The sequence below is a fragment of the Dryobates pubescens genome, chromosome Z (assembly GCF_014839835.1).
Source record: "Dryobates pubescens isolate bDryPub1 chromosome Z, bDryPub1.pri, whole genome shotgun sequence".
Taxonomy (NCBI): domain Eukaryota; kingdom Metazoa; phylum Chordata; class Aves; order Piciformes; family Picidae; genus Dryobates; species Dryobates pubescens.
In genome coordinates, this window is record NC_071657.1 from 102,696,265 (window position 1) to 102,757,212 (window position 60,948).

The following is a 60,948-nucleotide window of genomic DNA, read 5'->3' on the forward strand; positions in this document are numbered from 1 at the left end:
CACTACTTTCTGTTTGAGATCTGTGGAAAATTTTCCAGGCATAGCCTGAAACTACCATACTGAAATGCAAGGATATCTGTAAAACCAAAACCACATAGGGATGAAATCCAGACAGACAAATTATCAAAAAGGAAATCTACATGATTTGGCATCAAAGCAGCACTGTGTCTATGCTATTTAATCACCAATATTTTTGTAAGTTGTTGATTCTTTTGTTTTTAAATGCATGCATGTAGTTTTATTGTTACAGGATATATATAAAATAATAGGTAATAAATCATTAAACTTACAGATATTGTTTCGCTCAGCATTTACATTCTATTTGTAATAGTTTTTTGTGTTCTACCTCTAATCACAGGAAGGTGGCTTTTTCTGTAGTTTGACTTCATTCACCACTTATCAACATATGACATATTTGGGACATGATATAACTGTTCTTACAAAATGGTCAGAGTCCCAGATTATATACATTAATTCACAAGTTGATTGAAAAACTCTCTATTTTTACACTTGGACCAAGACTGACAAATGTTGTCTTTTCCTCTTATATTGACTAAAATGGCTATAGTCATTAGCCCAGATTATTGCAGGAAAAAAAACAACCCCAAAACATAACAAAACAAAGAGCTTTTACATTCACAGTGCCAAAGATCAGAAGTATGGTAAGGCCTTTACTAAAAGGATTTCTTACAAATTACTGTACAACTTTCTCACAAATCCAGAAACTGCTTCTCTCATCAAGAGAAAATATTAACTCAAACACTTCAAAAGCAAAAACTGAGAAAGGAGAAAAATGTCTTGAACACTAAATCTGGTTGACTCCTGCTGACTTCCTGGAGTGTCAACTATTATTACTCTTGCACTTTGTAATGTGTGTCTCATAGGTGCCACTGTGATACACTCTGAATGGAAGACGTGGTCTGTAACCCAGCAAGTTTCCATGTGATTTTAGCTTTTTGGAGTAGATGGAATACATTAGAATGGGATGAAGCAAAGAGGCTAGAGTAATATGTCACACAGATATACTCCAATCTCAGTTTAATTATAACAAAGAACATCAAAGATTATGTTTGAAGTTTTCCTGACTAAAAATGTACAATGCTGGAGTCTTGAACTCATCTATAAGAGCATATGAGTTAAGAAGCTCAAATACAGCTCTTGCTCTCAGAAGGGCTGAGCATTGCAGGAGCTTTCAGCATAAAAGACAACTACCTAGTTTCATGCAGATGCTGTAGCATATATTAATATCAACTTAATCAATATTATAAAGGTAATAAAGCTGAAGAAATGCAAACCCTGAAGGCTCATCTTTTGCAAATGCTGATCTGCTTGTGTTCTTCCCCTTATACTAGTGCTGCACAGCCTCCTAAGGCAGTTGTGTTGAATTGCTTATTACTGTCAGCTGGGTAAAAAAAAAAAAGACATACAAGATTCATATGACTATGACAGTGGGTTTGTTTAAGCCAAAACATAGTACTCAACTAGGACAGTTTGGGACATGGTTCAAGTCTATGCTTGATATTTAAATTCCCATCATCCATATTTTTCTTTAAGCATAAAGCCATGGGGCTCTGTTAATAACTTCTGTGGTATAATGTATTTTAAAACTTCTCCAAGAACAGAAGAAATTTCTTGCCTACCCAGATGAGTGTTTCACTCATCAGGCCATAGGATTAATCCTCCGACTTTTCCTAACCTATACCTCCCTCTTTAACAAATTCTGCAACACTTTTCTCACAAAAAATGAGATGAAGACTGAAAAAGAAATTCATTCATCCAGTGCTGAATTGTTGCAGCCACTTCAATCAAATTTGGTAACTGCTTAATGTTAAGGGAACAGAAATTCAGTTTAAAATAAGAGAAGTACAGAGATGCCATGGACTGTGAAAGGAAAAGAGGGGAATAGGTGATAAGCCTCTTAAAGCATCTTCCACTGAAATGCTCAGCTGCCACTCTCTAGATATTGTTATGCTGGACCTGCAAGCTTCAGGCTTCAGGTATTTTCTCTAGCTTTGCACAAACTTGCAAGTCCTTTCCCTCACATTCTTTTTTGAGAGATGAACCCTACCAGACTATATAAAAGCCACTGAGTATTTACTCCCTTCCATAAACGCTTTTTCTCTGACACTCCTTGGTATCCTGATCACCTTTTCAGGCTGGAAGAATATTCTGAAATTTATCACTGGGTATACTGTTCTATGCTTTTCCTTAGATATTTCTATGATAGTGTACTGGGATGAAATGATGCTGCTGATGTGAGATGAAGACAATCATGCAACCTTATAGGATCTCTAGTGTGACTAGAGGTCAGCTGAATGGCTCATGAGATCTTCCAACAGTCCTTGGCAAAGAGGCCTAGTACAATCTTTGGATCACCAGTGACAGAGTAATTCAGGCATCTGGGTTGTAGCATGAAGCAAAGAAAGATGAGGAGGGGCTCCACAGATCTCTTCACAGTAATAATCCTGACCTTGACCTTACTGGGCACAGAGGACAGTACCAAAGGGGAATCCTGGGGCAGGAGACAAGGGAGAAGGCACACAGCAATAGCTAAGTCTTCTACTTTCACCCTTCCCTGCTACCTCAGCTCTTCAGGTGGTTTCCCATGCTGTTTATTTTCAGTACTAAAGTATTGTTCTCACAAACAGAATCATGGAGGCTTGGGAATATGAACATCTGCATGTGTGCATGCAGTCACTCATTTGCAAGTGTTTAGAGATGTCACATCTGTACACCATCAGAAATCAGTGCATGGCTTTGATACCACTTTAGAAACCCACAGAGTCTTGTCCCACCACAAGCTGAGACTCCATTAGAAAGTGATAGGTGGGCCTTTGTTCATCATTCTCCCACGATAGCTGCATGCTCACAGTGTCTGTATTTATTTATTTATCTTGTTGGAATTGCTCATGGATGTCTTAAATCATCTTAAATGAAACATTTGAATAAACATGCCTGAGAACTGTCATCATGCAATCCTACCCTGCATTCATTTCTAAGCCTTGCATCCAGCCTTCACAGTACAGATGCTTGCAGTCTGGTGTGAAATAACTTGCTTTTATTTTCAACATAGTGCATTTGTCAACATTTCAGAGCCATCCAACCTCCATTAGGACACAATGACAGCTGATCAGAGGTTTTAAATAGCTGTCTGATATTTGGAAATACAGATTCTAAGTGTCCATGATTAACTACATGATTCATTCAGGGCTGAAAAAATGAAGACAGTTACTCTCCTCTGGTGCACTGCAGTTGTGAGGATGATCTATTTTTAAAAATCTCTGACTAGCCAAATTATAAAGCAAGGGAGAACAGCTAATGTGCTAACGAGTGACCACTGCATAACTATAAGAAAGGTCAAATATCAACGTAGGGCCAGTGAGTCATAAGATACTCTTCGTCACTGTTCCACATAAGATGGGGAAAAAATATCAATAAAACCTTCAAAAAGCATTTGAAAAAACAGAACAAACCCACCATCAACCAACCAAAACCCCCCACTAAATCTCTCTTCCTTGTCCTTTCTTTAGCACATACCCAGGAGGTAGGGGGCTGCAACAGCAAGATCTGAGGCCACCAGAGCACACAGAATATGGTGGCAGTGCTATCAGGGGGCTTTGAGCAGAGCTGCCATATAGCTGATCCTCAGAGCCAAGAGAGCACAAGTAGCGTAATAATGGTCATGTAAGCCTGAGCAGAAGCTAGAAGCAGAGTTAGCTTGGGTTCAGACCAGTGTTCACAAGAGTATCATAGAATCATATAATCATAGAATGCACTGGGTTGGTAAAGTGTTGCTGGCTGTCTTGAATCACCCTCCTGTCCTCCATGTGTCTTATCAGATCTTCTAGGAGGATCTGTTCCACCATCTTCCCAGGCACAGCAGTGAGACTGACATGTCCAAGCCCACATCTGTGTCGACTGTGGCAGCATGCTTTGTAGACCTATCTTTCACTCAAAGCTAGCTTAGGGCTCTCTTGAGTATGTATCATTGCAAAATCTAGTCTTGCCTCAGTGGTGGCAGAGTAAGGCCCAAGAATCACAATGAAATGCTGACTTTTTTGATGTCCAACTTACTGCTTCAGCTACTCACTGCTCACCAATGGATCTATTGTACAACTATTTGCTTTAGTTCCTAGTAATTTTTCTGCACTTAGACACAGTTTTTATAGAGAGGGAAATAAAAGTAGATGATAAAATTCCATTTCCTAGAGAGCTTTGTAAACTAAGGCAACATTCCTGAAGTAAATTTAGTGCTTCTTTGTATTAAATTATTTCAAATTGTGAAGTCTAATCACTTCTGAAAATTGAGTATTTAAGAACCAGTCATAGGATGCCACCTAAGACAATGAGTACCAATCAAGTCTGTTTTATGGCTCAGGTATTGTGACTAGTTTGAAGTGTGGTGGTAAGGAAAAACCTTGTGTTTATAACTTTCCTACATCAACAAACCCAGTCACTCTTTCAATATATGTTGGGCAACGACAAGTCATAGAATCATAGAACCAATAAGGTTGAAAAAGACCTCAGAGATCATCAAGTCCAACCTATCACCCAACACCTCACGACTAATTAAACCATGGCTTCAAGTGCAACATCCAATCCTTTCTTGAACACCTCCAGGGATGGTATCTCCACCATCTCCCTGGGCAGCCCATTCCAATGGCCAACAACTCTTTCTGTGAAGAACTTTCTCCTCGCCTTGAGCCTAAACTTCCCCAGCACAGTTTGGGACTGTCCCCTCTTGTTCTGGTGCTGATTGCCTGGGAGAAGAGACCAACACCCAGCTGTCTACAACCTCCTTTCAGGTAGTTGTAGAGAGCAATAAGGTCTCCCCTGAGCCTCCTCTTCTCCAGGCTAAACAACTCCAGCTCCCTCAGCCTCTCCTCATAGGGCTTGTGCTTGAGACCTCTCCCCAGACTCGTTGCCCTTCTCTGGACATGTTCAAAAGTCAGGTGAGGCAGGACCTGCCCTTCCTAAATCCATGCTGGCTAGTCCTAATCTTCACAATATTTCAGCTTGTTTAGAGGGTTTTGAATAACTGGCAGGGTGATCCATTATCATTTTGCTGGATCAGGTTTCACTGATTACCAAAAGGAAGGCTTCAGTGTCCACCAGCCAGGAGGAAAGAAGCTTAACTGTTGTTTAATCAACCACTGGCAGTTTTGAAATAGGAGCTATCTAATCATCATGCACATCCCTTCCCATAATCCCTAGATTTAAAAATCCAGCCCTCATTTCATACTGCATCTCTCACTCAAAGATCTTTCTAATGCCCTCTGAAAGTGTCCAGAATGCCAAGATAAACTTGTCATGCCAGTATGATTGTAGATAATAAATGACAACTGACAAGACATTGTCAAAATTCTTCATTAAAGTCTCCCATTCTAGCAAGCACTATTACCCTGTGCAAAGACAAAGGCCACAATATCCCATGCTAGTCTCTGAACAAAGAGATGACTATTTAAAATATTTGACATGATATTTTATGGATTATTTGCCCACCAGAGTAGGTAGAAGGACTGATAGAGCTGTTTTCTTTCTGTGCCTCTAACATTCAGCTCTGTGCAAGCCTGGAGCTATAAAGATTGGCCCAGATTTTCTTCAGTTTTGAAATCTGACTTAAAAGTACTAAAAATAAAAATTTAAAACTAAAGAATACTTCTCCTGTCCCAGTGAAAAAGAGAAACAAGAATGAAGAGGAACAAATAGGATTCTCAATGGGTTCATAATGCACTGCTCATTCCTTCCAGTTTCTTAACAGAGACTATGATATGCAGGATGATCAGCATCATGAGCTACGAAAAAACTGATCTTAAGCCTTGACTACCTTAATGGCTTTAAATCTTTTCAAGGTGGGCATCTGTTTTGAAGGATTTTTATATATGCTAAAAGGTGTACAGTTTCAAGGAATATTCTTCTATCTGTAAATGAAAACCGAGTTCATATATCTGCCCTGAATATCCAGATTTACATGCTGAAAGTCACTCAGGTGAGATTTGCTCACAGCAGCAGTGTTGGTCACTTCCATACCCCTGGCACAGGAATGAAGCTTCTTGCATGCTTTGGAAATCAGACTGGCTGTGTCTGCGAAGGAGGGCACAGAGACAAACAGAAGCTGTGGTAGTGAGTTCCCAAATGTGAAAAAACCACCAAACCTGGGCTAACAGCCTTTTGGCCAGATCCTTACTTTTGAAAATAACCCATCACTGTGGGGAAAGAGCAGAAGTACTACTGTTAAATGACTCAGTCTGGGAAGCATGCATGTCTCAATTTAAATTATACATGCACTGAGTAAAAGAAAAATTAGGTGTCTGCAGAGATTGCTATTCTCATTTTTCACTTAAAGTAACAAGGAAAGATGACACTTAATTCCCCATTATGCTGTTCCTTACACTGGCACATCCCACTCTCCGTGTAAAAGCCCTGCATGACACAGCTCCTTCTTGGCTCTCATTTCCTGTTTGTCCTGTGCCATGACCATCAGCAGCAATAGCTCTGTCTTCCAGCTCTCCCAGAACCTGCTTTTATGCCAAGCAATTTGCTAATTTATTGCACTCACCCCATTCGTATGCCTTAAAACTCTCTTCCACCTTCTGCCACTTTACCTGTACGAAGGGACTATCAGCAATATTTTAGCAGCAGTCTCCAGCACTGACCAAAAGAAACAACTTGCCAGTCATGTCAACTATTGATTAATGTTGCTCCACACTACACTTTGCCATGACTACCTCATACAACTTAAAACCTTTGCTGTGCTGTGTTGAATTTAGCTCATTAAAGGTCATCAGATCAAGCACATGAACCAAGGTTTTCTCCTTGCCAAGGAGGTACCATAAATAGTAGCCCACAGAATCAGGCTTTTTTGTTTTCTGTGCTCCCATCCATCTCATGTTTTCCATTCACCACAGACTTGACTGCCAAAGCGTGCAGTCTCCTGCAAAGGACAATCTGAATATTATCAGGATGAGAGCAGTATTAAACCAGATCTCCCCCTTTTTGCTTAATAGCTCTTAACAGGACACAAAATGAAATGTAGTACTACTGCTGCCTTCTTTAGCTGTGGTTTGGAAAACACTGTTTTGCTCTGCACTGAATTCAACACCCACAGTGTGTGCTAGATAGGTCTTCCTTGTTCCCAAATTGGCTTAGATTTAGGATGGATACTAAAAAGATTCCAGTAGCTAGGAGAGCAGTGTCTCGGGGCACAAGGCACAAAACTTTGGTCACCTCTTCAAGTGCAAGGTAAACAGGAGGCACTCAGGCACACTATGAACAGCCTGGCTCAGCTTCTGCAGTCCATCACTGAACAGATTTCTTATGTGGCCATGCATTTTGGCCTGGTTTGTGTCTCTAATTTCCTAATACGGTAATATTCAAAAGAACTGAGTCTCTTTCCCTCTCTGGACTGAGACAGGTAGGAGGCAGCCTCAGCTGTAGTGCCCATGAAGTGATAGAGTTTAGTACTGTTAGGGAAAGAAGTAGGAAAACCAATAAAACTTTGACCCAGAACTTCAGGAGGGCTAAATTTGTCCTATTCAAAGAACTACTTAAAAGTGTCCCATGGGCCAGGGCTCTAGACAGTACAGCAGTCCAAGAGATCTGGTTAATATTCAAGCATCATCCCCTCCAAGCTCAAGAAAAATATATACCCTTGAAAAAAAATCTAGTAGACAAGGCAGGAGGCCTATTGTCACAGTCCACTCAGAGGACTCATGATAGTTCATTTGCTGTGGTATTTGGGCTGATTTTTACACCCACAGGGATAAGCAAAGAGCTGCTAGAAAAATTCAAATTCAAATGGAAGAGGGAAATCTACGATAACTGGAAAAAGGGTCTGGGCGGTTGGGACAGTTATAGAAATACTGTCAAAGCATGTCAAGATGCAACAGGAAGGCAAACACTCTCTTGGAACTGAACCTGGCTAGGAAAATGAAAGAAAACAAGAAGGGCTTCTTTAAATACACCAGTAATAAAAGGAATAATAGGGAAAAAGTGGGTCCACTGTTAAATGAGTTGGGAGATGTGGTGACAGATGATGCAGAGATGGTGGGATTACTGAATACCTCTTTTGCCTCAGTCTTTACTGCTAGGACCTGCCCTCGGGAATATCAGACACTGAAAGTAAGAGACCAAAACTGAAGGGAGGAGGACTCTCCACCAGTTAGTGTGTCCAGTTTTGGGCTACAAGGAGAGCTACAAGCTGCAGGACTTGAATATTTCTCCTATGAAGAAAGACTGAGAGAACTGGGGCTGTTTCGTCTCAAGAAGAGAAAGCTGTAAGGGGATCTTATCAACATCCCTGAATATCTGAGGGGTGGGTATTAAGATGAAGGTGATAGTCTCTTTTTGGTGGTGCCCAGTGATAGGACAAGGAGCAATGCATACAAGCTATAACATGGGAGGTTCCATCTCAGGAGAAGGATACACTTCTTTACTGTGAGGGTGATGGAGTACTGGAATATGCTATCCAGAGAGGTTGTGGAATCTCCCTCTCTGAAGACTGTCAAAACCCACCTGGATGCATTCTTGTGTGGCCTGCTTGCTTTGGCAAGGGGGTTGGACTCAATGATTTCTGGAGGTAACTTCCAACCCCTAACATTCTGTGATTCTGTGACTCCCTGGGAGTGCAAGGGGTAGCAGATTTCCATCCGGATTCAAGAGGCCAGGATATTGTCTACATGGCTATGGAGTTTTTTATTTTTCTCCTATCTGGGTGATTCATCTCAATCACCATCAGTGTTCAAAAGTCAAGTCACCTCACAGAGACTCTGCATGATCACAGAATGCCACAAAAGCCCTGGTTCTCGCTGTGGTTGAATTATACTTGCTAACATTTTCTTATAAATTTGAGCTCAGGAGATTCTCTCTCCTATTACTTTTAAAATCTGTTTAGAGGCTGTCCTTACTTTCCCCTCCCTGGACCTGCTGATGTCTATGATTATTTTGCACTTTTGATGTGCAATTCCCTTTTTTTAAAAACACAAACAAAACAAAACACAAACAAGAAAGAGCAATTTGAAGTTGTTATATTGTTTCTGAGAAGCTACTTAATAATCTTGCAGATTTCTCCAGTGCCTTTGGTCCTCTGAATATATCTCAGAGCAGAGATGAACAAACTAGAGAGAACTCATACCTCTGCTTATGGCTCCTTTTAACCAGCTGAGCGGCTCCTATGTACTAGCTCAGCCAGCTCCTGGCTGGCAATCTTCAACCTGACAGCACTGTGCACTATATGCTCCCATGCCAGCCTCTTTGAAAAATTTTGAAAGGTCAGACACCTCATCCATCACATAGCCCAAACTCAGCTCAGTTGAAGAAGTCTTCAGGTTGATTTTTATAAGCAAACAAATCTCCAGTACACTCTGAGATCATGGAGGGTGTTCCAGGAGCCCACTTCTTGGCTTTGCTGTTCAACTGAGACTTTAAAAGTCAACGCTCACACACTCAGGGAGTTGTGTAAATTAAAGGTACTCTACCGTAGTACATGTGAGAGTTCACACAGCTGGAAATGTATTCCAAGATAATCACCATGCTTTTCTATCTCACAAATTCTTGAAAAACATAAGACAGAGCTTACAATTTTAAAGTAGGATGGAAGTTTTGTCCAAATTAACTGAAGTTAGTAAAATTTTCCTACTTTTCTTCATTAATCTTCAGCATTGGGTAGCTTTAAGGGAATATCATGGAAGTGCAGTAAAGCAAGGCATTAGTAAGGAAGGTAAGATGGCTTCTGACATTTTTGGACATGATGCCAGAGACTTGGCATAGTACTCATCTGTAGTAGGGAAATCTTCAAGAGGAGGAGAAGATGATAGTATTTACCCTGAAAAGAACTAGAAAAGGTATTAGTATTGCTATTATTGTATCTCTAAGCTCAGAGGCCTTCTCTTTACCCCAAGGGAAGCAAAGGTATTTAGTCAGCATGGGTTTCCTCTTGTAAACTTTCACATGTCTCTATAATAAACTGAAGAAAAACAACAATGGACAGGAACTAGGTGTCTCAGTTCTATTAGGGTGCTAATTATTGTCCAGGCTTACTTTATCTACTTATTCTTCCTGAATAAATATCATAAATATGAGGGATTGATATATCCTAAGTATGTTTAGTTAATGCATGCGTATTTTAAACTTTCTTCTTTACATAAAAACTTAAATAGTAATTTATCATTTAAAGAAGTGTTGTAGTTTGAGCTGGGTGCCCCCCTGGGGTGTTCACTTCCTGTGTCCAGAAGTCCAGCCCAGAGGGATGGACACAGGAAATTGTGTATTTCCTACCATAATTCTTTGCACCACTATAAGATCCAGTGCGGAGTCTGGCACTTCCTCTTTCCTTCCCTCTCCGAGACTTGGTAACTGGGGGAGAGATCTCCCGGCCATGGGCCTGATTAGGCCCAAGGCCACAGGGGGATGGGCAGTCTCAGGCCTGGCCAGCTGAGACTAGCCCAGCAGAGGGAGGGGGAAGAAGGAGCCCTGGGGGTTTTGCATGCACCCTCAGGTGGGGATGGGATCTTTCTTTGTCACTGCGCTTTGGGTTTCTGTAACATTCACTGCTTTCTATTTAAACTTTCATCACTTTTGCAATCCGTTTGCCTGAGTCGTTATTTCTGCCTGTGGTGGGGAGGGGACCTGCCCCAACCCATTACATTTTTTGGCGCACCAACGTGGGGCCAACTGCAGCTCGGATTGCAAAAGATGGAGAGTTTAAATTTAGTTCTGGGCGTCGGTTTGGGTTTGGGAAGTTGGGGCTCAGGTTTTGTGTTACCGGGGCGACTGTGTGAACTCCTGTGGGCTGCAGAAGGATAGCTGGTGCGTAGCTGATGGCATGGAAGTCCCTCCTGTTGTTTGGGAACAGCGAGGGGTGGTTCTTTCTGTGACTTTCTGCCCAGGGTAGCTTAAGAATGCTCGAGTAGCCTAAGAAGGCGAGACCTGCCTTCTCCTCGTTCTCTGCGGAGCGGCAGGGAGCGGAGGAGGGGCAGCGGCAAGCAGAGCGTGGTCGGCCCGCGGCCGCTGCGGGGAGCGGACACCCGCGGCGAGCGGGCAAGCGACTGCTGGAGGTGACTCGGACTCTGCATCGCGGCGACAGAGACGGCGGGGGCCGGGCCGGGCCGCGTTCAAGCGGCGGCGGCGGCACCGCCCGAGCCGGGCTGCGTTCAGGCGGCGGCGGCAGCTGTAAATCTTTCCCTGGTGTTTTCGGACGTGTTCCGAAAATGGCGCCGAGCACCTGGCTCCGCCTCCCTGCTTCTTCAGCGGGCTGTGGCGCAGCTCCTCCCTCTGCCGGGGGTGGAGGTTGTGCAGCCGGATGCTGTCCTGCCTCGGTACGCGAGCGCCCAGCCGGGGGGTGCGGAGTGCCTCTGACATGCATCCGTGTAGCTTTGGTCCGTGTGAAAGCGGTTGGCTGCGGCACCCTGGATGGATTGAAAAAGGCAGTCGTGGAGCCGGATTGTTCCGACTGGCCTGCCCCAGGGGTGGAGAATTTGCCGCTGAATATGAGAGTAAAGGCTTGGCTGAGAAGTTGTGAGGTATTTCCAGGTGACCAGGATGTCCCAAGGAGTCCACAAGGAATTCACACTGCAGGAGAAGGACTGCGTCGCTGGGAGGTTCCATCACATGAGGAAGAACAACTGGAATGGACTGATGCTTGAGCCTGAATGAGAGACTGTTTGAGTGGACGCCCAGATGAAGATATGGACTCCGCCGGACATGTCATCAGAAGTTTTCTGATCTGATGATGTGTTTGGGTGCAAAGATTATGGTATGAAATACAGGGGTGGCATGTTGTAGTTTGAGCTGGGTGCCCCCCTGGGGTGTTCACTTCCTGTGTCCAGAAGTCCAGCCCAGAGGGATGGACACAGGAAATTGTGTATTTCCTACCATAATTCTTTGCACCACTATAAGATCCAGTGCGGAGTCTGGCACTTCCTCTTTCCTTCCCTCTCCGAGACTTGGTAACTGGGGGAGAGATCTCCCGGCCATGGGCCTGATTAGGCCCAAGGCCACAGGGGGATGGGCAGTCTCAGGCCTGGCCAGCTGAGACTAGCCCAGCAGAGGGAGGGGGAAGAAGGAGCCCTGGGGGTTTTGCATGCACCCTCAGGTGGGGATGGGATCTTTCTTTGTCACTGCGCTTTGGGTTTCTGTAACATTCACTGCTTTCTATTTAAACTTTCATCACTTTTGCAATCCGTTTGCCTGAGTCGTTATTTCTGCCTGTGGTGGGGAGGGGACCTGCCCCAACCCATTACAAGAAGTATCACTGAACAGGTTTCTTATGTGGCCATGCATGCAAATGCTTCTGTCTTGGGTATTATGGAAACGAGGGTCAAGGATGTATATGGATCAAACTTTTCCTGACCAGGCTTCATTTTCTTAATGGGTTTTCCTGTGAATCCAGCAGTATCACACCAAACACATCACTCAAGCACTCGTGAATCTCTTGAGGAAAATGTCCAGGAGGGCCAGTGGGGGTCTTGGGGCCACTCTTCCCTCCCACAGCCCAGTCAGATTCTCTCTCTTCAGCCTCTCACCCACAGAGCTGCTGCCAGAAACACTGTTCCTTGCCCTCCAGCTTCCAACTGGGGTAAAGGGAAAGCTCCAGGCACAACCTGCCTCTTGTCTGTGCAGCACTTAGCACAGACACAGGCCAGACCTGGCAAAACAGAATGCCACGCTCCAGAGCGCCTAAGTCAGATTCTCCAGCACAGAACTGCAGTCCCCTCTAGTGGCTGGCTGATACTGGGAAACCTCACCACCGTTTTAAAAAGACCAGGTCGAGTCCATCTTGGTGTAATGTGAAAGTAACAGGAACACACTGACATGCATGTTGTATAGGAATAGGTAAAGACAAGCATATGTGAGGAAATTACAGCTATGAATGTAAATGTTGTGAGGCTGAAGGCTGAGTATTTTTGGATCACTCACAGAGTGTTTAATACATTTATACACATGTGTATACTTAAATGTCCAAACACATTTCTTAGTGCCATTCACTCTGAGTTGCGTTTTAAAAGAGCACCATGCTAGATAGCGTTCCTTTTTTATTTAGGCATTTGCTGTTTGCAGACAGACACAAGACAGAAGGAATTTGGAATAAACATTGCACTGCTAGACCTCATGAAGGGAAAAGCACCTCAATAACAGGATGTTATTGGTGTCTTTTATGGAAGACACCAAGGGATTTCCCTGCACCTCTCAGTAAATCCCAGAAGTTTTCTAGCCAAAAGCTAAAAATGACATGATGAGCCAGCAGTACCTTTAGTAAGGCAAAGGGCAACAAGGGTGCCTCAGCATGGCCTACACTGCATATTTTAGGCATGTGTTTGTGCATCATGTGAAAGCTGTGCCAGGAAAAATCATCATCCTGGATTTCTATGACTTCCCTGCATGCCACAGGTCCCAGACATGCAGCTGTCAAATCAGTCGAGGATGACATGTTGCAGCACAGCAAGCTTTCTGGCATGGCTCTCAGTAAGTGATTTTCAGGTAAAAAACACATACAGAAAGGACACACAGACACTTCTTTCCCTCCAGATGAGAAAACACAAGAAACAGAAAGAAATTTAATTGGGAAAACAAAAAATAAGATTTGTGCCTGTGTAGTGACTTAGTGTCACAATAAGCAATTTAGAAGTTGGATGGCACCCATCAATTAGAAAAACATACCACCATTTTCAGTTTCTGTTTGGTTACATGCAAACAGATTTCATGCCTTGCTGTCCCAGGGGGTTACTGCTTCCCACATCATTTGTTATATACCTTTAATAGCACCTAATGAAGTATGTTCTACAGAACCCTCCTCCTTCTCTAACACATGATCCATTGCTCACATCTATAGTATTACATACCAAAAATAGCTCACAGCTACTATTCACATTCTGAATATACCACACAAAAGAAGCCAAATAGAAAAGCAAGACATGAATAGAAATTGTGGTTAATGTCTCAGTATATTAGGTGGAAATGTTTCTATATAGTAATAGAAAGGTGTGTTTTAAAAGAACACTATTAATGGTGACTTGTAAAGTAAAAATCCAAAAAAAAAGGATTATTGCAATTCAGACTTCAGAAAATGTAATGGCATTGTCTTTCCTCACATGTTCTCACCACATTTTTAACCAGCTCCACATCTTATTTAGTACAGGTGGAAAAAATATTTTTCCCAAGTGGTTGTAAAGCTTGAACTGAAATGAACCCTCACACTTTTAATAAGGCTAATGTGGGGGTTTAATATAAAATATAACCCCTTAAGTTCATAGAAGACAGTGACATATTTTCACCAGCTCTAAAACGAACAGGATATTTTGCCCCTTTGTACCACAAAAAGTGGTAAGTGTGGGTGAATGGTGAAGATCATGAGTGTGGTCATATGGTGAAGAGTACGTTTTTAGTGGTCACCACTTCTCACCTATTTTTGACAGGACTCCCTCTTCTTCTGAGCTGGCCTCAGTCTTTTCCGCATCCTGGCTTCCATGGCTTGATCATATTTTGTTTCCATGAGCTAGGTCCACTCCCCATGCTCTGGACCACTCATAAAGCCTGGCTTCCCTCTCACCTACTTTCCAGCACTTCTCCCTACCCACAGGTCTTGATTCTGGGAGTTCAGGTCTCCAGTTTCTCCTTTAAACCCCTCAGCCATTAGCAACACCCCTGCCCTGGGCACCTCAGTCCTTTGTCTAATGTCTTTGCCTAGCTCATCTCAAAACTTCACCTATTATTGGGCCCTCGTTGGCTCTACCCTTTCTATTCTCCCTCTGTCCAGTCTTGCACTTTCCTGATCCTTGTCCACAGATTTTTAGCTTCCTTCACAATCCATCAACCTCTATACTATCCATTATGCCCTTACTTTGCAGTCCCAGTTACCTTATCAAACAAGTCCCTGACAATGTGGCAAATTAATCAAATCATCATAGGGAACTTTATGCAAATTCTTGAAATCTCAAGGATAGGCATGGGACAAATGTGAACAATTAGGGGAAAAAAAAAGTTCCAAGAGATCTACTACAGATCTTGTTTAGCCCCTTTAACTCTTTTTTTTTTTATTATTTAGGGAAGAGCTTGATATATCTGGGAGGAACCCCTAGGAAAAACAGTCACTTCTCTCTGCTGTCCTGGAGTAGAGTTATGGAAGAATGAATCATTTTGCAGATCAAAAGGTCTGGGAATTGTTCTTGTTTACAAGAGATGTGGATCCAAGATCTAAGCTGAAAACACACTGATTACACAGGAGATCAAAGTAAGAACATCAAATACATCTGACCCAGATGTAACATGGCCATGAGGGCCTTTATGGTTTTGTCATGTTATGCCAAGCCATATTTCCATTTAAAAACAAACAGCACCTTATCTGAATAGGATGGGACATCACAGACAAAGGCAAGTTTCATCATTTTGCTTTGTCGAAATACTATGTGTAGTTTTCAGGTTTTCATTTCTTTATACAGGTGCTTGAATGGATAACATCTGTTGCTTTCATCCTTAATTCTCAAATGAACCACTGCCAAGCCAGTAAGGATGGAACTTTTACAGATGCCATGTATTCCTAGTTCAAGCATATGTCATTTCACTATTGTTCATCAACTGCTTTGTTCCCCAGGGAAACCTGAACAGAACTACCTAGAGACACCAGACAAACTTGCTCTGCATAGCTGCATTGGCTACCAACACTGTAGAGTCACCCTCATATTACAGAAGGACAGAAAGGATGCCCACTCTGGGGAATCAAATCACAAATTCATTTCATCATCTAGGACAACAAGCTCTTGCATCTTAACTTTTGGACAATGCCAGTAACAGGAATGAAGCAGGGTGGATAACTGTGGGTTTTAGCAAATATTAAACCCAGATTTTGTAACTTCAATGCATATTTAGCTATGCATGCTGCAGAATAAGTGTTGACAACATAAATGGCAATCACAGCACATTGTAATTGCACTCAAAGGCAGTATCAAGAAGTACAAATGTATAATGCAGTTAATGTTATCTGAACTGCTAATGGTGCTTTTTAATGATGTTAGCAGCTATTGTACATACAGACGTCACAGGGGTAACTTCTCCAGTGTTGGAAGTACTCCTCCCATAAACTGACGCAATTTTGCTGAAGCTTTGCCAGATGAGGATCTGGCTAATTACAATAGCAGTTTCTTTTTGTTTTAATTTTACTTATTTAATTCCATTAAGTTAATTAAAATAGCAAAAGCAGTGAGGTAAGTAGTGAGGTTTTCATATTTGGAGACATAGTGGCTTCAAATACTAGTGGAACAATTAATTGTGATTTCAGGAGCACACTAGTAAAGGGATATTTTGCATAGGGCAAAGGCTGTATATGATGTGAAACAATAGAACCTGGCATTCCTGAAAACAGATGTCAGGACTGGCTTGCTAAACGCAGTAGAGATAATGAGAACTATGTACCGAATGTCTGGAAATGCTCTTTCTAGTGTTCTAAAGGATGTGAGGTGAATAAAGTTTCAAAACACCTTAGGATCAGTCAGCAACAGAGGAGCCCACACAGAACCAATGCATCATCTGCTGGCCAGAGGTATAAATTACTCAGTAAGTATACAGATGAAGTCAACATGAACTGATGGGTCACTCACAGGGTAAAGCACCATTTAACATCAGTACTAAATTTGTATCTATGCAGAAGACCACAAAAAATAGAATATTATTATATATATTATATATTTTATGTCATATTATATATTATATATACATTTCATTACCTCCTCAGCTGGAGGATTTGTGCTCTACAATGAGAACTTGTGGCAATTTTCATCACTAGATTCCAAACGAAATACAACTCAGTTAATATAATGCCTGGAAAGAACTCTAAAACTTAATACAATTCTACCATGCAGGTAATCTGAGGCCAAATTTCTACTAGGTAAGGTTTATCATGTATTAGGCAGAGCTATACATAAGACAGTGAATACAAATGCTTAAAAAGAAGGGGATATGCCATTTCGTAATAAACAAGTTTTGTGAGGCTGTGTTTGCCATGATTCATCTTCAGGATTTGCTGCACTCCTTGCTTTGTGCTTTATACATTGAAGTACTTTGTTTTCAGGGAGGATGTGGAAATGAGCAATTTCAGTAAATTTCATGGGTTATGTTTGACAGTCACTCTCTTCTAAGAATCTAATAGTCCTCTGGGTGCTTTTCTCTCTGTTTTGTTTGTTTGTTTTTAAGGATCACTTGGCAAATACTGGGTGACATGAATACAAACAATGTTTCTCCTGTATGATTTAGTTACTCTTAAGTCTAAAAGGACAAAGAATCTGCCCTTGTCCTGTATTTCACCAATATCTTGTCTCACTGAGTGGGCAGCTCATACCATAGTTTTGACTAGTTTTAAGTCCAGGAAAGGAGTATATCCTAAGAAAAAAGTAATTTCCTGCTCCAATTGGATATAAGCAGTGACTCTCTAGCATTTCACAGGTGGCTTTTATTATTTAAACTACTCCTAACCCTACCCTATAAAACAGCTCTGTAATACAGCAGGCTTTTTCTGACTCAAGATGCTCATGGCAGTGGATAGGAGCCATTTATGGGGTTTGACTGACACCTTTAGCATCAGGGGCTTCATGAGGAAAAGTTTAGTGTGACATGAGCTAAGGACTAGGCAGCCTTTCCACAATGGGGAGCATGTGGAAAACAGAGATGTACTTTTGTTTCCATCACCTTAAGTCCAATGAGACTAAAGTGACTTCTGAAGTAGCTTATAACTGCACAGAGGTTACCTGCAACTTAGAAGGCTGAGCCCTGCTCCTAAGAGCTATGTTTCTAATTAGGGAACAAATTTCATCTGCTGCTATGCTGTATTAAATCCATTTTGGTGGCTTCTATGCTAAGGGAATCCTTGGCAGCCCTTACAGGTAAATCAACACCTACTTAGTCTGGAGCTGAGTGTAACCCAGACCTTGGGAACTGCTTAGAGCTTCTGAATTTAAAGCTTTGGTATTGAATGAGGTTCTTGAATGTCCAGATGAAGATTTTTCAAACTTTGCTGGTACCCACAGACAAAACTGATTTGGAGTCCCCATGGTTCTGCTCCGAAGGGAGTCCACAGCACAGTACGCAAGTGGGTCAATGCTGATCAAGTGCCAACACATCTACACTGATGTGATCCTGAGCACATTATGCCCAGCAGTTCTTGACTCCTTCAAGCAGTCCTGGCAGTAAGGTTAGCTCCACAGGGACAGTTTATCAAGTAGTGCACCCTAGATACTGTAAACTACATATGCCATGAACACTTGAGAAGTTTTTTTGGAGAGACTTGATAGGCAGAGAACTCCTAAGCAGCCTAAAAGCTGCCACTACTGGACACCACAAACTTCTTACACACAAAGCTAGACACACAGAAAATTTGTTATTTCTTTTGGATAATACTAAGCAATTATCAGATCTGTTCCTGATTGGTACCCAAGGCATCTGATGACTTAACATAAACTGTATCCTGTAACTATATGTTTTGTTGCTTTTAGAGAAACTGTAAAACTGAGATCAGACTTTCACAGAACATTATTATTAATGATTAGTGAATAGCCAATAATTTCATTATTAATAATGGAATATTTGGGTGACGTACTGCATTTAGCTAAGATGGAGTTAGTGCTCCCCATCACATCTTTCATAATGCTGTGTTTTGCAGTGGTAGCTGGAAGGGCACTGATAACACCGCAGTGTTTTGGCTACTGCTCAGCAGTGCTCACATTCCAGCATTCCCTCCTGTTCCCAACAGTAGGCTGAGAGGTGGGCAAGATGTTGGGTGGAGACACTATTTTGACAAACAGGCCTCTTGTGGTATTTTTCCTGTCCATCGAAGAAGGGGAGTGATAGAGTGGCTTTGGTGAGCATCTGGCCCCCACCCAAGGCTGAACCAGCACAGTTGGGAAATATAATTTACTGCATTGCTAGACATACTCAATCAGCGTAACAATAGAGAACTATATTGAAAATATACTCTTTACATGAGAAGCCTTACCCCAGAAATATGGCATGCTATCTATAAGTAATGTAGAGTAGCTCTAAAACTACTACACAACTGATAGGATGTTGGATTAATTATCATTGCTTTGTCCTGTAACAGTTCTGCAGGCATAAATTCTTACCAATGTGATAAAACAGAGTTTATAAAACATGTCTGTCTGTTGACTGGGGGATGTTCAGTCTGCCAGAACTATTTCCAATTTAAAAAACAGACACTTTTCTCTATCCTTGAGGTGGAACTGCAATGCAGATCTGACTTGAAAAATACACTCTGACTCTGAAGTCTTAGTGTTTTTGCACCCAAGTCTTATTTGTACCCTTAGTCTGTGATAATCTGCATTCAAAGTGGTGCAGTATTCCACAGCAAGACCTAATTTCCATCATTGCATACCCATTACAATGGCATTTCTGCTAATTCAAGCTGCATTATGCCTCCTTGCAACATAAAAGTCTAGACATTTCTAAAATGAGAGGGACTGGTTTTGTTTGCTGAGTTCTACTGTGCTGGTTTGAGCTTTAACCCAGCACAGCTACTTACTCTATTTTCTCAGCTTCACTGGAGATATAATAGTCTGATATATCCAAACCAAGAAATTGTCATAGAGATAGCAGCATTTTATTCACTGATTCACTTGGACAGTTTCATAAATATTTCTATTTGTGATTTTACTCAGCAAACTATCAGGCTTCTGTTAAAGTGCATAAGCAAGCTGCCAGCTCTGCTCAGTACTGCTTAATCCTTGTAGAGAATGTCTACAGGTGTAATAACAAATCCATAATACCACTGTGAAACACCTAATGGTTGGTACCAAGACATCTTCAGTCACCTCAGCCTAGCATTTTGGGAGGAGACTGGTTTTCAGAGGACTACAGCATTGGAATTGATATTTGCAATGACAGAGCTCAACAGAGACTGATTCTCAACTGCTTGTTTTTACAAAACCCCATCAACTCCTCCATGAACCTGCTACTAGGAATTGTAACAGTTTTAAGGCTTTGCTGGGACCGTAAATACAACTGCCAAGCTTAGTTGCAGAATTTATTTTTTCATTTCCACCACCCCCCACCCCCCACCCCCTATATTTGTAAAGGCAAAAACTCAGACTAAAGAGCATAGCATGTCTGTTCTTCCACTGGCAAACTCAGAAGGCTGTGATCCTATAATAAAATCCCTCTCTACCCCTGAGAACTGCGAAACTTTGCTGTGGCACGAGTCTTTCCTGGAACCATTTTTAAGTTCAGAAAAAACCAAATTTCCCATGGAAGTTTATTCAACTGCTATTCAAAGAACATCAACTCATAGCATTGCTTCTTTCCAGCACTATGCTTCTAACTCATGTAAGCGCTGTGTTCTTCACATTGTGGAAAGCCCAGATATTATTACAATACAAAACAAAAGCCAGGAGGGAATGAGCACTAGCACTGGTGATGACTTCCCTGGTAAATATTGAACTATCTGAGAATATTAGTTGATAACTTTTCAGAACTACTAGCTATTCTTGTTTATAGAATACTATGAAAACTGGCAGGTTTTTTAATTGCTGGTAACAGATATGTAAGTTCACAGGATTTGGAACACATGCTCTGATATAGTTAAATTCAAGAACCATGGGTCTCTACTGTGGAAGAGTGAGATGTATAACAGGGGTCAGCTTCTTTTTGCATGCAGTGTGCCAGACAACACTTTTTTTATCTCCAACAAGAAGTTAAGTGCACTGGAAGATTAAGGATTCACAGCAGTGTGTAAAATGAGGGCCAGAGACAGCAGGCATAAATTGGAACAAGACAGGTTCAAGCAGAGCATATAGAAAACCATTTTGGACAAGGACAGTTGCTAAAAGAGGTTGCCATCCCTGAAGGTTTTCAGAAGTGGGTAAGGTAGCTACTCAAACCTTATGGCTGCCCCTGTTTCAGCAGATGGTTGGGTGAGAGACTTCCTGAAGTCTCTTCCAAACTAAATTTTCCTAAGATCATGTTGTTTTATGACTGAGAAGACCTGAGTTATTTGTGCTTCTGGAAAGAACACAGTGTAGAAGATTTATTTGAAGAATTATATGACCTATTTATCTTTTTTACTTAAGTACAATCAGGCCCTTATAATTAAAGAAAGTTCATCTTTGGTCCTTGCCCGCAGTACAGTAACAGTGTTTGAGATAGTGGCCTCCTGAAGCAGCCAACAGAACAACTTCTTCTTGGAAGCTTAAGACTGCCCTCTGGTGGCTAAACATGAAAGTTATGAACTTCTGCAGCACATCTACTGGAACAACATTGCAGAGATATACTACTTCCCCAGTATAGCACAGCTGTGCATTTGCATGGGGCAAACAGCTGTGCAACAACATTTATCATCTAAAAAGGGAATGCCTGAAGCAACATCACACCATGCCTGCCACAGAGTTTTCCTTCCCAAACAAATGGAATTCCAGAGCTGTCACACCATTAGGATGCTTAGCTCGTCAAATAGACTGTCAACTGTCATTTGTGTGAAGAGCTTTAACATAAAAGAAAAGCTTATTCTGTTTTGAAGATGAACAGTGTGCAGTGAATTGATAACAGAAGCCTGCCCTCAAAGACAGAACAGTTTTTCTCTTAATGACTCATCTTTCTCCCTTGGCAGGTCAAGGGAAGAGTTTATCCACCTTCTACAGCTCACACTGCAATCAAATTTCTTGCTGCAAAGTTGTCACCAGGTATAAAGAATTTATTTTAAACACTGAATATATTGTAATGTATAATAATTTAAAAAACCCCAAGGTATTTGTTTATACTATGGCACATAGGTCTATATACAAAGAAATATTTTTAGGTAGATATATATATTTAGATATATATATAAGTGTAAAAATGCAGTTGAGACCAAATTCTTTATCTCTTAACCTGATTACTAAGGAGAAGATGCTGCTTCAGTCCAGGCTCTTGGGCAAAACTATTAAAGAGCTCCAAGAGACTGCCTTTAAAGGTGGGTACCATGCCACTCCTTTGAGGTGGTCACTTCATACACCTGTAACTTCTCACATTCCTTCTTCGTTCCTGGTGATGTGTGATTTTTTTCCCTCTTGCCAACACTGAGCAGCCACAGCTACCCTTGAAGTAACTTCATAAATAAACAAAACAGTAACTTTCTTAAAGTATGTTACAAAGTCTCTAGGGGAATGCACTCCTAGAACAAAAATACTCAATTTCCCAAGAACAAGTTGCTCTTAACACTGAAACTAGGTTTCATTGCTGCCCAGAGCTATGGTTAACCATTTTTGTTCCATAATTGCATTTATATGAAAAGTCAGCTGTTATGCTTTTCTAAATGGTAATTTCTGGCCTTCTTTGCTTCAGTGCTTAAAATGTGACACCTCTTACTCCAAGAACAAAAAAATGTGAAAGCAAACTAAAAATCTGGATGTTATTTTGTTAAATGTCAAAGATGAGTCTCAGTTCCCTGAATTTGTTCCTCTTCCAGGTTTTGCAAGGCAAAGGTCTCATACAGGACATAACCTCTGTATTTGCACATTACCTCAAACAAGTGAGGCCATGATCACAGCTGCACATGCAGAGTTCTCATGTATTGTGTTTGTCATTAAAAAGAATTACTATTGACAGGTTGGACTTGATATCTTTGAGCTCTCTTCCAACCTTGGTGATGGTGTGATTCTGTGAATACCTGAATGGTGGCAAAGACAGCAATTTTGTAATTAGATTTCCAAACAGTACAAAGAAAATTCCACACTGGCAAGGGAAGAATAAGATAACCCACAAGGTCTCTCCTGTTAGAATCCTGAATTATTGATACACACGTCCCTTTTTTGGGCAGCCCTTTATAACTACAACAAAACCACCCAAAACACAACAGGTAGGCCACCTCACATATTTTTTTCTTTCTCTCTCTCTCTCTTATTTTAAAAATTAGGAATAACTTCTTACAGGTACACATAATGGGCAACAGCATCCAGCCTAGATTCCTAGAAAATACTGAAAAAGCTAACATGAATCTGAATTGATTTAAGGTGCCTTTTCTTTTTCCCCCCCCTCAGTGAATATAAATACCCCTAGTCCAGGTATGACATCTGCCAAAAAGAGGACAGAAAATGCTAGGTTTGTAACGGTATTGTATACATAGACTACCAATGCAACAGATCAGACTACATGGACATTACAGATTTATGAAATAGAATAGAATAGAATTAACCAGGTTGGAAGAGACCTTTGAGATCATTGAGTCCAACCTATCATCCAACACTATCTAATCAACTAAACCATGGCACCAAGCACCCCATCCAGTCTCTTCCTAAACACCTCCAGTGATGGTGACTCCACCACCTCCTTGGGCAGCCCATTCCAACGGCAAATCACTCTTTCTATGAAGAACTTCTTCCTAACATGCAGCCTAAACCTCCCCTGGTGCAGCTTGAGACTGTGTCCTCTTGTTCTGGTGCTGGTTTCCTGGGAGAAGAGACCAACCCCCACCTGGCTACAACCTCCCTTCAGGTAGTTGTAGACAGCAAATATGAAGCATCATCACCAAAGTATCTACATTAATTTCTCAATAGGCTTAGAAATACTGACGTAACAGCCCCAAGATGTATTTGAATATGACTGAAGACATTAACAAGCTTATCCCAACACTAATAAGCTTAACTTCAGCATTTATTTTGCAGCTAGTATAAAACATACTTTTTTTTTTCATTTTTTTCCCCCTCTCCTGTCTTGGGCATACTGTGCCTTCTAAATACTGAAGGATTTAGCAAGAAAAGAACATTTTTCCTAGCTGCACAACTTTCCAGCTACTTCTCAAGCAGTTTCTGCACAAGTGGATACAATGGAAGATGTGGATCCTACATATCAAATGCTGTGATGTGAACTGGGGAATGGGTGAGGATTAGAGCTTCAATCTTTCTAACAGAAACTAAAAGGACAACCCTCAGCATCAAAGAGCCTACAGCCCCTACTGACAAAGGCTAACTTTGGAGGGTCAAATTCAACAAAAAAGCATCATTAGGTAAAGCAGCAGACCAACTAGTGTACCCAAATAGCATTTTACAATAAAGAAATAGCAGGACAGTAACCTTTGACATCAGGAGAGTAGACTTTAGGCTGTTTCAAGTATCTGCTTGCAAAGGAAGCTAAGGAAGACAGTCCTAGACAGAATGGTCCATAAAGGCTGGCTGATTTTCAGTGATTGCCTTTTCAAATTCTCATGTGTGGAAAATCAAAAGCTGGCAGTGGTCCAGAAGGAGTCAACAAAGAGCTCCAGACTAAAGTCAAGATGTGAAAAAATGAAGACATGAAATAGAAGTGGGGACAAGTTACACAGGAGGAATACAGAAACATTGTCTTGACTTGAAGGGATAAGGTCAAGAAAGCCAAAGCCCACCAAGAGTAGAACCAGCAAGGGATTTGCAGATCACAGGCTACTACAGGCACATCTGCAGCAAACAGAATCACAGAATTGTTAGGGTTGAAAGAGACCTCAAGGATCATCTAGTTCCAACCCCCCTGCCATGAGCAGGGATACCCTCACTAGATCAGGTTCCCCAGAGCCACATCCAGCCTGGCTTTAAAAACGTCCACCACCTCCCTGGGCAACCTGTTCCAGTGTCTCACCACCCTCACAGGGAAGAACTTCCTAACATCCAATCTGAATCTACCCATTTCTGGGTTTTGTTCCATTTCCCCTAGTCCTATCATTACCTGACACCCTAAAAGGTCCCTGACCAGCTTTCTTGTAGGCCCTCTTAAGATATTATAAGACCACAATGAGGTCTCCTTGGAGCCTTCTCCTCTCCAGACTGAACAGCCCCAACTCTCTCAGCCTGTCCTCATAGGAGAGGTGTTCCAGCCCTCTTATCATCCTCATGGCCCTTTTCTGGACACATTCCAGCACCTCCAGATCCTTCTTGTAATAGGGGCTCTAGAACTGGATGCAGTACTCCAGGTGGGGCCTCACCAGAGAGGAGTAGAGGGGGAGAATCACCTCCCTTGACCTGCTGGCTATGCTTCTCTTGATGCAGCCCAGGATCTGTTTGGCTTTCTGGGCTGCAAGTGCACACTGGTGGTTCACATTGAGCTTCTCATCCACCAACACCCCCAAGTCCTTTTCTTCAGGGCTGCTCTCAAGCCAGTCCTTGCTCAGCCTATATCAGTGCTTGGGATTGCCCTGGCCCACATGCAGGTCCTTGCACTTGGTCTTGTTAAACCTCATGAGGTCGTCATGGGCCCACCTCTCCAGCTTGTCAATATCCCTCTGGATGGCATCACGTCCCTCCAGCACGTCCACTGCACCACACAGCTTGGTGTCTTTGGTGAACTTACTGAGGGTACACTCAATGCCACTGCCCATGTCACCAATGAATATGTTGGCCATCAAAGACAACAGAAAGCATGAGCCCTTCTGCTGTAGGCATAGGACCAGGTGACAAGGACCACAGAAGAGGCAAAGGTACTCAATGCCTTCTTTGCTTTGGTTTTTACTGGTAAGATTTACTTTCAGAATTCCTGGGCCTGTAGGAGTGTCCAGAACAAGGAAGACTTACCTGGAGGAGAATCAGGTCAGGGAACACTTAAACAAGTTGGATGGACAGTAAGCCCATGGAGCCTGATAGAAGGCACTCAAGAAATATTGCAGACATGTTATTGCAAAACCAATCTTGATTATCTTTGAAAAGTCAGACCAATTGGGATAGGTTCCTGAAAACCTGAAGACAAGGCTGTTCTATCCCCATTCAAAGCACTGCTTCAGCTGATCCTGCTTTAAGCAGGGTTGTGGCTTAGACAACCTCAAAAGGCATATTTTACCCTCTGCCATTCTGTGATTCTGTCATCTGAGAAATTAATTTGGTTTATATTCCTGGCAGTGGCGAAGGTCAGTTACAGTCAAGTGGTAGGACTGAATCCTGGCTGCAGCAAGCAGGAGTGTGGAAGAATTAACTGGGTCACAGGTACACTTTGGAGAAGGTCAGTAATCCTTAAGAGTCCAACTTTAATGGACAGAGTTGGTGTAATTAGGACCTGCAATTCACTGTCTAGGACATTGCACTGTGCCAGGAGTGGAACAGTTAGCACTTTTGCAAAACCACACTCACCAAAATCTGGACTTCTGATTCCACTCTAGGAGCCCAGCAACTAATAGGTGCAACAGGGTCCCAACAACAGATGCAATCTGTTATAAAGGCAGGTATTATAGAGCTCAGCCAGGTTTTGACATCTAGATTCTATAAAGCCAAAGTCAAGCAAGCTAGATATGCACACTTAACAAAAAACGCCCTAACTTCCCCCCACCATGACATGAATGAACCTGACTTTTCATTTGTTTTACAGAACCTGAAGTTTCTGGTTTTCCTTACTTCACTCTAGAGCTTAACTAGGACTGATTCAATTAAGGCTTTTTGTCTACAGCCTGAGGGGGCACAAAATGGAAAGCAAATGCTTCCACAATGTAGTTAAGAACCTCATCACATATTCCCCCAGAATCGCAAACAACTTGAAGGGAATAGCAAGTTCTTCTGCATATGACAAAACATCATTTCAGGCCTGAATCATTAATAGAAAGAATTTATACTGAAGAGACAATTCCATTGAGCATGATTTGATGGGAATTTCTAAACAGAACTGACATTTCATGTTCTGACAGTGCACCCAAGACCCCTCCCTCCCCCCACATGCTGCAAAGACAAGATGGGATGGAAACAGAGGCTGAGATGAAGGGAGCCAGAGATGAAGGGAGCCAGAGGAGAGAGACCTCCCCTTCCCAGGCCTGTGGATTAGTGGATTTCACATGGGCCCTTCCCCTAGGCTGCATGTCCTGCCAGCACAGAACAAAGCAGAGAGCTGATGGTTATCATTTCCAGCCTTTGTGTGGTGGCAATTCTGACAAAAATTAGCTGGCTGAATAAAACAGGTGAGCTGCAGAGAGCAGGAGGCTCTTCTGTCTTGGGATTTTTGCCCACCACACACACGTGGATTATAAGCAGCAAAGCGGCTCAGGAGGAGAGACAAAAAAGAAATTCCCACAATCAGCCAACAGCATCATGAATAACTGATATATTCCTAAAGATATGCTCTTATTCTGTAATCCCTCCTTGTGCTCCCGGTATCCAGCACTGCAATGTATTCCAAACTCTGCTTACTTACATCAGAGCTTACTGTATTTGGATGGTCCTTAGCTAATTTACAGCAGTGATGGTCCTGCAGAACCTAACAATTTCAGATCTTATTCTTGACTTTAAGCTTAAGGAACACATATAGGAAGTTGTGTCCATGCTACGCTTTTTGGCTTTCCATTTGAAAAGAAGATAGATTGATTGTAGTATGCTTGCTCTGAAAAATACAGGAAGCCATTACGTGCAGCAATAGATGGTAGTTAAAGTCATCCATTTGAGAGTACTCCTTTAAGAATTGAGCACCACCGAGTGTAGGTGTTAACCAAACTTACTTTTCACCACCATTTACATACTTAATACAGTGGCGTATTTGATGGGTTTCTCATATTCTTTTCCCCATATACTTTCCAGCACAACTGAATGCTGGAATTCAGTGATGAACTAAAATATAGTACTTATAAGGTTCTTGGGTTTTGTTGGGGGTTGGTTGTTTATTTTTGTTCGTTTTGGCTGTGATTTTTTTTCCCCACTGCCTAAATGAAAAATAGACATGACAACACTGCAAGGTATTAACGTCTTAAAAAATTTTAAGGCACATTCCAACAAAATAAACTTTTATTGAATGCAGCATTAGGCATTCTATTTTGTTTAAGGGAACAATGCTTTCCCCCACCACCCAGAGAGACTCCCTTTGACAGTTTCTAAAACCTGTATTTCAGTTACAGAAGTACTTTCTTTTGTCAAGAAAATCCAAACTTGAGTCTAAATTTTTCTTGAATTATGGTTTGTAACTAAGTCCTTCCAAATGATGATAGTTTTCAGTAGGCACTAGAATGAGAAACCTGCAAATTGTTTACAATTGCTGGGTACAATGTTATGTTAATCCAAATTTTGTAGTAACCTAGAGCGTTGTACTTGAAGAATTATATAAAAAGTGACATATAAGAATAAAGAAATGCAGCTTAAAGAGCCATTTATCACCATTTTTTGAAACAGAAAAATCTTCATGTCAACCTGAATATTTAGTATAATTTCCAAGGTTTCTCAGCCAGCAGAGGCTTAGTCCAATAATTTAAACTTTAGATAGGAATGTCTTTTGGTTCTGAGTGCAGATCACAAGTCATCATGTCCAGTAGGTGAGGGCTCAGTTGCTTTATTCTCTACTTCCTCTCCTGTGAAATTAATTATCATAATTAGAATACAAATGTATTATTAGTTACACCACATATTTTTTGACATTAGATTTATTTTTTTTAAGATAAACCCATAGCAATATATTTATCAAGACCAGAAAAGTAATAAATCCATATAGAAAAGCTACTTGAACCATCCTCCTTGTATATGCATGGGAGGATTTTTTCAAAAACACTTCCTAAAAAAATGGTGTAATGCTGCTAGTGGAAGAACAGAAACAGCTGTGCTGCCTTTTTTAAAAGCTTTTGTTTTCAGCAATTCACACTGAACTTTCTCCTTTCCACACACCCCATCAAAAGAAATCCTGGCACTTGAAAACAAAAATCAAGTGTTACTCAGAATTATATTCTATAGTGCAAAGTGCTAAGTTCAGAAGTTGTAACAGCCTTTACAAAAGAAGAGCAATTTTATTATATTGGTCAAAGAATTAAGCCAAGAAAAAAAACTAGGCCAATTTGTAAACTTCTAATTTTGCTTTTGCTCACATAAAATATCAGGGCACACTAAAAAAGCCATGGTAACAGATATCCTGAACATCTGCAGAAGAAACATACCTGAGTACTGAGAGTATTATGTCTGAACTTGATGGCCTTGAGTAGCAATACTACACAGATCATTAAAACTTATTAGTACAAGATGTAAGAGCAGATGGGGAGGGGGGAGTGAAAAAAAAAAACCTAAACAAACAAGCTAAAGAAGTAGAAAGAAAATAAAGGTATAAAATAATGTCTTCATCTATTCTTCAACCTTTACTGCAAAATAATCCTGGAATTGTATGAAAAGCCTAATGAACACTAATGAACATCCATAATGTGTCATATACAGTTACATCCATAATGTGTCATATATCCTAGAGTGAATTACACTTGAATTTCTTGACTGAAGGTATAGTTTAAGTCAAGCTAAACACTTCCCTACTACTGAAAGATGGATGTCTTCTCCATTTTCACCTTCACACAAGCTCTGATGCTTTCGTGATCACAAAATAAACAAATTCAGCTCTCTCATTCAGTAAAAAAAATAATTCTGCTTGATTTTTGGACTTTTTGGTGAACTGAAGTAGTTTTCACACTATTGGATAAATCTTTAAATTATCATAATACAGGAAAAAAAATGGAAAGGAGGAAGACCTCCTTTTATGACAGCCAGACACTTTAGGTGACTTATAACATCAAATTTGGGGGGGGAAGAAAAAACAAACAAAAAAAACCCAACCCCACAAAACAATGCAAGAACAGGATTTTTTAAAAATCCACAGTATTTAAGCAAGGAACCATTCATGCTGGAATGTGACCTACACCATGAACTATTTGATACACACCACAGCTGTAGGATGATGAGAAATTCCAGCTAAAAAGTGACTAGATACTTAAATAGAAGTATACTGCCAAGTTGTTGATATATTTACAAAAAAAAACCTAAAAAACATTAAAAAGAAAATCTGTCATTGACAAGCCACTTGCCTGGTTTTATAGTTTGAACACATGTTCCATCCTTATCTTCAAACCCTTCTGAACATACACACTTGTAACTGCCCGAAGTATTAACACAGTCTTGATTCTCTTTCACGCAGACCTTTTCGGGAAGGTTACACTCATCTATATCTAGAGATAGGATAGGGAAAGAGAGTCCACTGCTGTTGTTATAAAACTTATTTGTGCTCAGCCATAGAACCAAAATGTTATTCAAATATTACAAAAGAAAATAAAAACAGAAGTTAAGCAGAATGCTTCTGCAACAGATTTAACTTTTATTAAAATAATCTGTTGCAGTTCTTCATGATTTAGAGCCTGTGATTCAAATTTGTTCAGATAGCACTGGGATTTTTTTACATTTTACAGTCTCCTATGTAGAGAAATTAACCAAGCAATGGCACTTCTCTTAACCTACTGGAGAATTCCCCACAGTAATTTTTTTTTATTGATGCCTAAGTATAACCAGGAGTCCTCCAACTTGAGATGAATTTGGCTTTGAAACTACAAATTCTACTCAAGTTCTATAAACTGTATTTATGAAGGATGTAAAATAAGAGCAAACAAACAAGAAAAAACAGTTAATTGTGGAACAAACACTTTCTCTTTTTTTTTTTTTTTTAACACAGTATTTTTGGGGAAGGTTTATCTATAGTTTAGACACTTTTATTTATGCCTTCAACATAACTGCTGTTTGTGTATCTCAACTGCACAGAAAGTAATCCAGGACAGATATTAATATTTGCCTAAATTATTGCCATCCTGACCAAAGAGTGATTGTTAACATTTCTCCTCTTTTTTACCATGAATTAAGTATTACTTTAGAAGGACTTTGCTAAATACTAAGAAGTTAATTAACAATTAAATTGCTAGCTATTATTTTGCAAACAAGCAGGACTACTACAGTTCTGAATGACATTTCACAGATCTCAATATCACACTGAGAAAATGCTAGTAAAGGAAAAGCTTATGTATTCTGTAGCCTGACAGAAGTCTTCAGCAACTCCTGAGTCCTGTGCTGCCTCCCTGACTATATTGACTCCCTGTCTTGGGCCCTGAAAAGTAAACTTTCCGAGTACCACATGTAATGTAACAACTTGTGAAAAACATCCAAAGTATTCATGAACAAAGAAACTGTCTTGGGAAACTATCAGAGAAACTGAATGACATTTGGATATCTTAGGTGAAAGGACAGAAGGTGGAGGTAATCGACTGTACTAAGAAGTCTGTTAAATAGAGAAACTTTCTAAAAACCAATGCATTCTATGACTTAATTTTTAAAAACTTTTAGTAAGCCTACTTTGTCAAATTCTTTAGTTTAAGACATGTTTCTTGCAGTCCTGCAAATATATTAAATGGAAGGTAGCCTCTAAATACGACATCAATGTAGTTAACAGCCTCTTAAGATTGTGTATATCTTCCTGTCTTACACACAAGGAAATGAATTTCACTCTTTTTACTACCATTTCACATGTTGTAGTCTACTATGAATTAGCATAATTTGAAGTGTGACATTAACAACTTAACAGAAAGAGGAGATTCCACATTCTATTCTTGGCAGTTTACAAAACAAATACAGATGCACACTCTTAAAGAAGTGGTAAATAACTGACAAGAGGCACACATAATTGTCTCTGAACCCACAATAAAATACTTTGCTCCTTTAAGCCTTGTCTTACATATTAGGTCAATAATATCAAAGAGGCTATAAAGAATGTCTGTGCTGCTAATACCAGAACAACTGCTTTTATTTTGACAGGCTTGAAAAATTAAGCAGACAGATACAAATGTACCTAACAGCTCCTCAGTATGGCTAACAGTGAGCTAATTGCTGTTCTGTCATGCACTGCTAGATGCACTAACCTGTACACTTTCCATCTTCTTTCATGTATCCAGGTGAGCAGGTCTTACACTTCTCAGAACCTTCCCCTGTGCAACCTACACAGCTGGCATCACATGCTAAAGATAAAGTATTTTTAGCATAAAAATTCACATATATGAGATTTAAAGTACCATCCTTAACGTCAGTCAGTCACGCAAGAAAGCACAGAATAGTTTGAGTTGGAAAGGACCTTAAAGATCCTCCTATCATGAGCAGAGGCAGCTTCTACTAGACCAGGTTGCTCCAAGCTCCATCCAGCCTGCTCTTGAACACTTCCAGGGAAGGGGCATCCACAACTTAGCTGGGCAACACGTTCCAGTGCCTCACCACCCTCAGAAAAAGATTTTTTTTTCCTGACATCTAATCTAAATCTATTCTCTTTCAGTTTGAAATCGTTACCCCTCATCCTATCACCACACTCTGATAAAGAGACCTTTTCAGTCTTTCCTGTAGGCCTCCTTTAAATACTGGAAGGCTGCTATAAGGTCTCCCTAGAGCATTCCCTAGGCTAAACAACCCCAACTCACTCAGCCTGTTCTCACAGGGCAGGTGCTCTAGCCCCTTGATCATCTTCATGGCCCTTCTCTGGGCCCATTTGAGCAGGTCTACATCCTTTTTGTACTGGGGGTCTCAGAGCTGAACACAGTACTCCAGCTTGGGTCTCACAGGAGAGGAGTAGAAATAACCAGAAATCTCTTGCTTTTCTCATACAATAGGTCTAAAGCCTCATCCTCCTCATGTCCAGTCAGGACTGGCCAACATTGTATTGTGCATTACCTCTAGCATTTGATTAAGATTCTAGGTGATAAAGTACAACAGTAGATCAAAAAGAAACCTTTGCATAAGAAAGATCCATCTGTGTTCAAACAATATTGGTGATCTTTGCAAGGAGAAGTAGCACACTCATCTAGATCTGAAAGACAACAAGTGACAAGTTTCCTAAAATAGCAGTCATGATTAAATAGCCAAGTTAATACTTGAATGTTACATGCTTAGAGATACTGTAAGAACTGTCTCAGAGAAGCTATAAACTTAAGCTGACTACATTGAGAGTAACTGTTAAAATGAGTTTAGGATCTAATACGCAGAAACCTCCAGAATATCTGCCATTGTTGTAATTTTTAAGTCCAGGTTTTGCATGCATTAGGATTAGGCAATCTGAAAACCAGTTCCACCTGGGAAACACACTAGTCTTGTGAGTGCTGTTGTGAACAGAGAAAGGCTATTACAGCTCCTTTGCTGTCTATCTCGTTCTGTTGCTGCAGACATCATTCCTACTGCTTACTCAATTTATACTTGAGATTAATGGAAACACTGAGCTTGCCATCTCCTGCTATTTCTCTCCAATAATAGGAAACACTAGAATGTCTGCTTTTTAGAGAAATGTTTGAACTCTATTAGGGTTGAGCATTTATAAACACACCGTACAAGTGAAGAAAATCGTACGATTACCACAAAATATGTAGATAAGCTGACAGGAAACTTTCAGTAGTTGACAAAACAGTTTAAGTCAAGAGCAGGGCAGGTTAGCCTGCTTAGAAAGAGCAGCCCACTTGCTGCCATTTGTATTCCATTACGCTAAAGATACACAGCAAATACTTTTATAAAGACAGCTGTAAACATCTGACAATCCATGGGGATGAAACGCTACTTTCCTGCAGCATGAAGCAAGTCAGAATCTTACTAATAAAAAACCTACAGAAATCTAGACTGACAGAATGCTCCCATAAAACACAACTTGATGCCATCTAATCTCACTAGCCAATGCTGTTAAAAAGTGTTTGAAGCCTATCAAGTATTACTCACCCACACAAGCTTCTTCTTCATTTTTGATCCAGCCTTCTTTACAGTCTAGGCAGTCCTTGTTACTTGAACCAGTACAAGTTTTACAGGAAGCGTGGCAGGCTGAAATAAGAGGAAACTACAATTCGAGCTTTCTTGAGTAATTCCAAGACAATTTTCAGCCCACAAATTCTCAAAGAAAACTTATTTAGGACTCACTGGAAGCTACCAAATTTTAGTAGCTTGATTTTCCAATTCTCAAGATTACATCTTCATTTTATGGAGATATCATATACAAAAATGCAGGTCTATCCTATTAGAGAAGGGAAAAAAACAAACCAACCAAACAAAACTGAAAGCCCACCCAAAAACTCAGGAAGCCAAACCTGGCAATTACTGTCATCTGCACTACTTAAAATATTGCCATGAAATCCTACTGACTATAAGGACTGGCATGTCTAAATTCCAAAGTATTTGGAAAGAGGAGGTCAAGGAATTAAACTTTGTTCAGCCATTCAGGGTTGGGATAACATTATAAACACTAGACTTAGCATGCCCACCTAAAGAATCCTCAGAATACTTCATTTGCAACTGGCTGTGAGAGCGATGTGTGAAGGAATACTATTTCAAAGAACTCCACAAGGAAGCATACTAGAAATCCAGTTGCATATCACAGAATTACACAACCACAGAACATTAGTGGTTGGAGGGACCTCCGGTGGTCATTGAGTCCAACTCCCTTACCAAAGCAGGATCACCTAGGGCAGGCTGCACAGGAATGCATCCAGACAGGCTCTGAATGTCTCCAGAGAAGGAGACTTCACAACCTCCCTGGGTAGCCTGCTCCAGTGCTCCATCACCCTCATGGTACAGAAGTTTCTCCTCATGTTGAGGTGGAACCTCCTGTGTTCTATCTTGTACTCGTTCCTTGTCCTATCACTGGACACCATCATCTTGACACCCACCCCTCAGATATTTAGAGATGTTGCTAAGATCCCCTCTCAGCCTTCTCTCCTCAAGACTAAACAGCCCCAGTTCCCTCAGGCTTTCTTCATAGGGGAAACGTTCAAGTCCCACAATCATTCTTGTAGCTCTCTGATGGACTCTCTCCAGCAGATCTGTGTCTCTCTTTGAACTGGGGAGCCCAAAACTGGACAAAGTATTCCAGGTGTGGTCCCACTAGGGCAGAACAGAGCGGGAGAAGAGTCTCCCTAGACCTGCTGGACATACTTTTCTTAATGCACCCCAGGATGCTGGTGACCCTCTTGGCCACAAGGGCACACTGCTCTCCCATGGGTAACTTGCTGTCTGGTAAGACTCCAAGGTCTTTCTCCATTAAGCTGTTTTCCAGAAGGATGATCCCTAGTCTGTACTGGTGCCAGGTTTTATTTCTCTCCAGATGCAGGACCTGTCCTTACCGAACTTCAAAAGGTATATATAACATATATATATATTACATGTCTACATATCAAGTAATACATAAGATATGCATGTTATATATTGTAATATAAACCAAATCATACAGAAGAATTAGAACACTAACAGATAAAAAGCCCCAACATAGGTCACGTTGAGGAAATAATCTCATTAGACCCCATAGTCAGGACTTAGTTGTTGCAGAATAGCATTCAAGATGTAAAAACAGATTAACATCTGACCAGTTAGAAAGATCTATTCCTATGACCTGACTTTGTTTCAAAATTAAGTTTAGACATACTCAACTGGCATCTGTGTTGCCTACAGTACAGAACAGCTGTTTCTTTGCACATTTACTTCAGTTAAGCTTACCCAAGACATAAGGAAAATCTAGCTTTCAATGTAGGCCACTATGCAGCAATTTCAGTTCAAGATTTTAATAAAGTCCTTGGGCTTAGTGGGGAGGAAAAGTTTGCTCTTCCCTCATGACATAGATGAATTCTGCTTTTTAAATTAAACCAGCAAATAATTAGAAAATTAAAAACAAAAACCACGCAACTTTTTTTTTGCTTACTTTTGTCACTTGAAATTGTTTCTAGTTTTGTTTTAAAAAAAATGAAAAAGGAAGACCAAGACTTGGTTACCTGTGCAAACAGAATGTGTCTCATTTCTCAAGGTACTGAAGTAACCTTTGGAACAGTCCAGACAAAAATCTCCTGTATACTCCTTGTTACAGCTACAGGAGCCATCTCCACCTCGGGTACCATCACCATCACAGTGGCCATTTCCATGGCAAGGTCTTTCTGATCCGCCACGACAAGCTAAAAAGGATCAAAAATACATTTACACCAGATGTTAAGGGGAAATAACTTCCTATTCTCAGCCACATGCACCTGGAGTTCCTCTCCCTTCATAGACAATATAATGTAAACTAATAATAATTACAAAAACTAAGTTAGTCACATTAAAGCAAGACATAATTTCCAAACTCTTTCTACCCTTGACCCAAAAGGCTTGCAATTAGGAATGCTATAAAGATCTCCGTCTCTAGGAAAGTTCAGCTATAAATTTTAATTTGAGATAAAGACCATAGCTTAGGAGTTTATCTGTTTTCCTAGCTTCCTGGCTGAGGTTGGTATTATTTATTCTGGATTTCTGAGAATGCTCATACTGTAGTTGAAAGTGCCTTCTAGCAATCATTTGGATCAACATTGGGAACTGACAATTTGTAACAGTATGCACAAAGGTCCTGACAGACACCAGACAAAGGGCTAGGAGCTCAAAGATCAGCGTGACACCTCCAGACATCAACTGGTATCATAATGATCAATATGACACCTCCAGACATCAACTGGTACCTCTGGGCCCAGAAGTTTCAATCTTGCTTGGGAGGACTCAGCCCTCCCACCAATTAAGAAATTGACCATAGTGCACACTGGACAGGGTATAAATAGAGTCCTACTATGGTAGCTGGGCATTCTCCACACAGCAAGCAGCCTGGCAGTCAGATCCTCTCCCCTTGGGCTGGGACCTCTTCCAAGGAGTGCTCACCCCTGCTTGGCAAGTGTATATTTTGGGCACCCATGGGGAGATTTTCCTTCTCCAAGTGCGTGCATGTTCATGTCTCTCTAGATAGCTTCACTGGTTGTGCAGTGGTATATTCACAAGTGACATCCAAATCTGTAATTTTACTATCAGAAGGAGTGCAGAATAATTGCAATATATCTTCAGTTTTGGGGTGGCTGTTACTGTCTGTTTTGTGGTTGCCTCTACAACACTGATCTCTAACAAGATGCAAGGTTTTAGAAATTTGTGAATTTTACAAACTTCAGGGACCAAAATACTTCTTTTAATAATTTTGTATCAAAGACCTTCTTTTCATCTAAATGTTTCTCACTTACTTTTATCCAATTTCTCCTGTTGCCTTTCTAACTAATCCTCAGTTGTGAATTTCTTCATTTAATTCCTAGCAGTGATTTAGCCATTTTACTCTTGAAATTGGTCAAGGACTGTTGTCTACACAGCTTCTGAAAGACCACCTGAACAACAGGCTTGATGTCACAGAAAGCCTTTAACCATGAGTCAGGTCTGGACATGAACATCAGATCAGACGGATTCTGCACATGTGTACCCTAGACTGTTTTGTACATTATTTTATGCCCAAAGGGCCTTTCCTCAAGGAGGATGCTCACAAGGCAGCTAGCTAACTATGGGGAAGTGGTGTCTCATGCAAAATATCATACTTCACGCATCTGTCCTTGTTATGACAGACTGAAATGGACAAGTAAAAAGAATATTTCTGCTACCATATTTTTCAGAAGAAAAATTACCAAGGCAATCTGGTCCATAAGTTCCAGAAGGGCAGCAAACTTCTATTGTTTCTATGCAGAACCACTTAAACAAATCAGGGTATTTCTTCTTTCTGTATAGGAAAGATTTCATTTATCAATCAAAAAAGAAAAGAAGAATCCTTAATAGACAACTCCCATAAGTGAACCCACACAACACAACTGAGAAATTTCTTGCATGTGACAGGTAAGAAACAGATTTTTTCCGTTCTGAAGATGAACTTACTTCATGAACCAACTTCTAGGAGTTCTCCAACTTGAGATTTAGCTTTTAAACTACAATACTATTAACAAATTCTACTCAAATTCTATACACTGTATTTATGAAGAATGTAAAATAAGAGCAAACAAACAAGAAAAAACAGTTAATCTTGGAACAAACACTTTCTCTTTTTTTTAAGCACATTATTTTTGGGGAAGGTTTATCTGTAGTTTAGACACTTTTATTAATGCCTTAAGCATAACTGCTGTTTGTGTATCTCAACTGCGCAGAAAGTAATCCAGGACAGATATTAATATTTGCCTAAATTATTGCCATCCTGACCAAAGAGTGATTGTTAACATTTCTCCTCTTTTTTACCATGAATTAAGTATTACTTTAGAAGGACTTTGCTAAATACTAAGAAGTTAATTAACAATTAAATTGCTAGCTATTATTTTGCAAGCAAGCAAGCAGGACTACTACAGTTCTGAATGACATTTCACAGATCTCAATATCACGCTGAGAAAACGCTAGTAAAGGAAAAGCTTATGTATTCTGTAGCCTGACAGAAGTCTTCAGCAACTCCTGAGTCCTGTGCTGCCTCCCTGACTATAGTGACTCCCTGTCTTGGGCCCTGAAAAGTAAAACTTTCCGAGTACCACATGTAATGTAACGACTTGTGAAAAACACATCTAAGGTATTCATGAACAAAGAAACTGTCTTGGGAAACTACCAGAGAAACTGAATGACATTTGGATATCTTAGGTGAAAGGACAGAAGGTGGAGGTAATCGACTGTACCAAGAAGTCTGTTAAATAGAGAAACTTTCTAAAACCCAATGCATTCTATGACTTAATTTTTAAAAACTTTTAGTAAGCCTACTTTGTCAAATTCTTTAGTTTAAGACATGTTTCTTGCAGTCCTGCAAATTTAAGACAAACTTGCGACTCTGGTTTGCACAGCTCAACTTTCTGGAAGGGATGTTCTCTTTGGGCTTGTTTAGTCTGGAGAAAAGGAGGATGAGCAGTGACATCATTGTTCTCTGCAGCTTCAGGAGCAGGAGAAGTGGAGAAGGTGGTGCTGAGCTCTTCTCCCTGCTATCCAGTGACAGAATGCATGGGAATGGTTCAAGGCTGTGCCAGGAGAAGTTTAAACTGAACATTAGAAATAATTTCTTACTGAGAGGGTGGTCAAACATTGAAACAAGATTCCTAGAAGCGTTCAATGCCCTAAGCCTGTCAGTATTTAAGAGGCATTTGGAAAATGCCCTGAACAACATGCTTTAACTTTTGGTCAGCCCTGAAGCAGCTGGGCAGTTGAACTAGATGATCATTACAGGTCCTTTCCAACTGAAATACTCTATGCTATGCCATTTCCTTTAAAGGGTATGTTAATGTGCACACAATCCTGGAGTGTCAGGTAAAAGGATAAAGAAATAAAACAGTCATTAAGAAATAACAGGGTTATCAAAAATCTTTTCCCAGTTAAGAAACATTATAATGGCAGTTAACTATATCAAATCTTAGTTGATTGGGGGGTGTGTGTGACAGTCTAAAGTAGTAAAAAGTGCTCTCAAGAAACTGGATTTGGAATTAAAGAAAAACAAAAATAAGTCTTAAGAGATTTAAATGCTACAATGCACTCACTATTTTATGATGACACATGAAAAGCTTAGTTATAGAATCATAGAATGGTTTGGGTTGGATGGGACCTCTGAAGGTAATCTAGTCCAACCCCACTGCAACACCCTTGACTAGATCAGGTTGCTCAAAGCCTTGTCAAGCCTGACCTTGAAGATTTCCAGGGATGAGGCCTCTACTATATTCATGGGCAACCTGCTGCAGTGTTCCACCACCATCACAGTAAAGAACTTGTTTCTAAAAATCTAAATACACTCTTCTCTAATTGCAAATCACTGTTTCTCATCCTATCACTACAGGCCTTTGGAAGCAGTCCTTCTCCATCCTTCCTGTAGGCCCCCTTCAGGTACTGGAAGGCCACTAACTGTGCCTTGGCATTCCTGACCTTATCCCTACACAATCAGGCAGCATCTCTATACTCTTCCCAGCATACCTGGTCCCTGCTTCCAATGCCTGTGCAACTCCTCCTTGCCTTTTGGCTTGACCAGCAGGTCTCAGCTCAGCCACACTGGTCCCTTCCCTTCCTTGCCAGATTTCTTGCACCTCTGAATCAAGATCACTTGTGCTCTCTGGAGTATGTCCTTAAAGATCTGCCAGATCTGTTCTGCTCCCTTGTCCCTGAGGGCTGTTTCCCAGGGTGTCCAATTGACTGAAGAGCTGGAAGCTTGCTTTTCTGAAATCCAGGGCCCTGATTTTGCTCTTTGATTGATTTTTGCAGTGCAAATTCCACCAATGCATGATCACTACAACCCAGGCTGCCTCTAATCCTGACATCCTTGATGAGCTCGCCTGCACTGGTGACCAACAGATCCAGTATTGCATCCCCTTGAGAAGGGATGTCTATTTCTTGTTTCAAGAAATTGCTGCCCAGGCACTCCAGGAGCCTCCCATATTGCCTACAGCTCACTCTGATATTTTTCCAGAAAATGTAGGCTGGTTGAAGTCCCCCCAGTTAGCACAATGCCTCCTGTAGCTGGAGTATGAATGCTTCATCAATAGGCTCCTCTTGATCAGGCAGCCTATAGTAGACTCTGACAACAAGGTTCCCCTTGTTGCCTTGATCTCCAATTCCCACCTATAAGCTTTCAGCTTGCTCGTGGGTATCTTTAGGGAAATCTCTTTGCATTCGATTCGCTTCTTAACAGAGGGAAACACCTCAGCCCCTCCTTCCCCTCCTGTCCCTTCTGAGCAGCTTGTATCCACTGATAGCCACACTCCAATAATGGATTCATCCCACCAGGTTTCAGTAAGGTCACTTCAGTGAAGGTCACTTTGAATTCCTCATTTGCTGCTCATGCTGTGCATGTTCATTTAGAGGCACTTCAGCTGGGCTGCTGGCCATGTATCCTTTAGAGAGAAACGCCCCTTAAGGAAATCAAGGTGTTTCCCTGATGTCTCCCTGTTGGCTGCTACTACCTCAGGAGCCCCCAACCCATCTCTGTGAAACCTTTGGCATGCTGCTGTGTCCCCAGCATGCTTCAGGGCAACAGGCTGAAGACCTGAAGCCATGTGTTAATGGATGAGATTTGACCGTTCACTTGAGTGTCACTGCCTGTGACTGGAAGGACAGAAGAAAAGATGACCTGTGTCCCAGAATCTTTCACCACTTGTCTCAAAGCCCTAAAGACTCTTTTAATTGCTCTTGGACTAACAGAGACCACAGGCTAGCTTAGAAGGCAGATGAACAGCTGCTACACTACCATCCTCAAGAGATTCAACTTCTAGATTTATTATTACCAACTAATTTTTTTTATTGTGAGGAGAACAAAGTAATGTTTCAGAAAAAAAGAAAAAGGCAAACAAAACAAACAAACAAACAAACATAAACAAGAACCACATTGCAGCTTTATGACAAAGGAACACAAAACCAGGTAATAAACCCTGAAGCTCTCCAGTGTTACTTTTGCTTCAACACCCTAGTAGAAACCAATTAGAGAGCATATGAGAAGCCAGACTGGATGTTTTGGTGCAACACTTTAGGAACTGAAAATAGACAAAGAACATGGTACAGCAGTACATACTATTAAACATCAATGTGAATCAAGCTGTACCTAGTGGCAGCTCTTGGGAGGACGCTGCTGCTGTTCAGGCACAAGTTGCAATATTAGCAGTTCATACGCTTAGAAAACTTGTCCACACAAAAGATCTCCACAAAAAAATTCCATACTCACAGTTTGAACCACCATTTCTCTATATGTTCTTCATGTTCTTCTACCATGTTGTTACATTCGAAGTTACTGCTGTCACACAGATTCTCTATGATCTCCACAAGACGAATTTCACTACAAGCAGAAAAGGAAAATTTTAAGTTTCAACTGAACACTTGACACACCTGATGACATAACAGATAAGCTAGACTTCAGCCTGGAACACTCTACCAGCTTATGGTGTGTTCTGAATTAGTTCCATAGCAAAAACAATCAGAATAAAGAACTAATAAATGTTATTTCAACCAACATAATTAGAAGGATGACCAGAAGCACCACTTGGGTTTGCTTGCATCTGTTATGTCTGCAGATTGTAGATTTGGTAGATTTTTAGCTTCCCAACAAATTCCAAGTGTAGTATGTTTCTCCCAAGTTGAAACAATAAGGTTTGTATACTGTTAGTATCTAATACAAGCCCACAAAACTGACAGCAACTGCAGTTCAGTAATCCCACCTTTACATCTCAGTGCTCCAGCTAAGATTAAAAAGTCAGTCTGAAATGTGCAAGAAAGATACCAGATCACTTTGCTCAGTAATCAAACACATATATATGAGCACAGTAATCACCTCTCGGGAGGTGATACTACTTTAGCTCTATAACAAGCATTGCAATAGTCCATATTTTTTATGACTACCAATTAACTAATCATCATTATTTAAGAATGTTATTGTAAGACTTTAATGGGTGTACAGGAAAAAAAAATACTCCAACTAATGACAGCATTAACGTTCATTTTCAGAAACATGACAAATACAGGTATTAGTAAGGGGTTTCAGTCTTCATTGTAATTTTTACTTTACAATGTTAATTTATCAACAAAAATCTAAGGCTTGGACACATGCAGCTTTAGCTGCAACATTCAATATTTAACTTCCAGACAAAAGCAGTTATGTGTTATGTGCAGTGGACATGAAGCATAAGCTGAAAGAGAAATACTGAGGCATCTTACCTGGACTCATACTTTGACAGCGTCTTCTCTTCCCAAGCTGTGTTTCCACCACCAAAGTTCTTTTTAGCTGTATCTGCTAATCCCTAGAAATGACAAAGTACCAGAAGAATGTAAGATACATTGGGTCTGTTTCTAATAAAAATTAGGGCAATAATCAATATCAATAATCAAATATCAATTTTATATGGAAATTTTGAAAAGTGCCATATAGAAACTTCAGTAAAACTCTGAAGTTGCTAACAGAATGAAACAAGTAGTGACAACAAGAAAAGTGAGAAAGTGTAGGTTATAAGCAGAATATGACTCAATTCTATTAAGGCATAAATAATACCTTGTTCCAGTCTTCAGTCACATCAACATACACATCTAAAACTTTATATTCTCCTTTAAGTTCTCAGGAACGTTGTTAATTAATTGAACAGGGCCTCTACTTCATTCAGTTCTGGTAGTACCTAGCTCAATCTTCACCATGCTGTGACATGAACACAAAACCACACACGGTAATTTATCATGACCAGCACAACTTCTCTGAGCCACGGGCAAATCATACCCTGCAAAATGTCTCCACAGCTAAAGTGATCCACCAAGCCTACAACAATAAACTGATGGACAAAGAGTTTTGAGTATGTCACATGCCGAAGAGGCCTCTTGCTGCCTACTCTGAATTTACTATGCCACAATAAAGGACTGTTGCAGGTGGACATGGGATTTTTAGCCGGCAATGTTTTCCATCAGCACTCCTCATGGAATGGAATATGCTACGGCCAACCTGTTTTTGCATTAAAGCACTAAAATATCCTTGATAGCAAAGCCCAAAGATCTTCGTAAACTACCGACCTAAGGACTACAATTGTTATCGAAAACGGGAGAACACTGCTGCCGTCTGTCAGCGCGACCAGCCGCTGTCAGTAACAGCGAGACCGGCAGAAGCGCTACCGGAGTTTGGCCGAGAGGAGTCCGAAGCTGCGGGGCGGAGTGCCGAGCAGACCCGGACCGGGCCGGGAGGTGCTATCGACTTCCTGGCGAGTCCACAGCCCTGCGCACCCGTCGTCGCTGACCGGCAACAGAGACCGAGGGTTGCCCCTCGGAGCAGCAGGCGCAGAGCGGCCTGCGTCGTTGCCAGCCCACCTCCGGCTATCCTGCGGGACGCTGCGTCCGGTTTCTCGACAGGGATCCCCGGCTTACCACTGCCTGCCCCACAGCGAGGCCCACCACCGACAGCCTCCCCGAGGCCCCTCAGCCCCACTCCCTACCTGGTTGAACCTATCCACGATGCCTCGACAGGTGGAGCACGCCAGGCGCCGCCGCTCGCCAGCGCTTAGGGCAGAGGGCAGCATCAACAAAGCAATGCAGAAGACCATGGCCAGCGGCGCCCGATCCGGGCAAAACGCGCGACCGGGCTCCATGGCGAGGGCGCGGGGAGCCCAGGGTAGACAGAGCACGCCCGCCTCAGCCGCGGCAGCGCCGGCCGCGCGCAGCGCGTTCACCCCTCCCCAACCCCCGTAGCAACCGGCCCGCGAGCTTCATTCAGATTTCCGCGTCAGCCCCACGCACGCTCCGACCGCAGGCGCTCAATGGTGGAGACAGGGGAGCGGAGGAACGTGGTCCAATCAGCCCCCGCCACGCTCCGGACCAATTGGAGCTCCCCGCGTGCGTAGAGATATGACAAGGGGCGTGGTAAAGAGCTGTCTGAGGAAGCGATGCCCATCGGCCTCATGCGGTGTCGCCGCCATCATGAGAATGGGCAGGCACAATCTCGGTAGGGGCTTCAAGTCCATTCGCCATTTGTATTTGGCAGCCGCCTCAGAGCTTCATTGTTGCCTGGGGCGCGCTATTGCCCTCATCTAACATGGCTGGTCGCAGAAAGTAGTCACGTGGCCGCAAGGCTGTATTCCCCACGCCTCCCGCCACCAGATCCCACCTGCAGGCGCCCTCTGCGGGGTGGCCACGTGGACGCTGGGGTGGTGAGTGCGGGCCGGACCGGGCCGGTTTGAGGGCGCTGTGGTCGTAGCCGTGCCGGCAAGTAACGGTTATGTGATGTGTGCGCGCGTGTGAGGCGGAGCAGCGAGGCTGCCCATAACCTGCCTTCCTTCGCTCGGTGCCAGGCCGCGGCTGTTACCGCGCAGGAGGCGGAGAGGCGCTGTCAGGCCGCGTCCTTTCTGGCTCTCCGTTTCCCGGGTTCTGTGGCTGCGGCATGGCGGGAAAGAGCAGGGCAGGGCAGGGCATAGCATGGCAGCCGCCTCCTGAGGGTGTGCCTGTCAGTGGGTGGGCCGGCCTGCCTCTGCCTCGCGCGGCCCATACGGCCTCGGGGATGGTGCCGGTGACTTCAGGAGCGGTGGGTGATGTGATCTTGTCATGAAATGTCGGAGGGCTGCATAGGAGTCACCTAAAGGGGAATGATTTCAACTCCGCCCCGAGTGCGCACGTATCGGTGTACGCTGTGGCGTGCAGGCATACGGTGACAGAAGTTCGACGTTTCGTAGATTCTGCGCTCGGTGGGTCCAAGCCTTGTACGTCCATTTAGTTAAAGACTGAGGATGGCGAGCCTCCGACGGGGCAGCGCCGGCAGAGGGGGTGGCTGTCCTCCCTCGGATCGGCCGCTAGAGGGGGATCGGACACACGCTTTGGGTGACAGTGGGGCATCAGGTTGACCGTGGGATGGAGAGGCGGGGGGAGTTGGTTTCATTTCTTCAGGTTGGAGGCATTCTGTACTTTTTTCCTTTCTCCGGAGGCAGAACATAGCTTCCTCGTACTTTACTTGCTGTTGCTGCCCCAGATTTTATTTCCAGCCTCAACTTTGTCTTCTCTTTTTTTGTCTTAATTATTTTTGTTTAGCCATTCCTCAAACTCATGAAAAACTGTATATAAGAACAGCAACTGTCATATTCCTTCTTAGAAAAGAAGAAAAAACAATCCTGGAAAGTACAAGGTTTAAATCTGATGCCATTCAGAAGTTAGCTTTAGAGCAAAGTTAGAAGAGGTATTAAAGCCTAAGAGAGAAGAAAGAGGAAAAAAAACCCTAAACAAACAAAACCCCAAACCAAACACACCAAATATGAAAACTGAAGATAATCCAATGTAGGTTTTGCAAAACAATCAAGCTGAAGAGGTAGAACCTTATGGTGGAATGCTCTTGTTGTTCTTTGATGCTTCCATACAGGGACTTAAATGCAGTCTCTGTAGATAGGTTCAGCCTGCAGTTTAGCTACTGAAATGTGTGATATTTATATTGATGGGTGTCTGTAAAACATAAGTAAGCTGAATATGGTGGACTTTTCATGGGAAAAGTAGAAAGTCCATTGCTGAAATTAGTGGTACTTCCAAAGTGAAAGTGCTACAGCCTTTTTTTAATGTCACAAACCAATTTATTTTCATCCAGTTTAGCCCCAGGAAGGGCTTAATTCACATTGAAAGTTCAGTCTAGACACTGGAGGAGGTCAGTGTAGCTATGTTGTACACATCTGAGGAAGAGTCTTCTTAAGTTGTTAGAATATTAATTTGTATTTGCTTACAATACTCATTTAGCCTTCATTGTTACAATATTTACTTAAGTGAAGATCTGTTTTTGTGGATTTGGTGTTAAAAAAAAAAAAAAGCTATACTTTCAAGTATTTTGCTTTCCTGTAGCAAATTTATGTTAAACACCATACCTACTGTGTTTCCCTTCAGGGAATTTTTGTATGTATAATACATATAATTGTCACTAAAATGTATGAGTATGCTGGTCTGCTTGCCTTCTTCAGGCATACAAAAGGGTTGTAGTCAGCACGATAAAAGAAAAGGCTTGTGAGAATCTGTGTGAGATACGTAGCTTCATTGTCATTCTGATGACTTAGGAAGTTGAGCTGTGATGATGAGTTAAAGCTATCAGGAGCAGGCGCTATTGTAGACACTCAGAATAAAATGAATGCAATATTTATAGGTGAAGGTAACATCTTTTCTTAGACAGCCAATATGATTAAGAAGGAAAAGTAGAACTTCTTGGCACTCAGGTCCTTTTACAAAGATTCATTGGGTCCTAAAATCCTTGAAGCATGAAGAAGCTGTGAATTGGGAGTGAGGAATACCTATGGTGCTAGTGTATTATGTACTGTTTCACACAAGCTACTGAAATGCTTGTGTTGCCGTATGCAGTGGTAGATTGATCCTTCAGTGTCCAGTTTTCTCTTGGATAAGTTTGGCTGAAAACGTGAGATGCCTCTCTGTTTATTGGAAGTGAAAATACAGCAACAGAGTTTTCTGGAGACAAGAATTTGTGCATTGTTTGTGGTGCAGAGGCTTAATTGATGCCAAACACTTCCTGAAGTGCTCCTGATTTGGTATCAGTCTCATAGCTCTTTTACTACAGCTGTGGAAAAAGGATTCTGTTGTACAAGGTCATTTTTGTCCATTGTTGTAAAAAAAGTGATATTAGGCTCTTATAATTTCAAAACAAGCCAAAAATCTTAAAAACTTACATAGAACTCTGAGCCCAGGGTTAGAGCTTCAGTTATAGTCTGTAACAGTGGCAGTCATGAAAAAGAGATGCACTCAGCGAGATATGTAAAATAAAATGCGAATACATGCAATTTACAGAAGAGGCACAAATTGTTTAATTCAGTGGTGATGGCTGTGAAAATAAGGAACATTAGCTAACTCTTTAATTTTACTGATGGACAAAACAAGCATCAATTAAGGAGAAACTAAATCTAGGAGGCAGTTGCTATGTGATTCCAGCAAATCTGCCAACTATCTTATATCTAGTTAACGGCCATATTTAGACCAAAACATGTCTAACCAGAACTCCAGTTGTACCAAGAAGCTGCTATCTTTAAATTTTGTTTCTGTGAGAACAGAACACAAATAACAAGAGCCAAAATCTCTTTTATTAAATTACAAACTTAGAAAAAGTGGGAAGCTTCACTTAAAAGAACTTGAAATAGATGGCCATGTTTTTGCTGGAAGTAGTCATGGAAAATAACATGGTTTTTTGTTTGTTAGGTGTTGTTTTGGGTGTGGGTGTGTTGGGGGGTTTTTTGGTGTGCTGCTTTGTTGTTGGTTGGTTGGGGTTTTGTTTTGTTTTGTGACTTTCCCCCCCCCCCCCCCCCCCCCCCCCCCCGGTTTCAGGTTATAAACCGGTAAAAAGATGAGCTGTTCACCCCATGACAATACCTATGCTTATTTTCTCAGGCATCACCTGGACACATGATTTTTATCATCATGATAAACTGTATCATAAATGCTACCCATAAGAGTTGCTTAGCAGTGTTGTGAAACTAAACACTAGGGAGATGGCCTTGATTTCTAGGTAGCAGCTTGAAGGAAAGGGTTTGGACCTTCTCATGCCATAGTGGTGTGATGTGGGTGCCGAACCATCCTTTGCTCATTGAGACCAGACCTAGTTTCTGGCAAACTGAAAAGATCAAAGTGCTTTTGTCTGAGCAATTCCTTATCCTTGTGGCTCCTCTCCCACTGATTCCCGAGTCCTAGACAAACGGGAGAGTGTGTTCTAAAGATTGTATGCAAATCCAGTGTGAGAGTAACTTACAAAGCTGACTCCCACAAAACGCAGACATAATTGTGGTATCCTCAGCTGCTGGCACTATGAGATGCAAAGGGAAATACTTTCCTAAACAGGGTCTATGTTCTTTGAGAACTTTTTAGGTGAAGACTGGAACCTTTACATTTGCAGAAGGTGGCTTAAGTCCTGAAATATTGCTGGAATATTTTTGTTGCTATCTACTCAATTCATTGAATATATATTAAAAACCAGAATGGATTATTTCATTTATTCATGTGTTTTAAAACTTTCACAGTACTGTAGTGTGTTTTCCCTGTATTATCTCTCTTTTTCTGTTTGTGTACTTCATACTAATGTATTTTCTTTCTAATAGTTATAGAATACATGTGAATTTTGAACCCAAGATGGCTCAGAAGAGGAATTCGAGTGGGCAGTCATTCGCATTGCTGCTAATGATTGTTGTGGCCTTTGTTCATTTGACTATCTGTCCTTTTACAAAAGTGGAGGAAAGCTTTAACCTTCAAGCTATTCATGATGTGGTGTACCACCAACTGGACTTTGATAAGGTAAATTGTAAAGATGAATGGACAGGATATGTGTATGAGTAGGATAAATGCAGTGTGAATATGATTCATCCCAGTTTTCCTTTGTTTTGCATTTGCCTGTCTTACTTGTATATTCCTTTTTGCAGTATGACCATCATGAATTTCCTGGAGTTGTCCCAAGAACGTTCCTTGGACCAATTTTTATTGCTGCTCTTTCCAGCCCAGCTATATATGTTCTTTCTGTGCTAAGAATGTCCAAGTTTTATTCCCAGCTGATAGGTATGAGAACTTTAAATCATCTGAATGGAGCTGGTTTTACAGAGATAGTTTTAATACTGGACTAATGGGGGACACTGTTGTAATACCCAGTGTTTGGATCAGTGGATAAAATGTGCTATTCTTTTCCTTGATGACAGCTTTTGAAAACTGTAGGTACTTAGAGCCAATATGGCAGTTCCACCACCTCTTTAGGGTAAGAAGGGAAAGTGTGTTAACAAATGATAGCTTAGAAAGAAATGTGTCTTCAGAAAATACACTCACATGTGTACTTCCATGTACACTTCAGAAAACATTGTTTAACTTGGGCATTGACCTTTGTGCAGAAGTATCAGACAAGTTAAAGGTGGATTGGAATAGATAAACTAATGGGGAAGTTGGGTTGTTGTTGGGTTGGGTTTGTCTTTGATGTGGGTTATGTTGTGATATCTCCATTATTCTTTCCGTTCTGTTAGACAACATAGTTGTTCATCAGTGATCTGTCTAACACTACTCTTATTTACCATTTTTATAGTCAGAGGGAGCTTGGGTCTCAGTGTGATTTACACATTGTGGAAGCTGCAGAAAGAAGTTAGAAAGCAGTTTGGAGCGGTTACATCAATAATCTTCTGTCTCATCACTGTTACTCAGTTTCATTTGATGTTTTACTGTACAAGAACCCTCCCTAATGTATTTGCACTTCCTTTTGGTAAGTACTCATGAGAAGAATTTTTATATTTTAAAATTATTCCTGAGTGTATCAATAGTTACAGCACAGAAGATGTGTGGTCAGGCTGAATTAATACATGTGCTTGATTAAATTGTGTGATAAGACAGGAAAAGTTACGCACTTGTGATTTCTTTTTATTTAACCACACGTGCTTACAGTGATTGTTGAATGAAGTTTTGTTGAATCTTAGTATGTGTAGAGTTTGTCAGGTGGTCTAGATTAGCGAGAACTTTCAGTACACACACCTGATGCATAAAATGTAGAGCTGTTGAGAAGGCAGTAGGTACAGCTGTGAGTTCACAAAAAACCCAAATATGTGAGCTTAGTCTACACAGGAAGCAGCTTTCTCGTGAGGCTGGAGAGAGCTCCCATTTAAACATCTCCACCTTCCTCTTTGGAAGTATTATTTTGTGATGGTACAAATGGTATTAATCAAAGTCAAAACCTAATTCTACACATACAGTTTTTCCCCAGAGATGATGCTGGAGCATCTCTCCTATGAGGACAGGCTGAGAGAGTTGGGGCTGTTCAGTTTGGAGAAGAGAAGGCTCTGAGGAGACCTTATTGTGGCCTTCCAATATCTGAAGGGGGCCTACAAGAAAGCTGTTGAGGGACTTTTTAGGGTGTCGGGGAGTGGATCCAAGCTAGAGGAAGGCAGATTTAGATTAGACATTAGGAAGAAGTTCTTCACCATAAGGGTGGTGAGACACTAGAACAGGTTGCCCAAAGAGGTGGTGGAAGCCCCATCCCTGGGTGTTCTTAAGGCCAGGCTGGATGTGGCTGTGGGCAAAGTGATCAAGTGTGAGGTGTCCCTGCCCATGGCGGGGGGGGTGGAACTGGATGATCCTTGAATTGCCTTCCAACTGTGACAACTCTGTGATTCTGTGAAGATTAACTATGTGTAACGGATACTAGCTGAATTATTGATCACAGAAACAGAAACGTTCAGGTTGGAAAAGACCCTCGGGATCACCAAGTCCAACCAATAACCCTACTCTACAAAGTTCACCCTTAAACCATATCCCCAAGCACCACACCCAAATGACCTTTAAACACATCCAGGGCTGGTGACTCAACCACCTCCCTGGGCAGCCCATTCCAATGCCTGACCACTCTTTCTGTGAAAAAAATTTTCCCTAATGTCCAGTCTAAATCTATGAAGTTGCAGCTTGAGGCCATTCCCTCTTCTTTCACTAATTGCCTGTGAGAAGAGACCAGCATCAGTCTCTCCAGAACATCCTTTCAGATAGTTGCAGAGAGCAATGCTTCAGTGCAGATTGTTCAACCGATAAAATCATGAGATTGGTGTAAGAACATGGATAGGTCAGAACCGAAAATCAAAACAAAGCAGGTGAATTGTCAGAAACACTGTGTAATAATACTTGTAATTTTTGCAGGCTTTGAAAAATACAAGTTGTATTTCATGTTTCTTCTCTATTAGTACTTCATGCATTTTCCTTAGGATTGTGACCACTTTACTATGTAGTCAATGTTGTGTGATTTAAACTGGGAAAAAATAGAGGCAACTCCATATGTAGAGGTAGTGTGTCCCTAGCTAACCATGGAAATGGATTTGCAAGTTTGTTTTTTTTCCTCTGAGCAGTAGGCGCAACTTCATATTTTAAATGGGTTGCTGTCACCATGAGTGTAAGATATACTCAGTCAAGAGAATACATTAACTCCTCAGCTGATACTGAGATAAGTCCTAATATGAAAGGTTTTTAGTACTCCCTTATGGTCTGGTTTTTGTTTGGTTTTTTGTTTCCTTAAAAAAAAGCTATGCTATTCATACTGTCAAGGTAGAGTTCCCATGTGTTCCTTATGTGGTTATAATTTTCCTGATGAATTAAGCATCAACAGTTAGAAAGTCATGTGCTATTTCAAATTGCATTTCTCTAACTGAGGAAGAATATATGGACTAGAAACGGTAGGAAGACCAAGAGAATTTGTGGAAAGTTAAGGAAAGACTACAATAGCATTGAGAAAAACATTACCATTATAAAATAATTCAGCATGTTGGATGGTGTGTGTTTGGTTTTTTTTTTTGCAGTGCTCCTGGCATTGACGTTTTGGATACAACAAAAGCAAAGGCCATTCATTTGGTTCTCAGCTTTCGCAATTATAGTCTTCAGATCAGAACTCTGTATATTCTTAGGCCTCATGCTTCTGGTGACCTTGTTAACTAAAAGAATCTCCATTTTCAAGGTGCTTTCCCATGCTGTTCCTGCTGGAATTTTTTGTTTGGGTAAGTATTTGCTTGACAAAAGAAAAACAGTAAATGCCACATTTCCAGCAGATGTCTGGACTGATTTCTCTGGTGACCTGGCCCTTAGGGTTGTTATTGGTTGGGTTGGTTTGGGGTAATTTTTGGGGGTGTGTGTGTTTGTGGATTTTGTTTGCTTGGTTTGGTTTGTGTTTTGTTTGGTTTAGGGTTTTCTTTGTTCTTTGGTGTGGTTTTGGTTTTTTTTTTTTCTCTGATTCCATTTGCCACTAATATGACAAAGTTATTTACCCATTTGAAAATTGTCATATAAGGAAATAAGTGTGCACAAAGGAGTAGAGAGATGCTGTGACACAGGTGTTTAGATGCTTACAGTACAATATCCTGATCTTAAAAAGACTTAAATGTGCAAGTTGACTTCAGTATAATTAGTACCTGGCTGTAGCTACATGTGCATGATCAGTTGTAGTGTCTGTTGCTATGATGATAAGCTGAATCCCAGGATAAAACAATATGACAGAGAGAGTTATCAAGCAAGAGGGCTGTGGGGAGAGTCACAGTTCAGCTCTGTTTTTTATTACATTAATTTCAAGAGATTAAGTGATTATCCATGCTAGAGAGGTTGAAAAATCCCCCTGACTCCCATCCATGGAACAGTCATGCATATGCACGTAAATACTCTTAAGCTTCTCTGCTGGCTTACCTAACTAAAAAATGCTGTTGTCAGATGCTTGATAATGACCTCTGGTAGTGTGCATTCCCTTCCACAGCATGGACAGTAGAAACAGTAAAAGATCACACCCTGTGCATTTGAAGGCATTTCACAGCCTAAGAGTATGGAATTCTGACAGAAATTGGTCACTGTTGCTCCCATTCTGTCAGTGGGCAAGCTTCTTAAATACCAGAGAGCTGAGTGGAGGACATGGGGCTGACGATTCGTTGTTCTTCTGCCTCTTTGCCTTTCATCTCTTACCCTCCTTCTTCCCTCCCACCTAATAAATAGTAGCAAACTTGTAGAGACTGTTTGTTTTTCTTACCAGCATTACAATAAAAATCCATTTAATACCATCTGACATTAACCTGGGTTTCTTGCCATTCCTTACCATTCATTAATGCTCTGATACTCAAAACAAACTCAAACTATTGCTTTTCTCACCTGGGGTTGCAATGGGGTGAATCTCAATAAAATTCCTACCTAACATGCTCCTGCTAAGACTTCTGTTAGTGCTTCCCACTTAGGAAGGGCCTCCCTCGCCTTCTATTCCACTGCAAGACAGACAGATGCAGCCTTCTCTGTGGCTTTGTGCTTTCGTGTGACCTTGTCCGTGGCTTACAATGCATGTTCCAGTTTGTTGTTTTCATCGGTGAATGTGCCGTTTGGATGTGCTGGTTTGCTTTTCCCTGCTTTTTAATTCACAGAGATTTGTATTTAATTCTTCCAGGGCTAACAGTTGCTGTGGATTCTTTATTTTGGAGGCAACTTGTGTGGCCTGAGGGGAAAGTGCTCTGGTATAACACCGTTTTAAACAAAAGTTCCAACTGGGGAGTATCCTTTGAAATGTTCTAGGTAAAAGACATATTGAATGCTACCAGCCAAAGTGAAGACTAGATGTTACCTGTTCCCGAGACTCGGTTATGATGTTAAATCTTCCTACTCATCACATATTTCATTATTTTTAAGCTTATGAGACAATGTTCATTTCTTAGATCTTTCCATAAATTTTAATTTTCCTCTTTGGACTGTTCCTTCTTGCTTTCGTGTCCTACCAACATAAACCAGGTTTCTTCCCCTTGGCTTGTCATACTGAGTGTTGTCATTAGTGCCTTCTGATGTTCCTCTGTCTGGCGATGTCAATGTAGTTAAGCACCTGCTTTTATTTCTTAAAGGCTAAGAGAGGAAACCAAATGCCTGGAAGAATGTGATACACAAAAAAAAGTAAACTGCATATTTGCAAAATTGGTGTGTGCTGCTGTAAAGAATAGTCACTTTGCTTGTTGGCTGTGAAAGCATCCTTAACTTTCCTTTTTACCTTGAAGACCTCCCCTTTCTTGTGGTATTTCTATTCAGCCCTGCCTCGTGCTTTGGGATGCAGCATTGTATTTGTACCTTTGGGTGTATCAGAAAAGAGAACTCGGATATTACTTTTGCCAGCACTGGGCTTCATTTTCTTATATTCATTTCTCCCACATAAAGAGCTCCGTTTTATCATGTATACTTTCCCTGTCTTCAACATAGTGGCTGCTAAAATGTGCACACGAATGTAAGTTCAAAATTCTGTTGTTTGGTTTTATTTAATTTCAAAATGCAAAAGAAAATCAAAATTATTATTACACTTTTTATGTATTTCTTACCATCTTGGAATCCGTATCATCTTGAGAATTTTATGGGCTTTAGAAAGCAGGCCTATATCATTGTACTCATTTGACAAATGAGAGAAATGAAGACAAAGCTAAGTGTTTTGACAGGACCATTTGGCAAGTATGGGACAGAGTTAAGAATAGAGCCCTGATTTTACTGTTAGCCTTTTACAGTTCATTTATTCACCAGAGAAAAAGTCACATTTAAGTGCACTACTGTGTTGCTAACTCACCTCAAGAGATAATTTAATACACAGGCGGAGCTTGTGTAACACAGTGTAACAAAGTTAAACTCTGAACTTCCTTGAAATCGAATGCATTCATAGCTTAAGGTTTTAGGCAGAGAAATGCTTGGCTTTATTGATAACCTTGTCTTAACTTCATTAACGAGAATATTCTCATTTAAATGTTACTAGAATCTAGTCTTTTATATATTCAGAATAAAGACATTCCATGATTGTAATAATGTTTGCATTAATCTGATAGTGGAGTTCTCATTAAAGTGCTATCACAATACTAAATGATCAGTATGAAAGAAAAGTACCAATTTATTCTTCCTCATTTTCGCCCCACCTCAACAGTTTGAATAACTACCGGAAATCCTGGCTGTACAAACTTGGATCTATCTTTGTTGTAATGCATCTTCTAGTTAATGCTGCTTATTCAGGAACATCTTTATATGTTTCACATTTCAATTATCCTGGAGGAGTGGCAATTCAGAAGTTGCATGAGTTGGTACCTTCAACAGCAGGTATGTAAAGCTGGCTAATGTCAATTGCAGTTTCTTTACTGTTAGTGTATCTCTAATATGTATTGGATATTTCTTACACTATTTACACACAAGCATTCTGTTTATTAATCAGAGTGCTCTTGGAAGAAATTTAAAATTCTATTTTCTTTGTTGATGTAGATGTCTCTGTTCATATTGATGTGGCTGCAGCACAAACAGGAGTTTCTCGGTTTCTAGAAATCAATTCAGATTGGAGGTATGTTGTGAATTAAGTATTTTGATCTGAAGAGAGGACCCTATTTTCTCCTGTTTTGGATATGCACAGGGGCAAGCATCACAGATGTGGTTTCTGGTATAGCATATCTGTTAAGCCAGGTCAAAATTCTCTGAATATTCACATTGTTCTTGATGTGTGCAGTGCTACCATTTTTTAAGTAAAGCACTGTAACATTTTTATTTGTTTTGGTTTGCCTCAATAGTGTAGTGTCTTTTGAAGACATCAGAAACAATGCAAAATTTACTCATCTGCATTTAAGATACCAGCATTTTAGTAAGCTATGTTTGATACCCCACCAGATCTTGTAAAGTACAGCTGTAGAAGAACACTCTTGTGCTCTTGGCAAAACAGTATATATAATTGTGGGGATATCCTCTCATTTTGTTTCTTTTTGAATGCTGTGCAGCTATGTGAAACTTACCTGCATGTTAATTTTCAAAGTCCGTTTTTATGTGGAACCTGTTTCGATAGATGGCAGTGAAGCTGCTGCTGTGGATTATCAGTCATATTTATTGACTCTGGGAGAAAGCAGTTGAGTGCTTTGTTACCATAATCAGCCAGTTTCATGAATCAGAGTATTGAATGGTAGAAGACAGTTGTAGGATGCCATTGTTTGCTTCCTGTACCTCTTCAGCTGCAGTGTAGGTATATCGTTTAAAATATCATCTTGATGAAAATGATTAATCAGAAAGTGACCCAAAGTCTCACTTCAGTGTGCAGTAAAAAGCAACACAAGCAGATTTTGGTTTAAGAAGTACACTGAGAATGGTGTTCCTTTCTCCTGACAGTCTTCAAAGTAAGATAAACAAACAATTTAGTTGCTGGCATGTTGAGAGATAAAGGTATTTTAGAAATAAAGAAGGGAAAGCATGGAAAGGAAAAGTATAATTTTGAAGCAATTACAAAAATCATCAAGCTTGCTATGCCTTATTTTATTTCTGTGCTCTCTCGTGGTATTGTGATGATATGGACCTTCACAGTTATGAATACGAGGGCCGTGGAGCTGGTGAATGGTCTAGAGCACAAGTCATAATGAGGGGTGGCTGAAGGAACTGGGATTGTTTAGCCTGGAGAAAAGGATGGCAGAGGCCTTACTGCTCCCTACAGCTATCTGAAAGGAGACTGGAGCAAGGTGGGGGTCTGTCTGTTCTCCCAAGTAACAAGTGGTAGGACAAAAGGAATCAGCCTCAAGTTGCACCAGGGAAAGATTGTTTACGTTGGCTAGTGGAAATAATTTCATCACAGAAATGGTTGTAAAGCACTGGAACAGGCTGCCCAGGACACCATTCCTGGAGGTATGTAATAAATAGATGTGGTGCTTAGGGTCATGATTTAGTGGTGACCTAGCACTGCTGGGTTAATAGTTGGACATGATTTCTTCTAACCAAAACAATTCTGTGATTCTTTTCAAATTGTTTTTTGCATGTTCAATCTAGAGAAGGTCATGAACAGTCACAAGATACTGAACTATTGAGAGTACAAGTGAAAAAAAACCCACTCATGATAACTAAAATGTTTGAATCTTTTTTTGCATATACTTAAGTACACACACTACTCTGAATGGAATTCTGCTCTCTAAATATAGTACTTAATTTCAGTGAGCTATTTGACGTGGATTTGGATTGTTTTGGCATTCCAGAACTACAGTGTAGTGGAATTAGAAGGCAAACAAATAATACTGGTGGATGTTTCATAGTGTTTGCAGCTACAAAGCAGTTTCTCTCTGACTTTTTATCTTTATTCATCATAAAAGGCCCTTAGGGGAGGGCTAATTCATCATAAAGTTCCACATTAAAATATCAGGCAAAATCCACAGAGCATAATACACAGCACTGCCACTTTGTCTAACAGCACAGCAGTGCAAAGTTTGGTACCACCAGCTGTCTATTTTCTCTTTATACAAGGAAGTGACAGCCTTTCAGATGCATGAAAACTAATTTACTGTCTTCATAGACTGTGTACATCAGGTGGAAACAGATTTATGAATGGGGTGGCTCTGAAGCCTGATGATTTGTCAGGATAACTACAGTCCCTAAGTAAAAGTGTCTTAACAGCTTTCAATGGCATGCTCAGATCAGATCTATTTGCCTTCAGAAAAATGCAAGTGAGCTATTTTTCTTCAAAAGGTAATGAAAAGAAGCTTGATGCAGATTCTTATGCAGGGCAGGTGTTACAGTCTTGTCTTCAATTAGCAGAGTCTCTTTGAACCAGGAATAAAGATGCTGTCTAAGCTTAAAGTATTTAAAAATGCTAAGAAAGCTCAGAAATGCTTGCAGCAGTGTGAAAGGCCCTTTATTTGCTGATAAAGAAAATGCAGTTATGCCATTTCTTCCTCTGCTTTGGATGCAGGTACCATCTTAAGTAGTATTGTGATCTTGGAAATAGCAGATGAAATTACTGTGCATATTTTTTTATTGTTTGGAAGAAGGCAGAACTTGTTCAGCATGCAGTGAAATTCTGCATTTATTGACACAGGGATTCTGTCAACCTGGAGGCTGTTCTGGTTTGCCAGAATTTCAGTTAACAATCCATACAAGTCCTGTAATTTGCACTGTCATAAATATTAATGACTGCTTTGTCAGGTAGTGTAAAAATACAAACTTAGATTGTTCTCATTTTTCACAACTTGGGCAAATGGGAGGCCAGGCATGCAAATATACCTGCGGCAAAAGATGCTGCCTGGATTTAGGCCTAGGTATGCTTAAGAGCACGTAGGGTTGGGCTTGCACCACTTCCCTACCAGTGTCCATGCCTCTAAGGAAAAACACAGCTTTGAGTAAGTTCCTGGGAGATGCTTGGGAGGAGTTGGGTGTCTAAGAATATGAGGTCCAAAATCTGACAGAAAACAGTTCACAGAAAAGGGAAACAGAAAGGGTGACAAACTGGGCACTGCTCTTCACTTGGGTTACAAAGCATGGACACTCCTTTATAGCTAGATGACCAAGACTGTCTTGTCATAAGCTAAAGGCAAGTAACCTATCTCAACTTCTGTTATCCAGCATTAGTGTAGAATTTTTTTCACTGGAATACAGAGCAAAGATTTGAATCCATGTGTTCCACTTAAAGAAGGATAAACAGTGGTCTATGAAGTGTTCTGAAGTGGACTTGACTTATTCTTCCCCTTCGAAGTTGGTAGACTGAGGGTTCAATCAGGCTGCAAGCCTAACCTTTGGGCTATGAATTTCCATCCAAGGTTCTCACTGAATCAATAGCTATTGTGAAGTAGAACAGTGTCTCCATGAGACAGTGAGGGAGATCTTTTCTCAGTGTCTAGATTATCTATGAGATAATGAACTTCACTTCTGGGCTTAAATCAGACAGTGTCTGAACCTAGATCTTACATATCCTTTCCAACTGTAAATCTTCCCTGTGGCTAGATTGAATAGAACTCCTTTTAAGAAATAACTAAGTGTACATGTTAAATAATTTCAGTATTCACCAGCTATTTTATATATAAGCCAGTTTATAAAAGCTGACTTGAAGTGCCCTGCCCAAACATGTAGATCAAAGAACTGAACCCAGAAATATGAAGTGCCAAGTTAATAAAATTACCAGGCTGTTCTTTCTTACATTCAACAAATTCTTCTCCCTGTTTTTTGAGGCCTCTGCTTTAATCTATGACAACTAGAAAAGAAAGATTTCTTCTGATAAAGTACCTTTTTTTTCCTTAATAAAACCCCAAAACACTATCTGCCCTCCCCCAAGACAAACCCACAAAAATAAGCAAACAAAACCCCCAAACAACCCAAAAAACAAACTAACCCACAACCACACATACCCAAACCACAATTCTTTGTGGAGTAAAACTTAAAAATTAGTCTCTTCTACAGTCTTAAGCTTCAATGTCCTTTCTCCTCAGAATTTAAATAAAGAACTACTGAGAAGTTTTCTAGGTTTATATCACAGTGAGTTTTTCTGATTTCACAACAGAGAAAAACTGGCATGGAATGACTGGCTCCCTAAAGTCTTCAAAAAATACTTTTTCATTCTCCAGTATTAGTTTATTTCATCAAGAGATACTGCACCTTTTGTGTTTCATCTTGAATGCTACATGCCCTTGCAATAGTGGAGATGTTTAATATGTAAAGAGAGGAATGTAAATTAGCCTTCTTTTATTCTTTACAGGTATGACAAAAGAGAAGATGTTAAACCAGGAGACCAGTTGATGTTTTCTTACACACACATACTGATGGAAACAAACCCTCTTGAAATATCACATTACAAGACAACCCACAGACCACTGGCAAATATACCTGCCATCAGTAAAATTGGATTGAACCTTACAGTACTACCTCCTTTTACTTTAAACCTGAAACCAAAATTAGTACTGTTGGAAAAACTTCCTGTATCATCTTGACTGTGAATTTTAAGTAAGTCTTTTGATGTAATTTTGCTGGTGACTGAACAATAATTAGCAGCAGATTGACATGCCAGCACTGCAATTCAGCTTCCGTGGAAAGGCATGGAAAACCATTGTACCAGTTGGTACTTAGCTCTGTCCTGTTTCTCACATGAGTATTACAACACATTCCTAGTCAGTATATACTCAAATACTGAGTTATGTTGTTAGCTATGTTTGAGTGAGATTACCTAAAAGCTTAGTGGTATTTAGTAAAACCTGTCTACTTAGTTTGGGTAGCTGTCTGTTTAATAATGTAGTGCAGGTATGTCCCAACTGTCCTATATAAGATGCATAAGGGAACAGGTTGGTGCTATGGCAATCATTTGATATGTTATCTATGAGTGCAGAGACGTATTACTTGATGTATCTGCAGGATTGTAACCCCCTCAGTTGTCGGATTGCCTGTGTGAAACTTAATGATGTTATCAACATAGGAAAGCCACATTCATCACAGCTTCATCAAAATACCTAATTGTACCCTGTAGGCTACCAAACTAATTAATGTGAAAGATTCACTTAAAATGCAGTTGAGCCTTTTGACAAGCACTGTCTCATAATAGATTTGGAAGGTTATCTTCATTCCAAAAGTTCATGAATAAGCAGCAAAAAAAAAATTAATTAAAATCTTTCCCTCTTTTGCTGTAAAAATTTACTTAGGAAAATACTCATGTGAATACATTTTAAGAAAATAAGTGCTGTTTTCCCTTCTGTTTTTTTTTTATTAGGTAGCAGTCCCTTTGGAAAGGAATAATCTGATGTGCCGTGTGTTGCATTCTGTAAACTAGAATAAGATAGCATGCTCTCTAGTCTTTACTAAATGTTTTTGTTAAGCATGTCTGCCTAGGTTGCTGAAGGGAACAAGTAAAAAAAAAAGTTATAATTTTGGTTAGGGTAAATTCTAGCATGACAGGAACTCTACAAGTGTAAAAACCAGTGTTGCTGAAATAAGCACAGGCAAAAAGCTTCCTTTCTGACTGAGAACTTGAGTAAAAAAATATTGAATAAAGTGTTTGTTTTCTACTCTTACAGTGTACTTGCCTGTGTACATTTTAATTTTTAGGACTATGTTTTCTTTTTCTCCCCTAGATCATGTATCACAGGAACTGATCTGCTGGGGTGGTGCCTGCTCCCATGTGGGTGGCTGTTGCACAGGCTTCCTTATGCCGGGCAGATCTGGCAAAGGCACCTTGCAGAACTTGTTGGTCTGGTCTGTGGCTGCTCTTGATATTGAAATCACTCAAGTATTATCTGTTTGACTGGTCTTTGGAAGAAAACTCAGCATCCTTCAGATCCAATTTGAACATCAAACAGCTCACAAGACAGAAGGAAGTACATGTACAAATAGCTGAGAATTTGGAACAATATAAAGGAAGAGTTTTGAGCAAGGATGCAGACCCTTATGTTAAGCCTGATCGTTGATGTTTTGTCATTTTCTCACACTGTAATCCACAACTCAACTAGAATTTGTCCTGGAGAGACAAATGTCTGCATTGGTGAAAGTTAGGTCTGTAGTTACTTCAGCTTTCCAAGTCTCTGACTATCAGAAGCCCTGTGGGATTCAGACCAGTCATGGTGTCCAGCTGGTTCAGCCTTGCCACTAATGAAAATAGATGTCAGCTCCTACTGTCCGGTTAATGTATTTGGTTGGGGTACGAAAGGTAGAAATATATACAAGGAGAAAAGAAAGATAATGGATTGCAGTTTTGAACACTGAAGTTGGGTCCTGTTGCATCTTGCTCTGCAGATGTTCTTGAAATGTGCTTTAA

At 40.8% G+C, this 60,948-nt stretch overlaps 2 protein-coding genes across 4 annotated transcripts; one reads left to right on the forward strand and one right to left on the reverse strand.

Moving 5' to 3' along the window:
* Nucleotides 1-27,669: 27,669 nt before the first annotated feature.
* On the reverse strand, nt 27,670-43,709 carry CRELD2 (cysteine rich with EGF like domains 2). Its single transcript, XM_009909213.2, has 10 exons — nt 43,418-43,709; nt 42,165-42,247; nt 41,179-41,289; nt 37,148-37,239; nt 35,462-35,638; nt 33,426-33,524; nt 32,455-32,532; nt 31,601-31,696; nt 29,729-29,869; nt 27,670-28,243 (listed from the first exon to the last, which is right to left on the reverse strand). Exons 1-10 carry the CDS (start codon nt 43,568-43,570, stop codon nt 28,185-28,187), a joined length of 1,089 nt encoding a protein of 362 aa, XP_009907515.2. The 5' UTR covers nt 43,571-43,709; the 3' UTR covers nt 27,670-28,184.
* Nucleotides 43,710-44,034: 325 nt separating this feature from the next.
* ALG12 (ALG12 alpha-1,6-mannosyltransferase) lies at nt 44,035-60,589 on the forward strand. Of its 3 annotated transcripts, XM_054178643.1 has the most exons (11): nt 44,554-44,659; nt 48,038-48,230; nt 48,356-48,488; nt 49,000-49,173; nt 51,245-51,439; nt 52,858-52,961; nt 53,453-53,676; nt 54,355-54,524; nt 54,684-54,759; nt 58,906-59,150; nt 60,269-60,589. In XM_054178643.1, the coding sequence occupies exons 2-10, from the start codon at nt 48,069-48,071 to the stop codon at nt 59,135-59,137; spliced, it is 1,470 nt and encodes a 489-aa protein (XP_054034618.1). In that variant the 5' UTR covers nt 44,554-44,659; nt 48,038-48,068; the 3' UTR covers nt 59,138-59,150; nt 60,269-60,589. The 3 variants fall into 3 exon arrangements, with proteins under 3 accessions (XP_054034619.1, XP_054034617.1, XP_054034618.1); XM_054178644.1 differs by lacking the exons at nt 44,554-44,659; nt 60,269-60,589 and adding an exon at nt 44,035-44,128 and having other exon boundaries at nt 58,906-60,001; XM_054178642.1 differs by lacking the exons at nt 44,554-44,659; nt 60,269-60,589 and adding an exon at nt 44,056-44,183 and having other exon boundaries at nt 58,906-60,001.
* The last annotated feature ends 359 nt before the right edge of the window (nt 60,590-60,948 follow it).

Excerpts from the sequence above, each read along its gene's own strand:
- CRELD2 (XM_009909213.2), bottom strand. The coding sequence starts at position 43,570 with ATGGAGCCCGGTCGCGCGTTTTGCCCGGATCGGGCGCCGCTGGCCATG. Across the intron at positions 41,290-42,164 it reads CTGTCAAAGTATGAGTCCAG|TGAAATTCGTCTTGTGGAGA; the intron begins GTAAGATGCCTC and ends TTCTGCTTGTAG. Across the intron at positions 32,533-33,425 it reads TGAAGAAGAAGCTTGTGTGG|ATCTAGATGAGTGTGCTACT; the intron begins GTGAGTAATACT and ends GTTGTCTTTCAG.
- ALG12 (XM_054178644.1), top strand. The coding sequence starts at position 48,069 with ATGGCTCAGAAGAGGAATTCGAGTGGGCAGTCATTCGCATTGCTGCTA. Across the intron at positions 49,174-51,244 it reads TGTATTTGCACTTCCTTTTG|TGCTCCTGGCATTGACGTTT; the intron begins GTAAGTACTCAT and ends TTTTTTTTGCAG. Across the intron at positions 52,962-53,452 it reads ACAAAAGTTCCAACTGGGGA|ACCTCCCCTTTCTTGTGGTA; the intron begins GTATCCTTTGAA and ends TTTACCTTGAAG.